This window comes from Ceratotherium simum, chromosome 13, assembly GCF_057802395.1.
Source record: "Ceratotherium simum simum isolate JZ-2026a chromosome 13, ASM5780239v1, whole genome shotgun sequence".
In the NCBI taxonomy this organism is placed as follows: domain Eukaryota; kingdom Metazoa; phylum Chordata; class Mammalia; order Perissodactyla; family Rhinocerotidae; genus Ceratotherium; species Ceratotherium simum.
Window position 1 is genome coordinate 37,635,775 of NC_141912.1, and position 71,197 is coordinate 37,706,971.

General features: G+C 48.3%; 2 protein-coding genes across 2 annotated transcripts in view; one reads left to right on the plus strand and one right to left on the minus strand.

Annotated features, from left to right (window-relative positions):
- The first annotated feature begins 9,180 nt into the window (after window positions 1-9,180).
- On the plus strand, window positions 9,181-51,680 carry PNPLA1 (patatin like domain 1, omega-hydroxyceramide transacylase). Its single transcript, XM_014782769.2, is given in 10 exon segments — window positions 9,181-9,385; window positions 31,679-31,911; window positions 33,401-33,466; window positions 34,676-34,885; window positions 35,814-35,874; window positions 43,745-44,341; window positions 46,908-46,986; window positions 48,184-48,309; window positions 51,501-51,556; window positions 51,559-51,680. Coding segments are annotated over 10 exon segments (1,755 nt in total).
- Window positions 51,681-55,484: 3,804 nt separating this feature from the next.
- BNIP5 (BCL2 interacting protein 5) overlaps window positions 55,485-71,197 on the minus strand; it is a 20,971-nt gene continuing 5,258 nt past the window's right edge. Inside the window, exons 2-12 of the mRNA XM_014782566.2 lie at window positions 68,765-69,399; window positions 67,654-67,773; window positions 66,138-66,202; window positions 65,670-65,910; window positions 64,509-64,637; window positions 63,344-63,405; window positions 62,797-63,043; window positions 61,808-61,939; window positions 60,843-60,907; window positions 59,219-59,476; window positions 55,485-57,577 (exon numbers count right to left, since the gene is read on the minus strand). Of these exons, the coding sequence (XP_014638052.2) occupies window positions 57,542-57,577; window positions 59,219-59,476; window positions 60,843-60,907; window positions 61,808-61,939; window positions 62,797-63,043; window positions 63,344-63,405; window positions 64,509-64,637; window positions 65,670-65,910; window positions 66,138-66,202; window positions 67,654-67,773; window positions 68,765-69,395 (1,986 nt within the window). The 5' untranslated portion in view covers window positions 69,396-69,399 and the 3' untranslated portion in view covers window positions 55,485-57,541. The remainder of the gene's footprint in view (window positions 57,578-59,218; window positions 59,477-60,842; window positions 60,908-61,807; window positions 61,940-62,796; window positions 63,044-63,343; window positions 63,406-64,508; window positions 64,638-65,669; window positions 65,911-66,137; window positions 66,203-67,653; window positions 67,774-68,764; window positions 69,400-71,197) is intronic.

Below are 71,197 nucleotides of genomic sequence, written 5' to 3' on the forward strand. Positions count from 1 at the left end.
TTACAAAGGTGGTAAAGAAAGAAAGAATAACAATGATTAACACTTCGGAAGCACTTACCATATGACGTGACAACCCCCTAGGAGGTAAGTACTGTTTTCCCATTTTACAGATAAGAAGTCTATGGCACACAGATGATAAGTAACTTGCTGGAGGAGGAATCCACAGAGCTGTGATTTGAACCCAGACAGCCCAGCCCCCTAACCAGCTACACCGAACTGCCCTGAGAAAGGCAGTTGGACTTAACCCTGGGGCACATTTTGTCTTTGTTCTGTAGATGCCAACCCAATTCATTTCCCTTAAATCTCAACAAGGGTAAACTTGAGGTGCCTTTAATTCTCATTTATCGCATGAGTATTTTCCTAGGTTGAGCACGGATTTTTTTCTTCTTCTTCTCCAGAGAATTGCCTGCTGGAAGCTTTGAGGAGGGGGCTCTCCTGTTTCACTGGGGGTGGGGATGCGGAGCTTCTTCCCAGCCTGCAGCCAGACAGTGCAAGGAGACTCAGAGTCTAGGGGGCCCAGACCGTGGGACTCACAGACAGCTGGTCTTGGGGCTGCAGGGACCTAGGCGGATCCTCTTGGCTCACACCTGCCCCCACCTTCTCCCCCCACCCCACCCGATCCTACAGACAACCCCTCATCCCCCACTTCTCCCAACCCCCTCCTTGGTTCACAGACAACTCTTCCCTCTCCCAGACAACAGCAAGCCTGAATCTCATCACCGGCATGTTGCTGCGTTGCTGCGAGCGCGGCCCTTCCTGCCTTCAGCCCCGGCTACAGAACACATGTAACAAGACCGTCCGGTGACGCCCAGGCTCCGGTCCCATTTCTAATAATTCAATTTCTTCTCAGCTATTGGGACAAAAGACCCTCTCACCTCAGAATGTTTCAAATGCCAAAACAAACATCAACTGACAGCAAATGGAGTATCCACAACAATTCTCCTTTGTTTACGTAACGGATGTAACAATGAGAACAGCACAAAAGATTGGCAATGAAAAATGGTTTCCCTCCCACCCTCAAACCCCAGTCGTCCTCCTCAGAAGTAACCATTGTAACTGAAATTTTACACGTGTATATGTAGAGAATATTGTTTTTTCCTTTTCAACCGTAAATGGTAGCACACTATACTTACTGTTTGAATCCTTGTTTTTTTAACTTTAATTTTTCCTACTTACCAATATATCTTGGAGAACTTTCCATATGAGCACATCTAGATCTCCCTTCTTTTCTACTGCTGCAGAGAATTACATTATGTGGATATACCATAATTCATTTAACTAGCTTTCCACTGATAGGTACTTAGGTTACTTAGAGATTTTTACTATTACCATTGGTGCTGTATTTAACAACTCTGTGCATATATTTTGGGGGGACTCCTGTGAGTATTTCTGCAGGATAAATTCCTACAAGTATGTCTTTTTAAATACATAATGCCAAATTGCCCACCAGACTGCAGTTTTTCAATGGAAACCGAACAGATAGCTTAGGCTCAAAGACTAAATCATTACAAACAACCAAGGCTGTATTTTATATGGGAGACCATCTTTATGACTTTAAGATGCAAAAACATAAATTATAAAGGAAAAACATGATACATTTTAAACTTCTGTATCATAGAGATATCATAAAAAAGTTGAAAGACACGCCACAAACTGGGAGAGGATATTTGCGATGCATTCAATTGCTAATATTAATATTATCAGTATTATTAATATTAGCTAGTATTAGTACCAACATCTACACATTATTATCAAAAGACAAACACTGCCCCCACCCAAACGGGAAAAAGCTAACAAGCAATTCAGAGAAGAGGAAACTAGAATGACCAATGGACAGATGAAATGACGCCCAGGGGCCGGCCCCATGGATTAGCAGTTAAGTGCACGCGCTCCACTGCTGGTGGCCTTGGTTCGGATCCCTGGCGCTTGCTGATGCACCGCTTGTCAGGCCATGCTGTGGCGGTGTACACATAAAGTGGAGGAAGATTGGCATGAATGTTAGCTCAGGGCCAGTCTTCCTCAGCAAAAAAAAAAAAAAAAAAGAGGAGGATTGGCATGGATGTTAGCTCAGGGCTGATCTTCTTCACACACAAAAAAAAAATGACACCCAGCCTCAAGAATAATCAGGAAAATATCAATTAAACAACAATGAGATAGCACTTCACATCCCTCAGATGGGCAAAACTTTTCTATTCCAGTAATACCAAGAGAAGCAAAGCAATTAGATTTCTTATAACTCTCAGTGGGAGTGTAAATCGGCACAACCACTCTAGAGAGCAATTTGGCAACACCTAGTCAAATTGAAGAAGTGTCCACTGCATTAACCATATTTTCTTATTTCATATATTCATGATGCTCTGGCATTCGTGGCCTCTTTGACTGAAGAGAGACTGCCCCTCCCAGCTAGCCAATTCTTAGAGATAGCAATGGGCTATGAGCACACCTTTCATATGCGTACTAAAATCCAGAGCCCATACTCTGAACCACCTCCTCTATCTGGCTCCTACACTCCAGGAGACAATATTCCTCTGACCTTATCACCCAGGGCCAGGGACCTAGAGACCACCAACTAGAGACCACCTGTATAGTCCAGAGCCTGCTGACATTATTCTAACCAGCCAATCCTAAGCTGTTTCCCCTGCCCTGCCTTTCCTTTCTTGCAGAAAACACAATAAAGCCTCTGGGCCATGCTTTCCTCTCATCCCTTCTGCCTCCTGACCAAACCTGGTGCTTCCCCATGTGGCCCTGTGTGGCACAGCATGCCCCCTTGTCTCCAGAAATGTAAGTAATAAAAATCTGCTTTCAATGGCATTACCCTCTCTGTGTCATCACTCAGTCACCTCCATAAATTAAAATCCCTTGGGGACAATTGATACACCCAGATTATGACCTGAGGAATTTCCATACGATGCAAAGGGAGATGAATATAAAGGTGTTCACTGCAGCATTGTTGGTTATAGACAAGCATTGGAAACAGCCTGAATGTCCATCAGTAAGGGAATGATGAATATGCTGTCCTATGGTCTCATAATAGGTTACCAAAAGCAGTAAAATGGAAAAGACTAGAACCATGAATCACAATGCTAAATGAAAACAGCAAATTGCAGAATAAATCAATGTGTTTGCTTACATGACATTTAAAAATATTTATAAAGCAATACTGTACATTATTTATGAAACATGTTCATGTAATAGAAATAGAAAAACATGGAAGGGAAAGATTTTCTCCGATCTGGGATATGGTTTCCCATGGGAGGGAGAGTGAGGATAAGATAAGGAAAGAGTTCAAAGGAGGTTTCACCTCTATCTGTGATGTTTCATTTCTTTAAAACTAAACAAATATTTGACTGAGATGTGGTGAAATGTTAAGATTTGTTGAATCTGCCTGGTAGGTTGGTGGATGTTTGCTGTTCTGTTTTCGATACTTTCCTGTATGTGTGAGTTATTTCATAACGAGAAGAAGATATGATTTAGGCCACGTGAATGATCTCAAGGTCATGTAAGAGGACAACATGATAGGACGCCAGCAAGCTCTGTCTCCCTCTCAACTGTGTCAAGTTTTCTCCTCTCTCCTTAAATCTTATTTTTAAAAATTGCTGACTTTTTAGGAAAGGCGTAAACACTTGCACCCCACAGAGGATATACCTATCTGTTGATCAAGTCCTCAAAAATTAAACTACACACCTCAAAAGGCAAGTGCTATATTACAGCCCTCTTCAATTAATTAGCAGAACACCACTTTATTTTTAGGACGAATAAGGAAGAGAAAAATATTCTGTTTCTTCTAATAAAAGTAATGGGTCATAAACAATTTCTAAAAGGTATAATAAAATTTTCTGAAATTTTTAGATTAAATTTTTCAGAATTTTCATGAATCAGGATTATTTCACCCATAATAACAAACTATACCTTGAGGTTTCCTTTCGTTTTTACTAAAAGCAAAGGGCATACCTTATTTGTTCTTCTCAAGATGATATTTCTACATTTTACTAGAAATATTTAGTAGTCCTTGCATTAGTCATGAGGTTTTCAGGAGAAAATATCAAATGAACAGTGGCTTAAACTATAAAGACCTCGATTATCTGACACAACAGGAAGGGTACAAATGGTTTGAGGGTTGGTACAGTCACTCAGCAATCTCAAGGACTTAGGCTTGCTCGTTCTTTCTCCTCTGCTATCCTCAGTGTGGTAGCCGGCCTCCGAATTGGCCCTTAATAATTCCCACCTTCTGGTACTCACACCCCTCCCACATTTTACCAGAGTTGGTCTGTGTGGCCAATAGAATATGGCAGAAGGGATGGTATCACTTCTGATATTAAGTTATAGAAAGATTATGGCCTCCATCTTGGGTTCACATTCTCTCTTGTTCTGTCTCTCTCCCTCCCCCTTGCATGTCTCTCTCTGGGAAAAGCAAGCTGTCATTTTTTTGTTATTATTGTTGTTTTGTTTGTTTTGTTTTGTTTTGAGGAAGATTGGCCCTGTGCTAACATCTGTTGCCAATCTTCCTTTTTTTTTTTTTTGCTTTTTTCTCCCCAAAGCCCCAGTACATAGTTGTATATCATAGTTGTAGAGTTGTAGCTCTTCTATGTGGGACGCTGCCTCAGCGTGGCTTAATGAGCGGTGAGTAGGTCTGTGCCCAGGATCCAAACCAGTGAACCCCAAGACACCGAAGCGGAATGTGTGAACTTAACTGCTATGCCACTGGGCCAGCCCGCAAGCTGTCATCTTGTGAGCAGCCCAATGGAGAGGCCCCTGTGGTGAGGCACTGAAGCTTTCTATCAATAGCCAACTAAGAACTGCTGCCTATAGCAACCATGAGAGTGTGTTTGGAAGTGGGTTCTTCTATCCCAACCCTTGAGATGACCCTTGAGGTGACAGTAGCACTGGCTATCAGCTTGACTACAACCTCAAGAGAGACCCTGAGCCAGGACCACCCAGCTAAGCCATTTCTGGGTTCCTAATCCTCAGAAACTGTATGAAATCATAAATGTTTGTTATTTTAAGGTATTAAGTTTTGAGGTAATTTGTGACACAGCAATAGATAACTAATCCACTCAGTGGGTCTGCCATGTTTCCCCTGTTGGATGCCAGGTGGCCGCCATAGCTCCAAACAGCATGTTCTCACAGGACAACATCTCAGGCAGGAAGAAAAGGGGTGGAGTGAAAGGGGCTCTCCTCCTGAACCTTCCTCCTTTTATCAAGGAGGAAAATCTTTCTTAGAAGCCACCCAGCAGATTTCCCCTTACTTCTCATTGGCCAGAACTGGGCCTCATGGTCGTCTCTAGCTGCAAGGGAGGCTGGGAAATCAAGTATCTGGCCTGTCAGCTGCTGTAAAGGGACGTGGGTGAGGAGCAAGTGGGCTGGGAATGGCTGCTGTGTAGCAACAACAGCATCTACCAGCTCTTACCACTATTTCAATTTGTCTGGTTGTTTTCACCTGGCGTCATTTAACTCATTCTGTCATGCCCTGTATTCACTGTAAACTGGACGTTAGGCCTCAATCAGATTCAGGTTAAACACGTTGGCAAGATTATTCACCAGCGATGCTGTAACCTTCATACTCTCATCAAAACAACGAGGTTCTTCACTAAATAAACATTTTACAAGATTTCAGGGTACACCGTCTATGAAAGGCTAACCCAGAATCTAGATACCTTCCTTCTCCCTGAGAGCCGTGTCCTGGGTGGCTTCACATATCTAATACTTATGGAAACTCCACGTTCTTCTATAAATTTACTTTGGGTTGTCTTGTTGGAATTGAGTGTGATAAGCAGTCTCAGTTTCTTGCGTATGATTTCCTCAGGGGCTGGTGAGTCATATGAGCAGTGTTGACTTAGTTTAAAACACCCGAGAGGATTGCAAGCCGACTTTAAAAATCAAATGCAGAAGTGTTGGAATGGGATCCCTTCTTGATGTCGTCCACTTGAAGTTCTTAGGGCTTCAAGTATAATGTCAGGAACAAGGGGAGAGGAGATGAACTTTTTCAATCATTTCACATCGAGGCATGGGACGGGCGAGCCATGCGGCCCACCAGCCCTCGTCCCTCTGCCCGAGTCAGCACTTTGTGAACATGTTAACAGCTCCGATGGGGCCTTCCCGTGCACGATTGTGCATTGCTAGTTTGCCTGTTTGCATAGAGGCTGTGCTGCACCTGCCGTGGTCTCCACCATCCCCAGGGAACTGAAGAATATGTTCACTCAGTGAAGACTGCGGCCTCATCCAACACCAGGCCCGAGGAGTGGGGCTGCCGGGGCCACGTCAGGACAAGGCACTGTCTTGGAGAGGATAGTGGACCCCCGGCTCTCTGGAGCCCCCACAGCAGCGGCCTTGCTTCCTATTTCACTGGGAAAAGCGAGATGACCCGGAAGGAGAATACTTGTCCAAGATTTTCTTCCTTCAACATGTGCCCACCTCCAACTGCTTATCCTTCTCTGCTGCCTCAATGGCAAGGGTCTCTTGTACCCCTTTCTGGAGCCTTCCCTGACCCTCCTCCCCCACTAGCTCCAATGTCTTGCTGTCATCTCAGACACATCTTAAAGAAAACTCGTCGTCCACCCAGTTTCCCCAAGTCTGCCAAAGGCGGCCCCACCCCTCCCAGCACCCATCAGCCATGACTCATTCTGCCCATCCAACCAGTCCCCTGGTCCTGACACTCTCTGCGGCAATGGCTTCACTAACTCGTCTTCTTTCAGTCGCTGCCCTGGCCTGGCTGCCAGCATCCCTAGGAGGATGCAGCACCATCTTCCTTCCTCGTCCTCCAACCTGGTCTCATTGCCCCTCCAAGACTCTCCTGCCTGGGAACTCTCTCAGCTCCTCCTGCATGTCACAAAGGGATTACATCTTCCTCTTCCAACTCCACCTTTCTATTCCATCTTATTACCCAGGTCCAAGAGTTGGCCCTTACTGCCTTTTGATAATAATAGACATACCACGTGCCAGGCATTTTACAGCCATATCTTTAACCTTTACGGCTACTGTGCAGCAGAGGCATTATTGTCCCTTTTACAGATGAGGAAAACTGAGGCCCTAAGAGGTTACACATGTCACGCTGCCTATGAAGAGCAAAGCTGGGATTCAACTCATGTCTGTCTGATCCAAAGACCTTCATCCTGTGTAACTGCCCACGATCACACCTATTCCCTTCCCTGCAAGGAGCTTGTGTTGTTCCTTGCCGCAATACCCTCCCTCTTCCTTCCAGCTTCTTCAAATCCTCCAACCCACAGTTCCACCACACGGCTTCTCTGATGGTTCCAGCCCACGCTGCTCACCTCCATCTCTTAACTTTTCTGGCAGGAATCTTAGCCCTGCACAATTTGGTACTTAATTATAGACTGCCCAGTATGGTCCTCTGGTTATTTCACATTTGTCTGTCTTGTTCCCAAGAAGTGAAAGCATCTGAGTTAGGGGATGGAGCTTCCAACTCGCTCCCATCTCCCAGGGCGCCTGACACAGAGCTGGGCATGCAAATACTCAGTGGAGCTGACCTGATTTCCCAGGAAGGAGGCAGGCTCTCGTGTTCCACAGGCTGATTGGACTCCACCGTGTCACACCCCACCCTTGACCCCAGCAGTCGGTCACCTCGTATCTCTGTACACCCAACCATACACACATACACAACACACACACATTTTCTCTGTTGCACACACATTTAATCAAAACTCCCTTCCCCAAAGCAGGCAATTATATACCTGGAACTACCTGCCCAAGACAGAAAACTGCCTCCTCACTGAATACTGGACGTTGCCCTCATTGTAGAACTCCAACATGGATCAGCGAGGCCTGCAGAGTTGGCGGGAGCTCCCTGGGAGGGTTCGGCATTGATGGCACGTGCTAACAGAGTATGGAGCTGGACTGGGCATTGGGCAGAGAACTTGGTGTCTCGATTCTACTTCTGTTCCTGCCTCTGTATGCTCGGGGGGGATGTGGAGGGAGAGACGCGATCTTGCCACTTCGCTGCTTTGTGACATCCTCAGGTGTTGAAATTTGCGGGCTGTGAGGAAGACCCTCCTTGCCAGGGCCACATTGCACAGCTCTAGAGGGGGCATGACCAGTGCCCCCTGGAGCTAACCCTGGTCCCCCACGCCACATCCCTTACCCTTTGGGCTCCAAAACGTCTCTCTGCCCTGAGCCCGGTACCCCCATATCTGGCTCCCCAAGCTGTTCATCCTTGGGGTTAAATATTGCCATCTCAAACTTCTCATTTCAAAGCGGGGAGAGCAGCGTACGATATGAAGCCCCAAACACTTAGAATGATCTAGATTTCAGACTGATTTCTTCTGAGACACTTAGGAGACAGCGTGAAGGTTTGGAGTTGGGTGAGAGGGCGCTACTAAGGGTCGTGGGTCAGTGAAGGGCCGGGGAGAAAAGGCGGTGGGAGGTGGAGAGGTGGTGGTCGGTGGGGCCTCTGAAGCCAAACTGCCCTTCCTGTACAGTTTTGCCCGTGGCCAGTCCTAACGTCTGAACAAACAAGTGAATAAGCAAAGGGGGCACTTATGCAAGGAGAACAAATAACAATAATTGTCTAACACATCGCACATACCACACGGGACCTGGAGAAGGAGCCCAGGGAGGGTGTCGCTGTGGGGGGCATGCGGTGTGAGTGTGTCCACCTCGAAAACCAGAGCCAACTTGGCAGTCCTGCCCCTGCGGGGAGGGGACCCCGTCCTCCTGGAGGGAGGCGGGCATTTAATTCCTTTACTGCCACAGCGTGTCAGGGAGGGAGACACCCTCTGATAACCATCGGAGGTTTCGCAACTCGATGTGTGAAGCCTCCGGGCTGAGGGCTGAGCAGCGCCGCCTGTTTGGGCTGGCCCTGCTTGGCAGCTCCCAGGTGCACCCAGCATGGGCAGAGGGCTGAGTCTGGGCGGGAGATGGCTCTAGCCATGCAATGAAGCCAGGGGGTTGCTCACAGGACCAGGACGCTGTGCACACATCTCGGGGGCCTTCTGCACCTCGTCCTGGGCCTTTGGGGCTGCCTCCTGGCGGAGCTCAACAGGGCCAGGCGGCAGCTGCCTGAACCACCTGTGGGTGTCCCAGCCGACTGGGGAGAGACAGCCACATTCCAGGCTCCAGGCTGGCAGGGAAGCGTGGCCGCGAGTTCCAACAGGAGGGCAGCCAAGCTCAGGGAGGCAAGCGCTGAGGAGTAGTTCCTCCCCCGACGGGAGGCCCCAGGCTGAGAAGATGGAAGAACAGGTGTTCAAAGGGGACCCGGACACCCCTCATTCCATCTCCTTCTCGGGCAGTGGATTCCTCTCCTTCTACCAGGCCGGGGCTGTGGACGCCCTTCGGGACCTGGCCCCCCGGATGCTGGAAACGGCCCATCGCTTTGCCGGGACATCAGCAGGTGCTGTGATCGCGGCCCTGGCCATCTGCGGGATTGAAATGGGTAAGGCCTTTGTTCTGGGTTCCCTGGGGAGCCTCTGGAGGGATTCCCCAAAGCAGAGCCCGAAGATGGCTTGGGCATGATTGTGGGAATAAAGCCAGGCCTTCTGGGTGGCAGGAAAGGAAGAGGTGGGTCGAGTGGGATGGGGGTAGCTGTGACATTTGAGACTGGGGTCTGCCAGGTCCCAGTCTCTGACTACTGGGTGAGCTTGGACCCGTCTTCCCCTCAATGCTCTTGCCTGTTATGTCTTGTCTCCCAGGGCTTGGGAGCGGGGAAAGGCGGTATCTCCCTCCAACCTCCTGGTGTCAGAAGTCACACCATGACACAGCCACCCATTGGGGTGAAGTGTTGCTCCTGCCTGGCCTTGTTTAAAATGCAGATATCCTTGGGAAGGGCAACACTTCACGTCTTGATCACCTTGGTGGGAAGGGATTTGTCAGACCACCTTCCAGGTGGCTGGAGAGGTGAAAGCTCTGGGGCTGGAGGGATGGACGGAGGGCCGGCCAGAGAGGGAGAAACTGGGAAGAAGTATGGAAGATCTCCCTTCACCTTCGACCCTGCTAGTCCAGGGGCCCCAAAAAGAAGGATGGGGCCAACCACTGACCCAGAGGGCAGAAGCACCATCCTGTGCAGAGGGAGCAAACACGTTCCTAGCAGCCCTGCACAGCAGACCTAGACCTGGTACTGGATCAGCCCAACATCCTCACAGGCTGCCTTGGGTGCAGTTATTCATTTACTGCCCTACCGTTCCATGCCAGCTCCATTCTAGGCAATGGGGACAAAGTTCCTGCCCTCATGGAGCACAAATTCTAGAGAGAGGAGACAGATAATTAACATTCAAACAAATAACCTTATGATGTCATATCAGGAAGTGATAAGATCTAAGAATAAAATTACAGCAGGAAAGGGTCAGAGAGTAAAGTGGGGACTATTTTAGAAAGGGTGGTTGGGGAAGCCCTTTTGGAGGAGGTGACATTCAAGCAGAGACCTGAGTGAAGTAGAGAACAAGCCATTTGAGAATCAGGGAAAGAAAGTTCCAGACGGTGGAGCAGCCAGGGAGCCAGTGGGGCTGGGGAGTGGTGGGTGAGAAGGAGGGAGGTGCAGGATAAGGCTGGAGAGGCAGGCAGGGCCACATCACGTGGGGCCTTGTAGCCTGAGTAGTCAGCTCTGATTTCACCCGAGGGAGAGGGGAGCACAGACACGCTGTGAGGGAGGCAATGCAGGGAGGCGGCTGGGAGCATGCGCTCCATCTGGACTGGATCCCAGCTCTGCCATTTCACAACGTGGACCTGGGGGAAATGATTGAACGCTCTATGCCTCAGTTTGGCATCTGTAAAGTGGAGATTCTACTAGTACCTAATTCCCAGGGTTGTTAAAGGATCAACTGAGCTAGTGAGTGAACTGCTTATCATGGTGTCTGGCACATGGCAAGTGCTTGGAACGTGTCAACTACCTGGTTTGGGTTTTTAAGGAACCACAACTGCTGGGCAGCAGGAGTTGGAGGGGGTACAGGTAGAAACAAGGAGACGGGTAGGAGGCTGTTGAACATCTAGGCCAGGAATGAGTGTGGCAGCTGCTGGGTAGTGAGAAGCTGTTGGATTCAGGTTATACAATGAAGGTGGAGCCAGTGAGACTTGCTGAAGGGCTAGCCACAGTGAGTGGGGAAGAGGTGCGAGCAGGGCACCTTCCTGCTGGAGACCTCTGCACTGGGTGGGAAGTCTTTGTCTTTGTTTTAAAGAATAATAGTAGGGCCGGCCCCGTGGCTTAGCCGTTAAGTGCGCGCGCTCCGCTACTGGCGGCCCGGGTTCGGATCCCGGGCGCGCACCGACGCACCGCTTCTCTGGCCATGCTGAGGCCGCGTCCCACATACAGCAACTAGAAGGATGTGCGACTATGACATACAACTATCTACTGGGGCTTTGGGGGAAAAAAAAAAAGGAGGAGGATTGGCAATAGATGTTAGCTCAGAGCCGATCTTTCTCAGCAAAAAGAGGAGGATTAGCATGGATGTTAGCTCAGGGCTGATCTTCCTCACACACACACAAAAAAGAATAATAGTAATGTCCATTCACTGAGTACCCCTATGTGCAAGATAATTTTTTTCTTTCTAATATTTCACAAGTAATAAATTCTTTCTCGCTACACAAAATTCAAATAATGCAAAAGTATGTAGAGTTTTTTAAAAAGCCTCCACTCACCCCACTTGTCCCCCATCCCACTCTCCCTCCTGTAGCCAGCGCTAAAGACTCTGCTTGGATCCTTCTAGATCTTTTCTCATACACAGAATCCTCTGTGAATGTAGAGTAATGCTTCAGTCACACAGAGGACCCTAGGACAGGCCTTCATAAAGGGGCTGAGGTGAGAGCCCCCACTCCCTCGTCCTGGAGTCACAGAATTCCTGCCCTTGGAGACCCCTTGCCTCTGGAATTCTCTCCCTTTCTGGGTATCTGTGTCGCTCCCCTGCTCCATTGCGCCCACTCTCCTCATGTCTTTATTTCAACATCTTAAAATACACCACCTGAGAGAGTCAATGGTGTCTTCATCTTCTGGCATTTAAGGACTTTTCAGAATTAATTCAGTGCAACCAGTTCAATAAGTACCGTCAAAAACCTACTTGGCCAGGCTGTAACCAGCTCAGACAGCAGGGGAGGGGAACTAAAACCATGAGAAGGACACGTGACTGCGGGTGTAACCAAGGACTGGACCGTGAGCTGCCCGTGACTAGGAGAGGAGTTCAGGGGAGGGTGAGGTGCACGTGGGACTTGCTCTTTTCTCTCAGCGGTGTGTTATGAGATTTTTCTACATCATTCTGGTCTATTGCATTCATTTTAACTGCCATGTAATTTACTCTTAACCAGCACTTCCTTCCTGTCAGGCACTGTTCTAAGTCTTTGGCATATTGACTCATTCAGTCCTCTCAACAACCCTCTGAGGTGAAAACTATTATATCTCCATTTTACAGAGGAGGAAACTGAGTCACAGAAAGCTTAAATAACTTGCCTAAGGTCATACAAACAGTACTTGGTAAAGCTGGGATTTGAACCCAGTCTGGCCAGAGTCTACACACTTGCCGTTGAAACCACTCTGCTTCTTGACAAAGCAGTGTCAAGGAGTGCGGACGCTAGTTGTATAAATAATGGGGTCAGGGAAGCCTATCTGAGCAGGTGGAATTTGCACACAGACCTGAAAGAGGTGAGGGAGTGAGCCACGAGAGTATCTGGGGAGATCATTCTATGAAGAGGGACCAGTGACTGTGTAACATCCCACCATCAGTTAGAAGCGAAAGACCCAGGACTCGATCTCCTGACATTCTTCAAGGCTCTTTACCTCTTTCAGTATATACTCCATTAAGACTATAGCACGGGTCATTTAGCCATTCTGTTGATGGACATGGCCAAGTTTTTGTTGTTATAAACAATACTGCGCTGAGCATCCTTGTTCGTGTCTCCCATGCCCACGTGGAATGTTTCCCTAGGGTACGCGTCACATTAACCTTACCAGACTTGGCTAAATTATTCTCCAAAGAGGTTGTATCAATTTAACCACTAGCAGCTTATACGAGTTCTAATTCCCCACTGTCAGACTTCAAAGTGTTGTCACTCTAATAAATGTGAAATTATCTCATTTTATTTTGCTTATTTAATCTGCATATCCTGATTACCAGTGATGTTAAGCATCTCTATGTATCTATTGACCACTTATTGTTTCCCTTCTGTAACTTGCCTGCCTGTTCATATGATCTTTTCCTGTTTTTTCTACCATTGTCTTTTTCTCCTTAGCTTGTAGATGTTCTTCATATAGTCTGCACACTAATCATTTGTTAGTTATAGACATTGCAACTATCTTATTCCACTCCATGGCTTGTCATTTTATTTCATGATGTCTTTTGTCATTCAGAAAATTTCCGTTCTAATGCAAATGTATCAATCTTTTCCTCTAACAAATGTGTTTTTTAATATCTTTGCTTTGTTACAATGATTTCATCTGTATTTTCTTTCAAAAGCTTTAAAGTGTTGCTCTTTCATATTTAGGTTAATCCATCTGGAATTTGTTTTGTGGCTAGTTTGAGGTAGAAATCTAAGTTTTTAGTTGTTTTGCCATGTGGAAACCAATTATCCAACACCATCTATAAGCAGCCCTTTCCACACTTGTTTGAAATGCTGTCTCTGGCTTATTCAAGTTCCTGGATTCTTAAGAATCTGTCCTGGAGTCTCTCTTCTCTTCCCCTGGCAAATTTGTCTGTTTCTGCACCAAATCACACAGTTTTAGTCACTATAGCCTTACAATAAGGGGTACATCATATAAGGCAATCCTTCTCCTTCTCCTCTTCCAATTTCTTCTTCAAATATTACCTCTATTATTCTTGACCCCTGTTCTTCCCCACGTGAAAAGCTCTGTTGGGATTTTGATTGAAATAACGTCTTCCCATTTATAAACAGGATCTACCTCTCTATTTCTTCTGCCCTTTTTTGTCCTTCAATAAAGATTTTGTGTATCTTTTATTAGATTTATTAGTTTTTGTTGCTATGGAGAATAGGATCTTTTTTTCTATGGCATTTTCTAATCTAATTGCTTATTGCTGATGTAAAGGAATGTTGATGGCTTTTGCATGTTGATCTTGTTTTGAGAAACCTTGTGAACATTCTTAATAGTTCTGAAAGTTTGTTGGTAGATTATCTCACATTTTATGTGTAAACAATCACAGCATCTGCATATAACCAGAAGTTTGTCTCTTTTTAAAAAAGTCTTCAACACTTGGCCCCCCAGGGCGTCTCTCCTCCAGGCTATGCCCTCTCCTCTTGTTCCCAGCCCTAGCTTTTCTGTCCTGAGATGGTGTGTTTTGTTCCTGTGAAAGCTGAGGCAGCAGAGGGTCCACCTTCCCGCGACGTGTGCCTAGTTCTGTGATAGGGCCAATTTGGGGGCACGTGAAAATGTTTTGTAAAAACACTTAACACAGTGCCTGGTTTTCATTAGAGATATGGTCAAGATTCGTTCATTCATTCATTCACCGGAGGAGAGATGGTCTCCATGATGACCAGTGGGGGGATTCAGAATTTCTAATCTGGTGAGAAGCGGGGCTGGGAACTTGCCTCAAAGCTGTATTTGCATAATCTTGAAAAACAAAATTTTTTCTTATCAAAGAATGGGGATTTGGTAGAGACTTAAAACCCCATCCCCACGTAAGCTACTGCTTGGGACCTTTCCCCCATAAAAACTGCGTGGCTAGCCATCCATCCATCCATCCATTCATTCAAGTGTTTGTTGAGCATATATAGGCCCTGCAGAGTTACAGAGATACAATACAAAATGAAACTCTGCCCTTGCCCTCAAGGAGTTCACAGGCTGCTCAAACTCGCAGGCAGCCACCAAGTAGTTATAATACAAGAAAGTTCCGACTGAATGTTAGAAAACAAAAAGTCATAGGAGTGCAGAGGGAGGGAGCAAACACCTCAAGCCGTGGAGAGCCTCATGGAAGTGGCATCTGAGCTAGTGTTGGAACGGTGTGTAGAAGCTCCACCGATAGAGACAGGTTGGGCAGGAGCCTAGGCTCCTATCGAGGACAAGGCGTGACAACGCATCAGAGTCACATGCTGGGCAAATGTGATACCTCCAGGAGGTGGTGAATAGTGCAGGTCCACCAGCGTCAGGGGTCGATATGAGGGTGTCAGAGAGAGGCAACTTTCAGCTCAGCAAGGGTTGTCCAAGATGGAACAGGCTGTTCCCAAAGAAGAAGACATGTCCTCAGGTCCCCTTCATTCAGTGCAGACTGAGAGGACCTGTAATCCTGAGGGCTCCAGATGCCTGGGCTGAAACCCACAGTGAGAAGTATTTTTTATATTGTGACCCAGTGTAAACACAAATCTAAAAGAGAAGTTTCAGGATAGAATATTTACCATACACTGTGCAGCATTTTCATATTCTCTTCTAGTCATTAAAAGAATCTTCATTAAATCAATGGTCCTCAATCTTGGCTGCACATTCAAATCACCTGGGGAGCTTTAAAACCTCCACTGCCCAGGCTTCTCCCCAAACAAATTAAACCAGGATCTCTACGGGCAGGCCCTGAGCACCAGTGTTTATTCAGCTCCCAGGTGAGTCCAGGGCGCAGCCATGGTTGAGACAGTGCACTTTGGAAAACTAAAATGAACTACCTCCCTACGATTCTATGAGTGTCTGACCAGGCAGTGGAAATGGGCCAGGCATTTCATTTGGAAACCTATAAAATGTCCATCACCATCCTGGAATAATGAAAATTCTGTATCTGATTATTGATGGGGAATGGCTTTTCCAGGGTAAAGAGAAGGCTGGGTTAGTTTCTGTGCATTCCTCTGGCTGGACCATAAATGAGGAAGACTGGCCTTGGTTAAGGGGCTGGTCCATTCCTTCCCCTTAGCCCATCCCCACACCCAATCCACTTTTCAGAGAAGCCAGTGAAGAAGCCTCTTCTGGCTCTTCCCCACCCCCTGTTTTTTTTTTTTTAACTTTTCAAAATAGCTTTATTGAGATATAATTCACATAGCCTACAATTCACACATTTAAGGTGTATAATTCAACGGTTTTTAGTATATTCACCAAGTTGTGCATCCAATATCACAATTATAGAACATTTTAATTATCCCCCAAAGAAGCCCCAGTCCCCTTAGCTGTCACCTCTCAATTCCTCCATTCCGCCAAGCACCCGGCAGCCACTAATCTACTTTCTGTCTGTACATTTGCCTATTCTGGACATTTAATATAAATGGAATCATATAACATGTGGCCGTTTGTGTCTGGCTTCTTTCACTTAGTATGACATTTTCAGAGTTCGTGCATGCTGTAGCATGTGCCAGTATTTCACTCTTTTTTATTGCCAAATAATATTCCATTGTGCAGATATAACCCATTTTGTTTTTTTTGTTTTTTTTTTTAAAGATTTTATTTATTCATTTTTTTCCCCCCAAAGCCCCAGTAGATAGTTGTATGTCATAGGTTCACATCCTTCTAGTTGCTGTACGTGGGACTCGGCCTCACGTTGGACGGAGAAGTGGTGCCTCGGGGCGCGCCCGGGATCCGAACCCGGGCTGCCAGCATCAGAGCGCGCGCACTTAACCGCTAAGCCACGGAGCCGGCCCCAATATAACCCATTTTGTTTATCCATTCATCAGGTGATGTACATTTGGGTGGTTTGTACTTTGGGCTATTATGAATAATGCTGCTACGAACATTCATGTACATTTAAAAAACTTTGTAGGAGCCAGCCCGGTGACCTAGTGGTTAAGTTCACGTGCTCCGCTTTGGTGGCCTAGGGTTCGCAGGTTCGGATCCTGGGCGCAAACCTATACAACACACATCAAGCCACGCTGTGGTGGCGTCCCACATATAAAATGGAGGAAGATGGGCACAGATGTTAGCTCAGGGCTAATCTTCCTCAGCAAAAAAAAAATAACTTTTTAATAATTTTTTTAATGGAAAAATTTCAAACATATTGGAGAGAATAATATAATGAACTCCCAAGAACCGTCATCTAACTTCAACAATTATCAGTATTCACCAATTCTATATGTCTCTATATGCCTCCCACCCTGCTTTGTTTTGTTTTGTTTTTTATATTTTTATTTTAAAATAATTTAAAATTCTCACAGAAGTTGCATGTAGCCTCACCTGGCTTTGTTTTGCCAGAGTGCTTCGGAGCATGTATTTGTCTACAGATAAGGACTGTGAGTCTGAGGAGAAGCCTGGGGGAGCGAGGCTGGTTGATCTCCTCAGAGCACAGGATAGTGGTGGGCAGGCGTCAGGTTCAGTGGCTGTTCCCCTGCTGGGGGAGGGGAGGGCGGAGAGGAAGGAGTGAGGGACGGGGGGAACCGGGGACTGAGCTGACTTTTAGCCAAGCTTATCAGGTGACTTTGTTTTGTCCTCTAAAAGTAATGCTTTCCAGGGGTCAGCCCAGTGGAGCAAGTGGTCAAGTGTGTGCGCTCTGCTGTGGCAGCCCAGGGTTCGCCGGTTTGGATCCCGGGCGCGCACCGACGCACCGCTTGGCAAGCCATGCTGTGGCGGCATCCCATATAAAGTAGAGGAAGAAGGGCATGGATGTTAGCCCAGGGCCAGTCTTCTTCAGCAAAAAAAGAGGAGGATTGGCAGATGTTAGCACAGGGCTGATCTTCTTCACAAAAAAAAAGAAGTAAAAAATAAATAAATAGAAGTCATTATTTCCAATACCTCTCATGCTGCCTTCTCAACAATGCCAACCCCAACCTTCCCCACAAACCCCCAAACCACTAGATAAAATATTGAAAGGGTGGGGCTGAGGGTTAGGGCTGGGAGTGGGGGCTCATTCCCTTCCACAGCCATCTCAGGATATGTCATATCTCTGTGCCATTGCTCAAGCTGTTCCCTCTCCCAGGGATTCTGTCCCCTTTCTTCTCTCCATATGTTGCATCTCCCCACCCCCCAAGGCCTACCTCAGCCGTCACCTCCTCTGAGAGTCTCTCCTGATTCCCACCAGGCACTAAATCCTTGGTGCTCCCACAGCTGGCTCTAGGATAGCACTTGCCTCAGAGACCAGAATCCCCACTGCAAAGACCACTTGACTAGGAAGCAAGATCTCTGGATTCTGAGAACAAAAGTGTCCTACAGTCAGATTATGAGCCTAGCTTGCCATACACATTATCCTCATGTGGTCTTTCAGAACGGGGTTTATAAGGAGTCAGGTGCAGTGCAAACCAAAGCTGGTCTGACCCCAATGTCCAAAGTCTCTCCAGCCCTCCCTTCCCTCTGGTCCCAGGAATCCACTCAGCAGTGAGCGACCTTGGACAAGCCCCGCTGAGCCTCAGATCAGCTTCTGTACAATGAAAGAGAGCAATGCCCACCTCCCCCTCCCCCAAGCTGGCTCTGGGAATCAGCAGGGGTCTCTATGAACGAGCTTTGCAAACTCAGGTTGATACTGTAGTCGCATTGGTTGGGATAGCAGAGGCTTCAACAAGACAGAAGAGCATTGCTCACTCATGTGGCCTTTGCACTCCAGCCCCACAAGGCTGGTGTGGCATCTCCACAGAGTTAGGACCCAGGGTCCTTCCATCGTGTTACTCACAGTCCAAGAGGACTCCCCGCTATGACAGTGTTCCAGCTAGTCAGAAAGAGGAAGGGGGAGGGCACGTCTCTTCCCTTTAAGGGTAGGCCTTGAAGGTGACACGCATCATGTCACCTTACATCCCATGGATCAGAACTTAATCGCCTGGCCACACCTGACTGCAAGGGAGGCTGGGAAATGTAGACTTTATTCTGATAAACCATGTGTCTAGCAAAATTGGAGGTTCAATTACTATGGAAGAAGAGGAGAATGGATGCTGGGGACAACTAGCAGTCTCTGCCATGACAACCATAATTGGAGTTATTATGATGGTGGAGAGACTACCCCTGCCTGGGACCAAGAGCATGACTCCATAACCACAAAGTCAAGTCCATCTGTTGGCTGGGGAGGGGCTCAGCTCTGAACCATCAGTAGGCTGCCTTCTTGGAAGCTGGGGGTGTGAGTGCCTCAGTCCTGCCGAGGGGCTTGGGCAGTGTGCCATGGCACTCACTGCATCCCCTACCCAGAATGACCTTCTGTTCTTTGCTCTAGAGATATCACCTCTTCCCAAGACACCCTCCCATTTTACCCCACTCAGTCTCTTTCTAAGATCTCTAGTTTATCCATAGAATCTGTCCACCTATTCTAGCACTTGCTGGTGGACTGCATTGTTTCAGATGAAGTGTCTCATTTCATCAACTGGATTGGTTGAGCAGTCTGAGATCTTATGGGTCCCAATGGCTCCCACAAACTGCTCATCAAACAAAAGCCACTTGAAAACCCCTCACAATCACTGGCCGTTGGCAGGCAGGATACTGAATATGTCTTTGCAATTTCTATTTTGAGATTTACCTGGCTCTTAAATAATTTTCTGTAGTTATGGTATGACATAATACTAGAATGTCGTAGAAAGAAGGTTGGCGAGTTCGACTCCTTCATTTTACAGATAATTGTACTTAGACTTTGGGAGAGGAAGTGACTAATTGGAGGGAGGTGGACCTCACTTAGGCCAATGGTTTCCAAACTGTGTTCCAAGGAACCCCAGTGATCTACGGGGGTGGAGGGGTGGGGACAGAGGAGCAGGAAGAGGACACATACTGAAGGCCTGGGGCCTCCCCCTCAGCTTCCACAAGTATAGTCTTGCTATCGTCCATCTTATACGTGCGGGTTCTAAAATTTCACTTAAAGAAGGTCTTCCAGTGATTTTTATTTGTTTGAAAGCCACTGTTGGAGCCTAATCCCCGCAATGTGTAGACAAGATGTCGAGGACCAGATTCTAGCTGAATTACGATGATGAAATAGACCATTCATCCCTTCATCCTTTCTAGGGCCTGGGGAGCCAGCAGTGAACAAAACAACTGTCCACCCTCATGGAGCTGACATTCTCTCCGTGAAATCAAACCATCAATGAGATAAACACAGCCCTGCAGCGCAAATGTGCTTGTGTTCTCAGAAAGGAAGGCGGCTGTCCTTCTGGACAGGAAATGGGCTTCAAAAGGACCTGGCAAAGCACACGAGAGGGCCAGGGAGCAGTGGGGGCCCTCACCCCACAAACGTGGGCACAGCAGGACCCAGCACAACTCCTCCCATGGAGACAGAGGACACTACAGGTGTTATGGTCTGCCTCCCACACCTGGTCCAGTGCTGCCTCGGGCAGCTCCTGCCATTCTGGTGACCAAAGGCTTCCTGGGGCCCTGGAGCCAAGGGCGGCCGGAGTTATTGTCATTGGCAGGTGGCTCAGGCGTGTACTGGGCATCAGGCCCACTGGGGCCTGAGGGGCCAGTGCTGTGAAGACAAGACTACGTCTGTGAGAACCCTGGCTCTCGTAACTCTTTTCCTTGGTCACTCGTGTGCCTGTCTTTGTCCAAACAAGACACCCCAGATTTGGTGGAGAACGTAGCTCCCAGGAAGGAGGACGGAGCTGGAGTCCCAGCTGTGGGTCCTTGGCCACCCAGTGACCTGCCTCAGACTCGGTTTTCCCATCTGTAACTTGGGAGTGACATCACATCCTTGGACATTGCAATGAGGGACAAAAGAAGATGCAGATGTGCTCCTGGCACAGTGCCTGGCAAATATGAGTCACAAAATGAGTCTTTGGTAATGAATGTTGAATGAATGGATGAATAAGTGAAAAGAAAATTATCTTGAAGTAGAAAAGCGTAGGTAAAGCAGCATTTTTCAAACGTAACTGAAGAATGTCGTAGAGAATTTATTAAACTTATTAAAACAAAGATTATTGAACTCTAACCTAGTCCAATTAATATTTTAATTGGGGGCTCATCTGCACAAGGACTTGGCGGGAATTCTGCTTGGCCTGGGCAGTGGAAGGACCCGTCCGAGCTGGTTTGCCTTGGCCCTGGCCAGGCACCCCAGGGTTATCACCAACACAGGACCAATTTTCATGTTAAATACCTTGCAGGCTGTGTCAGCTCAAGCTCTAAACCCCAAGTAACGCAGGCTTGGGACTGAGAGTTTTGATGGGAGACTTTGTGTTTTTTCACCCAGAGCCCTGGGCAGAGACGAGCCGCTGGAACCATTCACTGGCCCGGCAGGTGTTGGAGGGGGCCGGCTTTAAGCAGGAGCATCTGCCCCTCACACAGCCCAGGACCACAGTCCCCATCCCTGCCAGTTTCTGGTCTGATAACATCATCAGCTTTCTCTCTCATGGCTTTCAGGTCCTTCTTCAGTTCTTTCTTGTGAGTTCAACCACGTCTCACAGTTTAATTTAATTTAATTAATTTATTTATTTATTTTGTGAGGAAGATCAGCCCTCAGCTAACATCTGATGCCAATCCTCCTCTTTTTGCTGAGGAAGACCGGCCCTGAGCTAACATCCATGCCCATCTTCCTCCACTTTACACGGGACGCCGCCACAGCATGGCTCCACAAGAGTACGTCAGTGCGCGCCCGGGATCCGAACCGGCGAACCCTGGGCCACCGCAGCGGAGCGCGCGCACTTAACCGCTTGCGCCACCGGGCTGGCACCTTCATTTTGTTTTATATCAGGCTTTTTGTTGTTATTCCTGGAACTGGAGAGGTTCCTTTTTAGCTCTGCCCGCTATATTGCTGGAGCTGGAAGTCTCTGCAGAGTTCTTTGAGACATGAATGAGAACCTCTATTTTTTCCTGTTGCAGGTGGGGTGTGTATGTGTCTGTGTGTGTGTGTGTGTTGCCCAGATGTAACCTCGAGTTCAGTCCTGGCTGCTAGGTACACTTTCACAATCAAAACGTCTTCCTCAAAATTCATTCCCAGAGTTGTTTTTCTGCCTGAAATGGCAGCTTTTTCTGTAAAAAGGCACTCTGCTCTGCTTCACATCTTAGTGTCACGCTAATAATGGCTATTTATCAAGCACGTAGAATGTGCCAGGCATTGTGCTCAATGCTTTGCACGAATCACTTACTTTAATCCTCTCCCAACTCTGTCAGTAGATACTGTATTTATTCCCATTTATACCCAAGGAGGAAACAGGTATATAGAGATTAGATAACTTGCCCAGGTTTATACAACAGAACCAAGCCTGGGATCTCTCTTAATTTCTATGTTCTGCACCCTCTCTAATCATGAGTTCAGAAGTTGCTTTGCAAGCAACCTGACAGCTTTTCTGCCAAACTCCATGGGCCAGGCAATCATTCGCACATTGGTTAAGAAAGTGAGATCAAATGACATGTTATACACAAAAAGGACGTTTTATAAAGTGCTACAGAAATGACATCACTACGTGATGGTGGTTGTAACTTGTACTACCACGTTGGAATCAGTCTGTTTCAAGTTACCCAAAGTAACTTGTTTACATGTTTTAACTGCTCCAACCAAACGGATAAAGATTTATCTGCCCCAAAAACCCCTTTGGACTCTTAAGTAGAACAGAACTGAACGGAAAATCGGGTAAAACTCTGAATGTGTTGATTACACAGTAGCAACATCTAATTATTTTGAAAGCAACTCATCATCCAATTATTTGGAAAGTCACTCAGGTGACATACCTGGATCCATTCCCCCCAGGTGTTCACTGAGCCCCTGCTGAGCTGCAAGCACCGTGTGTCTAACAGCCTTGGTCCATCTGTGTTTTTTTACTTTAATAATAATAAACTTGTTATTCTGGAATAATGTTAGATTTACAGAAAAGTTGCTGAGATTGTCCAGAGAGTTCCATACATCCTTCACCCAGTTTCCCCTAATGTTATCATCTTACATAACCATGGTACATTTATCAACATGAAGACATCAACACTGGTACCTTACTGTTAACTATAGATCTCACCAATTTTTCTACTAACGTTCTTTTTCTGTCCCAGGATCCAATCCAGGATCCCATAGCCATTTCTAAACCAGCTCGCTTAGAGAGTATTAAAATAGCATTGTTTTCTTTGCTTCACTTTGGGATTAAACTCAGCAAAGGCAGTTGAGCTCCATTTCCAATTCTACAGGGAAAACAAGCAAACAAACAATAAACAAACCTCCGGACTGGTCTGACTCCCATTTGAGTTAGGAGGTGACCCATCAATCCTGAGGGTAACCCAACTCTGTCCTCATGAGACCATCACATAAGGCAGAATCTCCCCCTCAGTCCCAGCTCAAGGTCTTGTGTCCATCGATGTGGCGGCAAGAGTTAGGAGCAGGCTGGACAGAGAGAACTGCTCTGTGGTTTGCCCTATCACAACCCCAAGTCCGGCTGAGTCACTGAAGAATTCCAGCTTTCTGACCACCAGTTGGAAAGATTCCTACCAGCCCAGTAGATAAGACACTCTTTGATCTCCTCCTTCAGTTCATTCATCCATTCATTTATTACCACTCATTGTTAATTTAGTCAGCAAACATTTATTAAGTCCCTACAGTATGTCAGGTACTGAATTAAGTGCTGGGGGTATAATGGGGAACAAAACAGAAATTGTCCCTTCTAAAGGAACATTTATTCATTCTTGAATACCTACTAAGTGTTCAACACTGAGCAATAATGGGGAGAAGGGTGTTCTGGGCACAGGCCCTGTCCTCAAGGAACGCAGCTAGCCAGAGACACAGGACAGGCCACTCAAGACAGCCTGAGAGAAATAGTGCAGACAGTAAGGGGGAAAGAGAGAGCTAACAGCAAGGGTGATGAGGGGAGGCTTTATGGAAGAGGCCCCAAGCTTATGCTGAGCTTTAGGGTGAGGTCTGTATAGATGGTAAAAAAAAATTAAAAAAAAAAAAAAAGTGTGTGTAGTGGGGAGAAAAGCAGGATTGTGCACTGTGTGTTTGCTAATGAGAGAAGAGACGACCTGGCCTGAGAAGGGGCTTTGGGTGTGGGGGTAGAGGAGCATATGTTCGAAGATGTGATTTGGGTTCCATTGCTCTAAAGAGAGTCTTTCTGTCTCCCAGGGACATCTGAGCCCTTAGGAGGTGGGCCTAAACTAAATCCTAGAAAGGCAGATCCCAAGAGCCTTCGTGGAACCACCCCCTCGCCTTGCAGTGGGAAACGGGGGCTCTGAGAGATGAAGGGCACATTCCTGGTGGATGCAGTGAGCTGTGGTGGAAAGCACACTGGCTTTGGGGCCCTCAGGGGCCTAGCTTCAAGGCGTAGCTCACTGCTTTCCAGCTGCATGACCTTGGGCAAGTTACTGGTTGAGTCTCCATTTCCTCATCTGTAAAGAGGAGACAACCACAGCACCTACCTCAAAGAAGTGTCCTGAAGGTTCAATGAGACAATGGGGCCTCAGAGTCTGGCACAGTGCCTGGCAACCAGGAGGCACCAAAAAGTGGTAACTAAGTAAGAGTGGTAAACAGTGGGGTGGAACTAGAACCCCGTGGGTTCATGAGAACTTCAAGACTCACGTAACATAGATGGAGAGAGATGTGGGTAATAGACCCAACCAACTGAAGTCTTGGACAGCTGGGGCAGTGAATAACTCCAGTCAGCAGAAATGAACTTTAGCTATCATGGGTTTTGATAGAGGAGACATGGATGTTCCTCTGCAGTGATGCCTTAATTTGAGCAAATCTCGAATGGGGAGATGCTCTGAGATGGCCTTTCCTCTGTACAGCAGAGGCTCACCTGGAAGTCCCCTAACCACACACACACACACACACACACACACACACACTCACACCCCAAAAGACAACTCTTAAGACTAGATGGTGACTAGTTCACAGCTCTCGCATTATCCCAGCGTCCTCTCAGTAGGGCAGGAAGAGTTTGTAGGGTAGGACAGGCCACAACCTGGAAAGAGGTGCAGCACTGGTTTCTACCTTGGTGCAGGATCCCAAAGGGACTTCTGGGTCCACCAAAGCAAACAGAGAGAAAAGAGCCGAGACAATGGCCCTGAGAACTTGTGAAGTTCCAGAGAACTTTCTAGACACATTCCTTCTCTGCCTCTTTCATCTCAAGGTGATCAGTAGATCCTTTAGTGGAAGGTTGGGGAGACTGTGCCTGGATCCTGGGGAGAGATATACGGGGGCAGGGTGATAGGAATCCAGGTGATGAACAGTGTGTGTGTGTGTGGGGGGGTGCTACTGTTTCCACGGCAACCTGATAGAAGCTGATCTGAACTTTTAAAGCCAATTCTTTAGTAAACTCTTAGGGTTAGAAAAAGGTCTGTGTGGAAGACTGTTATTGTCTATTAAAAAGTATTGTTTTTTGGTTTTTATTTTTTTAAGTACTTCATAGGTCAGAGCTGTTTTGCTTTCGGCTAAAGCCTATAATGCATTCAGACTAGAGTAGAAAAATGTGAGTTTTCTCATACATTCTAGTTCCAGTTTCTGCTAACATAGACTGTGTGACCTAAGGTATATCCATCCTTCGTTCATTTCTTCAGCCAGCCAGCCAGCCAGCCAGCCAGCTAGCCATTCAGCCATATTTATTGAGCTTAACCTCTATCCTGGGCTGGATTTCTTACCTGTAAAATGAGAGAATTAGTCTGGTTTAGTATTTTTGACCTAGGCTCATAGAATCCTAGGAGTTTCTGGATGGTGTTTTCAGGGGCTTCCTTCCTAGGATGGGGTGGGCGATTGGACAGGGTCTGAGACCACACTTGGCTTCAACCCAGAACAGCCCTATTTTTAGCTGTTTCATATATTGGGCTTCCACTTGAGATTTCTTTTGAACAAAGGCTCCCTGACTGAAAAATCGCTGCCACAGAGGGTCTCTATTGGTCTTCCAGCGGCAACACTGCAGCTTCAAGCCAAGTTGTTTTTCAGTCAATGCCCCTGCAGTGTAGGGTATAGAAATAAAACGGTGAATAAGCCCGGATCATTGTCCCTCAGGGACTCGCTGTCACTGTGAGGATAAACTGAGATTATAAGTGTGAAAACCTGCTTGGGTAAACGACTGTTGTTAAGATAATAATAATTATTATTATTACGGTGGAGTCAGGCAGTCAGACATACCCACAGGGAAATGCAGTCTGTAATTCAGCCTGCAATTAGCGACCAGGTAGGAGCAGCAGACTCGCAGGTGCTCCACACAGGGACTCCGAAAATTGCCAGGGCTTTCCTGGGAAGGCAGCTCTGCTAGTCGACGCCTCCCCACGGGCCACTGCGCCCCCTGCTTCCTCGGAGCCCACCCAGCCGGCTGCTGGGGAAGCAGAGCCGGCGGCGGGCAGCGCCTCGCGGTGATTGGCTGAGCCGGAGGTTGTTGCTAGGCTACCAGTCCGCAGGAGACTGGGGCCGTGTAGTCCCATCCTCCATGGCAGATCTACTCCCAACAGCAGACCTAATTCGGGCACCCCGTGAAAGGGATCCCCAGCAGTTTAAATTGTCAGCTGCCAAGTACCCATCTTTCTAGGATTTTTCACTTAGCAAGAGGCGCTGTGAAGGAGGGGAAGAGAAGCTTTCTGTTTTTATTCTCTGGGTCACCTTGAATAGCTGCTTCTCTCTCCGGACCTCAGTGCCCTCCTTTGATATCTGGGTTCATTCATTTATTTATTATGCATGCATGCATTCATGTTTATTAAGTACCTAGCATGTTCCAGGCACTATATCAGGTGCTAGGAACAAAGGGATGAATAAGACAGAGGCCATCTTTCCCTCATGAAAGGAGGAAACATTAGGCACTTAAGCACATAAATAAGATAAACACATATCTACAGGACCAGACCGTGGCCTGGTGGTTAAGATCAGCACGCTGTGCTTTGGCAGCCCAGTTTGTTCCCAGTGTGGCCCTACACCACTCCTCGGTGGCTGTGTTGTGGCAGCAACCCACATACAAAATAGAGGAAGATTGGTGCATATGTTTGCTCAGGGTGAATCTTCCTCAGCAAAAAGAGGAAGATTAGCAATGGATGTTAGGTCAGGGTGAATATTCCTCAGCAAAACAACAAAAAAAAAGATAAACACATATCTAATTATCCCTTCCCCTTCAACAATTTTTCTAAGCCCCCCTTTTTCCCTACTAAATCTGTAGGGTCCCCCAAGTTGACAGCAGAGGGAGTGCTGCTGCCAACTGTGCCCATACAACATTACACCCAACACATCCCCTTACCATGCTCTGAAACAGGGGTACACCCTCTCATCTCCACAGTGCCTTTACTTCGCTCTTTTGCATTTACAAGTGAGCCTGAGCACACCTCAATAAAGATGTGGGACAGGGACCATTGTCACCTATTCAGATGAGAAAGCTTGTCCATGGTCAAGAAGACTTGTCCATGGTCACATGGGGAGTTACTGACATAACCAATGTTGGGCACTTACTATGTGCTGGCATTTTAAAACCTTATCTGCCTCATAACATCACAGTAAGGTAGATTATTATCCCCATTTTACAGGTGGCAAAATTGAGGCTGGAAGAAGTTATTTGACTTGCCAGTGATGACCCAGATAATATGTGGTGAAGCTGGCGTTTGAGCCCAATCTCCTGGCTCCAAAGCCTGAGTTCTTTCCAAGATATGGATCTGGTCCCAAAAAAGAGTAAAAGTCTCTCTGAGTGGCTGAAACTTGGAGGGGCTTCCAAAAGCCCTTCGAAATCTCCCAGTCCCAGGATCTTATTTCTTTTCCTACTGAAGTTCTTGGCACAACAGACTCATAAAACCTGGTGAATTGGCCACACCCATCAATATAGTTAACTGTGTTAACTGTCCATCGGGGATGACCTTGTCTTCAAGCTTTTATTGGGTGACTAAGTCAAGAAGCTCTTGCCTGTGAGCACCTCCATTGCTTGCTTTTCCTCCCTGTCAGGTTTTTATTTTCCTTTGTTCATACACTGACCAAACATTGAGCACCCACCAAGTGTCTGTGGGAGGCTTGGTGGGCGTAGGTGAGTATGGCCCATCCCTGCCCTCGAGTAGCTCCCAGCCTATAGCAAAGGTTTCTGAAGGGCCTTCTATGGGCAAAGCCCGGTGACAGGCCATAGAGAGGGGAGGACCACAAAGACCTGCCTTCGGAGAGTCTCCTGCTGGGCTGGGGAGACAGACTGCACTTGGATGATACAAAGGTGTGAAAAGTGGAAAGGAGCAGAAGTGGCCATCGCAAGTGAGGGTGGGGGTGGGAGCAGCCAATCTTGAGTTTCCTGTGGTGCTGCTTTTAAATCCCATCTTGCTGTGGTCACTGTGGGACATTGTGTCTCAGAGCCCCACAGCCTGCTGCTTGGAAGGAGGGTTTTAAACAGGAGAAGGTGCTGGAAAGTACAGAGATGCATAAAGAAGCAAGCTAAATTTATCCCTCCTCACAGCATTCAGCAATTGCTATGCTTAACACTTGACTTTCTACCAATGGAGACTTGTTTAAACAGATCAGTTGCTTTTCCCTCAGCTGGGAAAAGAGGGAGAGAGAGAGACAGAGAGACAGAGAAAGAGATAATCAGAGACTCTGAAGACAGAGACACACAGAGAGAGACCAGAAGAGAAGCAAGAACAGGCAGAGATAAAGGCATCCTTTGGTACTCAGCCCCAGTGAGCAGCAGGCAAGAATATTAAACTGGGACCAGCCCTGGTGGCCTAGTGGTTAAATGTGGCTCACTCCGCTTCAGCGGTCCAGGTTCGATTCCCAGGCGCAGACCTACACTGCTCTATTAGGGGCCATGTTGTGCTGGCAGCCCACAAACTAAAAAATAGAGGAAGATTGGCATGGATGTTAGCTCAGGGCAAATCTTCCTCAGCAAAAAAAAAAAAAAAAAAAAAGAATACTAATCTGGGCTCCTGAGTGAGAGAAATCAGACAATCTCCTGCCCTCTCCCTCCCTGGCTACACGATTCTGGCTACATCATCGCTAAGTTCCAGATAGCATCATTTTCAGATGTAAGTATACTGGAGATGTCTATATTATTTCTATTATCTTGGCCACTGCTGGGCCACTGGGTCCCTGTCACCCACCACCACCCCTGATTAGTGGAGAGTTGACTGTAAATGGATAAATACAAAAGCTATGATTAAAATAAGCATTACAAGACTAAATATTTGACCTAGCATTCCCATCTCTAGGAATTTATTCTAAGGAAAATAATTAAGGACACAGGCAAAGAATTTATCATGAGATTATTCATTGCAGTGTTGTTTAGAAAAGGAAGGAAACAAACTAAATAGCCAACTCCTGTTGGAGACCTGCTCAAGAAACCTTTCCAAAAGCTTTCCATGCTGCTTGTAAATTAGGTTATACACGGATACTTATTGATTTGGAGAGACATGATTTATTAGGTGAAAAATGCAAGTTACAAAATAGTGTGTATAGTATGACTCCATGTAAGTATTCTTATACGTAAGAATAAACCGTGGCTTAGCGGTTAAGTGCTCGCGCTCTGCTGCTGGCGGCCCGGGTTTGGATCCCGGGCTCGCACCGACGCGCCGCTCGTCCGGCCATGCTGAGGCCGCGTCCCACATACAGCAACTAGAGGGATGTGCAGCTATGACACACAACTATCTACTGGGGCTTTGGGGGAAAAAAATAAAATAAATAAAATTTAAAAAAAAAAGAATAAATATAAAATATATAGTCTAGGACAACATAAACCAAATGTTAATTTCTGTGTGGAGGGATTTCAAGACATTTTAATTTTTTTCTTTTTTGCTTATCTGCATTTTTTTGGATTATTTTTTCCCCATTGAACATGTATTTCTTGTGCAATGCAGACAGATTTCCTTCCGTGGGTCCCAGCGAGCGCCCCCTGATGGGAGGCCGGGAGTGTATGGCCGGTTGAACCATGTGCTCCTGACTCTGAGGCATTGTGAGAATGGCCACCAACCCTTGTGAGGCCAGTTCAAGCTGCTCATTAAGAATTCCAATTGCAGCATGTCCCCACCCTGATTTGACTCTCCAACTCGACTGGTCTTCTGGGCGAGAACTCAGTGACCCAACACCTTGGTATCCAAATGCTCAGTTGCTTCATAACCTGGGTTGGCCCAGGGTTGGCCACCGCCCTCCCTCGAGGGAAAATGCTGTTTGTACAAGTTGGCACCTGGTAAAGCTAACCTCGCTAAAACCGCAGGGCCTTCCCACCTCCCAGGAACACCCTCCCGTGGAAGGGGGTGACAGCCAAGACACTCTGTTGCTCAGGTCAGGCCCTACCACACATATGCAGCTGTGATTCTGTATGTTGGCAAAAAATAAAAAATAAAAAAAAGGCTGTCACCATGGCAACCCAGGCTGGCTCAGCCTCTGGGATCAGTCCAACACCCAGGGAAAGAAGGTGGGGTTTGGAGGCAGAACTAACACAGCCTGGCTGTCTGACCTCAGGCAAGACATTCAGTTTTTCTCTGCCTCAGTTTCTACATCTGTAAAATGATGCTGAAGCTCCTTATCCTATCCACCTCCAGGACTAAAGAGGAATAATCTGTGAACCGTAAAACACAAGAGGAGTAGAGTGTCCCTAGCTTTGGTTTGTCCCCAAATTGCCGTGTGTGACTTTGGGCAAATCACTTAACCTCTCTGTGCATCAGCTGCTCTATTTATAAATAAGAAAGTAATGTCCACTGTGATAACTTCCCAGATGTATTGTCAGGCGCCTGTGAGAATCCCAGAATCTCAAAGTTGGAAGATATCTTAGCCCTTACTACCCATGCAAGAATCCCTTTGATAAGTTCTCTGACTGAGGTACTCGTCCCACCTCTGCTTGATTACCTCCAGGGGCGGAGAGCTCATGACTGCACAACTTCCCAAGCAGCCATCGCTATGTGACACTAATTATAAGAAAGTTCTTCTGTATAGTATGTTTTACAGTTAAATATTTGTTTACAAGTATTAGTAATGCTTTTCAGAGCTATTTCTGCTCCTGATTTTACCAGAAGGCTTGCACAGGGTAGAAATTAGCAGTGATCAGCAAGGAGCAGGTGCAGGCCCAGCTCTGGAAGTTTGTGGCTTAGTGTGGTGGAAGGAGTATAGGGTCACACACTCTAGGATAAAATCCCACTTTGTCCACTTACTGGATGGTTGACCTTGGGCAAGTCATATTACCTCTCCAAGCCTCAGTATTGTGATCAGTAAAATGAGGATAGAAATACCTACCTCGTAGTATTGCTGTGAGAATCCAGCATGACGGCACTTCTTATTAAGCTTACAACCCTAACTTCCCAGACGGGATTCTGGAGGTTAAGGAGCAGGGGTTACACATTCCTCTGCCACCCCCTCAACAGCATGTCTGCCCTCTCAGCCCCATCTGGCGCTGTAAGCCCTTATGGGCCATGGCTGTGCTCCTCTCAGAAGGAGGGAGAAGTTCATCTCCCCCTCATGGGGGCGCCTGCAGCACAGCCTGGAGCAGCTGGTGGTCCATATGTCAGGGCCTTCTCCCTCTCAGGCCTGTACCAGGGGCCGTAAAGGGAAGACAATGCAATGGTTTCAAGACCAACTTCACCCCTCCCTGTAATTCACCCGCCTCAAGGCCAGCACCCTTCCCTGCCCACAGATTCAGTGGACACTAAGCAAGTGCCCAGGGTGGCACTTGGTGAAGGCCCTCAACTGTACCAGCGTTTTAGTAGGACTCTCATATAGGGCAAAAAGCCTCTAGACCCCAAAAGAATGTAGTCTGGCAGTGGACTTCCAGGCACGGTGACAGGAACTTGGGGAAAGCTATTGTCGGGTAGGAAAGGGGTCCTTTGTCCTCAATATGAAAGGAGTCAGGACACCTGGTCTAGTTCTACCATTGACTCGCTGTGGGCTTTCTGGAGCCCGTGGCTTAATTGTTCCCTGCCTTGCTTTCCTCATGTGAAAAATGACAGGTTGATTCCCGAGACCTTCCCTGCTTCAGCATTCTAGGTTTTCCCATTCGTCGGATGCAGGATGAGATGGCAAAATCGCCATGGACCTCTCTCGGAGGTGAGCCGCTGACCGCTCGCTCCTCTTTGCTTCCTCCACAGACGAGTACCTCCGAGTCCTCAATGTGGGTGTGGCCGAGGTGAAGAAATCCTTCCTGGGGCCCTTGTCCCCGTCCTGCAAGATGGTGCCGATGATGAGGCAGTTTCTGTACCGGGTCCTACCTGAGGACTCCTACAAGGTCACCACGGGGAAGCTCCACGTGGCCCTCACCCGGCTCACGGATGGAGAGAGTGTCGTGGTTTCAGAGTTTACATCTAAGGAAGAACTCATTGAGGCAAGAAGGGAGTGGGGGCGGGGAAGGAGAGAGGTTGGGAGGCTGGTCCTGCTTCTCTTGACAGGCCCCTGGGATGGTCCACCTGTCTGCCTCATTTCGTTCCTCCTCTTTTCTACTTCCCTAGTCCTTCCCACCCTTCACCCTCCTGGCATCTCTCTGTGTCAGGCACACTGTTGGAGGAGATGGACACAGAGAAGCCCAAGACGAATCAGACTTGGTCACCATCCTCAGACTTCAACACCCAGAGTCTCCAAGGGCTCATCACCTCCTTTTGCCTCTGCCCTGCCCTGGGTGCTGATTCTGCTGCCTCTCAGAGGCCTGAGTGTGACCAACAGAGGTCCCCTGTCTTCTTTAGGGCCTCCCAGCCTGGGTTGTAATGTGTCCCCCGTGAATTACTCCCAGTTTGTGAGTCACAGGCCCCCCTTCTGTCTCCTCTCTTCTAGTGGCCCTTGATAAAAGTATTGAATTTTCAGTAAATGGGTTATCACTTAGGAAAGCACTCTAACAGTGCACTGTGCTCATCTCCTTAATATAAATTTTAGCTATGAATTATTATTGCTGGAGAGTGCGATGGATATGCCCAATTTTCTTTCAGGACAAAGGGGTTAGGCTGCATGGCCCTCCATCTGATATTCCACTCCCCTCTCTTCCCCCCAAAACAAGGCTCTTACCACCCCATCCTCACATTCCCACACTGGCTTGGCTGTGATCCTGGGGGTGGGGATGAATAGGCAGTGGGAATGGATACCTCTCCACCTACCTCATGTCCCCTGGGTTTGTTAGCACCCAGCTCTGTAAGACTTTTCTGTTCCCAGCCCTGTCCCACCACTTCCCACTCTTGCCCATGCCAACCCTAGCAAACCACACACAAAGCAGGCCTCTGTGCCTTTGCACGGGCTGTGCCCTCTGCCTGGGATGCCCTTCCCTTCTTCCTACTCCATTTCACCTGCTTGACGAGACTCCAGTCACTTCTGCCAGGGAACTTTCCTTCATCACCTGCCTGCCCTACACCCCCCTGGGTTGGGTGGTTCTCCTTTGGGGCTACAATGCCCATGCTCACCTCCATCACCCCATGTACTGTCACCTGCTTGCTTGTTCCTGGTCTGTGAGCAGAGCCAAGGGTGGGCATCTCACCCTCCTTTGATTCCAGGGCCTGGGCCCAGACAGACACACACTAATGATTGTTGAATCCCATTGGATTCAAGGAAATTTGGTGCTAGAAGGGACCCTGCAGATCATTGAGGTCACCTCTCCCTTGAAAGCTGGGACGTCAGGCCCAGACTGACCAAGTAGTTACCAAGTCGGTTACCAAGGACCCAGCTAGCTAGGTCCAGGCCAGGAAATGAACTTGGCCCTGCACTTCCCAGGGCAGTGCCTCTGCCTTGGGTTTAAGGAAGGCCAGGCTGTTGGTGGCCCAGCGGCCTGCTGGTGAACCCTCTCCACCCAACCGCAGGGCCTCGGGCCTCTCAGCTCTCTTCTCTTCCCACAGGCCCTGTACTGCAGCTGCTTTGTCCCCGTGTACTGCGGCCTCATCCCCCCGACTTACCGTGGCGTGGTGAGTGCTCTGGCGGAAGAGGGGAGCAGGCCGGGATGCAGGGATGGCTCAGGGTCCCTGTGACCCACATCCAGGAAAGCAGAAGGATGGTCTTGGAATTCAGTGAGAGGACCACGAGTTGGAAAGTTTCTTGTGTTTTTCTACTCAGAATTCCCAAACAGATGGATTTCTGGGTCTTTAAGCTGAACTTTCCCGGCTGAGTTGGGCTTCTCTCTGGTTGGACCCACCAACCCACCACTGGGCCTGGAAAACCAAGATTTCACAGGCTTGCTGGATTTTCCCAGACTTGACAGAGAGCATAGACTACGGACTCTGGAACTCTGGGACCTGGAACCTTGAATAATGGGAACCTTCGAGGTCATCTAGGCTAGTGCCTCCCAGACTTTAAGGTGCCCAGGAATCACTCGGGGGTCTTGTGAAATAATGCAAATTCTGGGTCTGGGGTGGGGCCTGAGAGTCTGCACCGCTCACCAGCTTCAGCTGTTGCCGGTGCTGCTGGTCCACAGACCACACTCTGAGTAGGAGGTCTCATCCGTGCCCCCTCCTCATTTTATATGTAGAGAAAATGAGATCCAGAGACTAGGATTCCGCTGGTAGATGGAGCCCGTGTTGCATCTGCTGTAACCCTCAGGCCCCTCAGAGAGTTGGAGCCTTGGTATTTGTTGTCCTTCATTCATAGTTGGGGAATCAGAAGCCCCAAGAGGGGAAGGGACTTGAGGGTGGGCACATGGTGGCCGGTGGGGAGGCCATTGTCGGGGTGCTCTGCAGAGTGTTGAGGGTGCCTGACCTCAACAGAGGGAGGCACTTTGGACCCGTGGCAGTGTGGGGAGGGGATATTTCACAACTGCTCAGACCCGCTCCATTCCCCAGCCCCGCCCTCAGCAGTTGAGTGGCTCTCGGAGGGGAAGCTGTGACGGGGAGCGTGCTCCTGCTGTATCCAGAGTATGGGTGCCCCTTCCCCACAGAGGCCTGGGAGCCCCAGTCTCAGCACTATTAAGAAGGCTGAGGGGAGACGGTGCAGGGACAGAGCACCGGGCTGGGAGTCCAGAGGCCACCGTGCACTCATCGAGTGACCTTGGGCACACCACTCACCCACCCGGACCTTGGTCTCAGGGCTTGTCCTGAGGGACCTGTTTCCTTGGTGGATTCCCAAGTCAGGGAGAGGACCCCTGACCCCTGATGGGCATCTCTCTCTCCGCCCCCCCACAGCGGTACATAGATGGGGGCTTCACGGGCATGCAGCCCTGCTCCTTCTGGACCGACTCCATCACCATCTCCACCTTCAGTGGGCAGCAGGACATCTGTCCCCGGGACTGCCCCGCCATCTTCCACGACTTCCGCATATTCAACTGCTCCTTCCAGTTCTCCCTGGAGAACATCGCCAGGATGACCCACGCCTTGTTCCCTCCAGACCTGGTGGTGAGAGACAGGAGGGACCTGAATGGGGCGGGGAATGGGAGAGGGTGACCTGCTGGGGGTGGGCTGGGGGAGGCAATGGGGCCCACTCAGTTCCATCTGTCTCCTCCCTCAAATGGTCCCTTAAACTTCCTCCTAGACCTGTGCCCTGGCCTTGCCGCTAACCAGCTATGTGACCTTGAACAAGTGCCCTAAGCTCTCCCAGCCTCGATTTTTCTCCCCCGTCAAACGAGATGATGCCAGAACCGCTGATAGGAATGTTCACTGAACTCTGACATGCAGTGTAGGGGTCAGCAAACTATGGCCCGCAGGCCAAATCCAGCCCGGGGCTTGTTTTGCAGAGCATGTGAGCTAAGAATGGGCTTTCCCTTTTTAAAGTGAAGTAAGAAAAAGAAGAAGAAAACATGCGACAGAGACTATATGCGGCCCGCAAAGCCCAAAATATTTATTATCTGTCTTTTACAGAAAAGGCTTTGTGGGCATCTTTCATGTAATCCTCCAGCATCCTCTGTGATAGATACTATTATTATTTGCCTTTTACAGATGAAGAAACTGAGGCTGTGAGCGGTTACATCCACATAGCCACACAGCCAATAAGTGGCAGCTCTGGGATTTAACCCAGTCTCCAAACTCTGCTTGTCATATGGCCCAAAAGCACCTTCCCTGGTTCCACTACAAACATCCCACCCTGTCCCGTCCAGGGGAGGCTGATGGTCAGCTGTGGATGCTTTAACACACTAACACAGCATCACTCCGGACACAAGATCAGGAATTACGCCCGCTTCTTAGCAGATGGTGAGGAATGGACACATTTTGAAAAACCCAACAAATAAAGCTCAAGAGCAATGAAAGTAGCTGCTCCGGGTGAGGGGACAGCGGCTCTCTCCGTTGCTGCAGCCTGAGTTATGCTCCTGGTGTCCCCGCCTTGCAGATCCTGCATGATTACTACTACCGCGGGTACGAGGATGTCGTTTTGTACTTGAGGCGGCTGAGTAAGTGCCAAGTGGGGCCCGGAGGAAGGGGAGGCTTAGAGGGAGAGGCAAAGACAGGAAGCAGAAGAGCTGAGTAAAGGAGATTTCCCCAAAGTTGTGAATTGGAATTGCCCTTCTGGAGAGCAAGAAATGAGTGCTGGGACCTGACAGCCTTCATTGTCCAGGCTGGGCCACAGTGGCCAGAAATTAGGATCTCTGTGGAAAAGGAGCTTCGGGGTTAACAGGTGGGACAGCGTCTAGGGCTTTTGTACAAATATATTTCTGGATTTAAAAACCATATTTAGGAAATACGTAGCTCGTATCTCCTTGGAGAATTCCATTTTGATGTCATTTCATTTTCTTCCATTTTCTTCTTTTTCCAATAAAACCGTATTGTTAATGTAGAACTAGATGTGATTAGTTTATATTTGTGTAAGACTTTGAGTGACATACTGATCAGCAAACGAGAGAGAAGAGCGCTTGCCCTGTGTTGGTCTGGAATGTGTGGTCCCCACAGCTGTATATCATCTGCGCCTTAGAAGGAAGATTCCAGTGACACACTCCAACTCCATGAAGGCCATGGCAGACATCTTTGTTAAAAGGAAAGAAAAAAAACTCTACCATATTTAGAATTAATTCCATAGAATATTTTTCCAGAAAAAAGGATTCCTGGATCAAAGGGTGTTTACCTAATGTTATAGCCTAAGTTTTATTCCATGTTGCCATGTGGTCTTCGTAACTGTCTTTTTGGTAGTTGTATAATATTCCATAACAGTTGTACAGAAAACTTTGATCATTCCTTTGAGTTTCCAAATGCTCACGATTATAAGCAATGCTGTGGTGAACTTTTTGTGTATAAAAATATTTTAGCAGTGAGATTAAAGGGTTGAATGAGGGTTTTTTCCTAGGATATGTTTACCATTTTTTTTTTTCCTTCAAAATTGCTTCGTGTTTTCTCAAGCTCCCCTTATCCTAATCTTTGCTTTCTCCTGGGTCCATTCTCCAAGCCAGGGGGGTGGGGAGCAGGAGAACAGGATGGAGAGAAGGTGGGCTCTGGGGGCAAGTAGCCCTGGGCCAGGATCACCATCCCCCAACCTGTGTGAGCTCAGGAAAATCACTCCCCCTCTCTGACTCTTGGATCCTAATCTGTAAAAAGATTTAGATCCTGGTTCTTGACACATACTGCGTCATCTTGAGCAGGTAATTAATCTCCTGGGGCCTCAGTTTTCTCATCTGTACAAGGGGGCTGATTGTAGAAGCTACCTCAGAGTTTTATTCCTAGCCACGGTCAATGTGGCCCACTGCCAGCTCTGACATCGGAGATAGGAGCCCCCAACCCTCTCTGCAGGACAGACTCCTCCTAACCCTGACTCTCCTCTGACAACTCTCCCATCCTTCACACTTACAAAGGTGACAGCTGTGAAAACTGAGCCCTATGTGTCCAAAAGGAAGACCACCTGAGGGGTGTCGGTGGAGGGTGGAGATAGGGCGTCACCTCCAGAGCCTTGGGAATAGGAGGGGTTGGCTAGGGCCTGGGCTCCTTTTCACCACCAGCTGGGGAGCCCCTCCACTCTTTCCTCAGTGATGGTGTATACCGGGGACCTGGGGTTGGGGGATCCCCTGGTTTGGGACTGGGATCTTGGAGCAGACACCTATGTCCTGCCCCAGGAGACCCCTCAACACCTCAGGTTACAGCCTGGCTGCCTGGCTACCTCCATATCTGTCCCTCCCCTAGAACTTTTCCTTTCTCTTCCTCTCGGGGCAAGCCCTGGGGAGAGTTACAAAGTGAGATGCTAAGCATCTCTAGTCTCTCCCGATTTTGAGTCGCCCCTCTTCCACCCTCTCACCCTCCCCCACTCTTTCACCCTTAGCTGGTGGGGACATTTTCACAGGTATGAATGGCTGCCTTAAACCAAGGATGAAACTCTAATAGTAGCATTTCGGGCATCCAGTAAAGAATTGGGGCAGTATGTGGAGGATGGCAGCTTTTCCCAATGGCGCTGGGATCCCTTCAAGTAGGAACAGACACAATTCATAAGGAAGAAAGTGTCTCGTGCCAGCTACCATCTATTTTTGCTTCCTCTTCCAATTTGCCAGTGTGTGCAAGGGTTTCTCAGTGGAGATTTCAGCTCCACCATCTAAATCCTATCGGGTTTGGTGGCGCTGGATTTTTCTCCTGGCACCAGATGTGAGCAGGAGATACTGACACATCCTGAGAAATTGCGGTTGGTGCCCAGAGCCACAATTCTGCCATCTGGGAACGGAAAACCGGAGTCCACTCCAGCCTCTCGCCCGACTGCTTTCTGGATGGGGGTCAGCTCAGCAGGAAGCCGCACCCTCGAGGTGTCACCCTCAACTCCTCGACTCACATCCTGGCCTCCTCTTTCTCCTCCCCCAGCTCACATCCACCTAATTATTCCTGCTGCCAGGCAAGCCTCCCTCTCCACCCTTGGCCTCCCCTGGCAGCAACCTTCTGCCAAAGGGAAGGGCGTGATTGCTGGCGTGCTTGAAAATCCACATTCCCCGCGTAGACGTGTGGACGGCGGCGTTGAGGGAGGTTGGAGCTCAGAGGATGCCGTGTCTAAAATATCCATCTGGCATCCAGGCATGCCTGGCCAGACCTAACTTCCTTCCTTCCTCCCTCCTTCCCGCCTTCCTGCCATTCTTCCTTCTCTCCCTCTCTTTCTCCCTCTCACAATTTGGTAAGTTTTCACACACACACACACACACACACACACACACACTCCTGTGAAACCAGCACCACAATCAAGGTGATCACACCCAATTCCCTTCACCCCCACAATCCCCACGCAACTCCTGATCCACTGTCTGTCATTAGAGATTAATTGCAATTTCTAGAGTTTTTGATAAATGGAATCTTACAGTATGAACTCGTTTTTTTTTGTCTGCATTCTTTCACTCAGTGTAATTGTTCTGAGATTCATCCATGTTATTTCATGGTATGAATACTTCATTCCTTTTTACATTCCATTCCATTGTGTGAATATAACACAGTTCATTTATCCACTCACCTGTTAATGGACATTTAAGTTGTATCCACTTTGAGGCTATTATGAATACAGCTGCTATGAACGTGCCTCATGCATGGTCTTTGTATGGACATATGCTTTCATTTCTCTTGGGTATATACCTAGGAGTTGAATGATTAGATCATATGGTAGATGTACATTATACAATAGATAAAATAATATTTAATTATATATTTACTTATATATTTATTATATAAATATATAATTTACATATACAAAATTGTGGTAAACATACATAACATAAAATTTACCATCTTAACCATTTTTAAGCATACAGTTCAATAGCGTTAAGTATATTCACATTGTTGTGCAGCCATCTCCAGAACTTTTTCATCTTGCAGAAATGGAACCCTGCCAACAACTCCCCATTTCCCCCTCTCCCCAGACACTGACAACCACCATTCTACTGTCTATTTCTATGATTTTGAATACTTCAGCTACCTCAAATAAGTGGAAACACGCAGTATTTGTCTTTTTGTCACTGGTTTATTTCACTTATAATGTCCTCAAGTTTCATCCATGTTGTAGCAGCTGATAGGATTTCCTTCCTTTTTAAGGCTGAATAACATTCATCGTGTGTATATACTGCATTTTCTTTTTTTTTTTTTTTGTGAGGAAGATCAGCCCTGAGCTAACATCCATGCCAATCCTCCTCTTTTTGCTGACCAAGACTGGCCCTGGGCTAACATCTGTGCCTGTCTTCCTCTACTTTATGTGGGACGCCGCCACAGCATGGCCTGACAAGCTGTGCATCGGTGCGCGCCCGGGATCCGAACCTGCAAACCCTGGGCCGCCGCAGTGGAGCGCACGCACTTAACCGCTACGCCACGGGGCCGGCCCAATATACCACATTTTCTTTATCAATTCATTCATCGATGGACATTTGGGTTGCTTCCACCTCTTGGCTATTGTGAATACTGATGCAATGAATACGGCTGTGCAAACATCTCTTCGAGATTCTATTTTCAATTCTTTTGGATATATATGGGCTAAGACACATACCCAGAATGTATATTTAACTTTTTAAGAAACTGCCAAATTGTTTTTCAAAGTGATTGTACCATTTTACATTCTCACCAGCAATGTACGAGAGTTCCAGATTCCCCCAATTCTCATGGGCACTTGGCATGGTCAGTCTTTTTCATTTTAGCTATTTTAATAGGTGTGTGGTGGTATTAATTGTGGTTTTAATTTGCATTTCCCTTATAACTAATGATGTTAAGCATCTTTTCATTTGCTTATTAGTTGTCTAAATAGCTTCCTTGGTGAAGTGCCTGTTCAACTCTTTTGCCCATTTCCTCCTAGACCTTTATTTTTTCAGAATAATTTTAGATTTAGAGAAAAAATATGAAAATAGTACAGAGAGTTTCTGTATACTCCACATCCAAATTTCCCTATTATCATGTCTCATGTTGGTTAGATGCTATAGTATAGTACATATACAATTTGGTATGTAGTATGGTATATTGTTTATAATTAGTGAACCAATATTGATAAATTATTATTAACTGAAGTCCATACTTTATTCATATTTCCTTAGTTTTTACCAAATGTCCTTTTTCTGATCCAGGATCCCATCCAGGGTACCACATCAGACTTAGTCGTGATGTCTCCTTTGCCTCCTCTTGTCTGTGACAGTTTCTCAGACTTTCCTCGTTTTTAATGACCTTGGCAGCTTTGAGTGATATTTTGTAGAATGTCCCTCAACTGGGGTTTGTCTGATGTTTTTCTCGTGATTAGACTGGGGTTATGGGTTTGGGGAGGAAGACCACAGAGGCAAAGTGCCATTCTTATCACATTATATGAAGGGTACACGCTGTTACACGGCATTCCACTGATGATGTGACCTTGATCACTTGGCTGTGGTGGTGTTTGTCAGGTTCTCCACTGTAAAGTTACTCTTTCTCCCCCTTCCCGGACTATGCTTTTTGGAAGGAAGTCACCATGCATAGCCCACACTTAAGGAGTGGGGAGTTATGCTCCACTTCCTTAAGGGCTGAGTATCTACATAAATTATTTGGAATTCTTCTGCCTGGGAGATTTGTCTCTTCTCCCCCATTTACTTACTTATTTGATCATTTGTTTATATCAGTATGGATTCATGGATACTTATTTTATACTTTAGGTTACTATTCAGTTCTACTTTATTTATTTTGTTACTCAAATTGTTTCAGCTTTGGCCACTGTGAGCTCTTTTGGTTGTCTCTTTTGCCCATTTTAAAAATCAAATTGTTGGGGCTGGCCAGGTGGCATAGTGGTTAAGTTCACGTGCTCCACTTCGGTGGCCTGGGGTTTGCAGGTTCGGATCCCAGCTGCAGACCTATGCACCGCTCATCAAGCCATGCTGTGGCAGGCATCCCACATACAAAATAGAGGAAGGTGAGCACAGATGTTAGCTCAAGGCCAACCTTCTTCAACAAAAAGAGGAAGATTGGCAACAGACGTTAGCTCAGGGCTAATCTTCCTCACCGAAAAAAAAATCAAATTGTTTATTTTCTTATTTAAGAGATTTTAGTTATTCTAGATAAATGCCCTTTATCAGAAATATGATTTGCAAATATTTTCTCCTAGTCTGTGATTCCTCTTTTCAACTCCTTAACAGTATCTTCTGGAAAAGAGTCTTTAATTTTGACTGGATCCATATTATTAATTTTTTCCTTTATGGAGCATGCTTGTGGTGTCATATCTAAGAAATCTTTGCCTTACTCAAGATCACAAAAAGATTTTCTCCTATGTTTTCTTCTAAAAGTTTTATAGTTTTTTGGTTTTTCGTTCATGTCTATGATCCATTTTGAATTAATTTTTAGATAAGGCGCAAAGTGTGCTCTCTTCAGCAGCACATACACTAGATAGGGTACGAAGTATAAATCAAAGTACTTTCTTTTCACATGGACATCCAGTTGTTCCAGCATTGTTTGTTGAAAAAACTATGCTTTCTCCATTGAAATGGCTCTGCACCTTTGACTAAAATCAGCTGTTTGTATATGTCATGGGTCTATTTCTGGACCTTATATTTTGTGCCATTGATAGATTTGTCTTTACATCAATACCATACTGTCCTGATCACTGTAGCTTTATAATAAATCTTGAAACCAGATAGTCTTAGGAATCCAACTTGGTTCATTTTCAAAGTCGTTTTGGCTATTCTAGGTCCTTTGTATTTCCATATGAATTTTAGAATCAGCTTGTGAATTTCCACACAAAAAGCAATCGTGCTATATTTCTCTTGTCAACCTATTCTCTCATCCTCTGCAATTACCACTCTCCCTGATCCCCAGCAAAGGACCTTGCCTCCTACTTCACAGAGAAAACGAAAGCCATCAGAGAGATGTTCTCTCAACTTTGTGCTACCAAATACACAGACCCACTGCTCCCTGTTCCCCCTCCTTCCTAGCACATTAAAGAAAGCATCCCTCTTCCTGCCTAAAGTCATCCCTCCACCGGTGCTCAGACCCCTTCCCCATCTCAGGACTCACCAGTTATCCATGATCCCCCCTCTCTCTTATATTCCAACCTCCACCTTTCAACTGGATCCTCACCAGCAACTTTACATCTACCCTAGTCTTGCCTATTTAAGAAAACTTTCCCTGGGTTCACCTCCCCCTGTCTCCTGACTCAGTCCTGGCTCCTCTCTCTTCCCACTCTGCTTTTCCATCCTAGGGACTCTCCTCCACAGCCACCATCACGGCTTCAGTTACCACCCATAGGAGGGGCTCCCAAATATACTCTGACCCTCATCTCCTCTCTGAGATCCAAACTCATCCATCCCACTGCTCCCCTGTCCTCTCCTTGGACATCTCCAATGCCCCTAAACTCAATATGTCTCCAAACAGCCTCATAACCAGTGCTTTCTCCACTCCTCCCCAGACCCATCCCCTCCACGGTCATATTCTCAGCCAATGGCACCAGCATCCATCCGATTGTGTAAGCCACATACCTCCCCTCATCCCCCAAACAGTCCATCACCAGTTCTCATTTATCTTACCCCCTAAACAGAATCTTCTACTTCTTTCTGTCTCCTTCCAGGTACAAGCCCCAAACACCTCTTACAGCACCCTGACAGGTTTCCCTGGGTCCCCTGTGCCCTTCTCAGTGAGTCTCCACACAGCAGCCACAGTGATCTTGTCAAAACCAGAGGCAGGTCAGCACCTCCCTGCCTCTAAGTCTTCATGGTCTCCATGAAAATCAAGTGTCCTCAGTGCCGTCCCCCAGCCCTTGTGTGGTCTGGCCCCTGCCGCCTCCTCAGCCCCATCTCCCACCACGGTGACCCCAACCCTGCTCCACCCACACTGACCTCTCAGGCCCTCACCCTCCTCGTGCTCCCTCCAACCTGTGGCCTTAGTGCATGCTGTTCTCTCTGTCTGAGATGCTCCTCCTCATCACAGCATCACCACCACCTGGACCACTCGGCCTTCAGATCTCAGTTCAAATATCCCTCCCTCAGAGAGTCCTCCCGATTAACTCCTCTCTGCTCCCCTCTCTCTCAGTACCACGCTCCCCTCTTGTCTAGTACTTGTCTTGGCTAAAACTTGAGGTTATTTGGGTGGTCAACACCTGCCCCCATGCTAGACTCTAAGCACCAAGACGCCAGGAACCATCACACCTGGTTTTGTCTCCTTCACCTCCTCAGTCCTGGTGTAATGCCCAGCACATATAGATGTTCAATAAATATCCATTGAATAAGTGAATTAATATACAATTACTCAATATAAATTCAAGTAACTAAAGAAAGGCCATTGAAAGGTACTAATCCTGTTTATGAAAATAATTTGAGAAACCATTTTTTGCTGATGGCAGGAGTTAGTAATACCCCTGTGATGCCACACCATTGTTTTTCCCAGATGCTGCGTACCTGAATTCTCCCTCCAAGAGAGTGATGTTCCCCCGCGTAGAAGTGTACTGCCAGATAGAGCTCGCCCTCAGCAATGAGTGCCCTGAACATAGCCAACCAAACCTTCAAACAAAACAGGCTAATAGGGAAGAATCTATACAACTTCACACACAGTGGGCTCCGAAAGGGGAAGGAGGGGGTGGCCATGGTCCACCTGTGTCCCCACCTGTGCAGACTCCTGAATCTACATGTGAGAGGCCTGTGGAGTCACCTGATTCGCCGCCTGTCTCTTCATGTGAGCAGTCGCCTGCATCGCCCCTTACCTCTTCATCATCACATCCTCCAACTGACTTGCCACCTGTATCCCTCTCAGCTGTGCACTTGCCACCCAGCTCAACACCTGGGCTGTCGCCTGTATCACCACAGCAGCAGGTACAACAAGCGACTGGATCACCATCCAGATCCCCACCCTCCTGGTCCCCTGTGTCACCCAGGCCATGCCTGGGGCCTTCGGCTGTGGGGGCACCTCAAACATTGCCCCTATGTTCTCCTTCAACATCACCCACACAGCCACCTGTGGAGGATCTGGGCCCAGAGCAACCCCAAGGTATGGACCCTTCTGGCTCATGTCTGGAGCCCCTTAGCAAATGTGTAACTACATGGTGGCTGATCACCATTGCTTCAGAGGGGCACATTGGTGGTGTTAGCAGTTAGCTTTAGTGGCTGTCCCTATTATGAGGACAGGCCCCCAGTAGAGGTCTGTGTATTTGACGTTTGTCCATTTCATTAGTCCAGTGATTCTCAGAAGTGTGGTGCCGGACCAGCAGCAATAGCATCACCTGAGAACTTGTTAGAAATGAGAATTCCCAGGCTCCACTGCAGACCTGCTAAATCACAAACTCTGGGGTGGAACTCAGCAGTCTTTCTTTTTTACAAGCCCTCCAGGTGATTCTTTTGCCCACTAACATTGGAGAACTGCTGTTCTAGTAGATTTTTGTTGTGAAAGCCACTGTGCCCAGGCAGTGCTACTCAAAGAGTGGTCTGTGGACCACTGCCCGTCCCTGAACTATTTGTTACTAGTTCACAGTGAAATGAGTGTAGAAATTGAGAGTAAGCATTCAGAAATGTTTATAGCAATAAGATATTGCCATGACATCCAAGAGCTTGGTTGTTTTCCTACTAATTCATTTGTATTGTATTTTGCAAAAGTACTAGTCCATTATGGATTGCAAATAAGATTTTTAAAAAGTGGTTCTTCACTGCAGATAGTTTGAGAAGCACTGCTGTAGGGGTTGCAAAGATGAAAAGATCTCGATTCCTCACTCTCAGGAACTCTCCCCTCCAGCAGAGGGGATGACATGGATACCAACCTCAAAAATACAAGATAAGGGGCCAGCCATCATGGTGTAGTGGTTAAGTTCAGCGTGCTCCATTTTGGCAACCTGGGTTCATGGGTTCGGATCCTGGGCACAGACCTACACCATTCGTCAGCCATGCTGTGGCGGCAACCCACATATAAAGTGGAGGAAGATTGGTGTAGATGTTAGCTCAGGGCTAATCTTCCTCAAGCAAAAAAAAAAAAAAAACAAGATGAATTATTAAGTCCTATATAACTAACAAAAACAGTGTTGGAGGTATTCATAGAGAATAAGATCGCTTCTCTCTGGGGGAATAGAGAAGGTTTCTTGGAGGTGACAGGCGAGTTAAAGTGGGCAGGATTTTGACAGTCATGGTTTGTGGGATGGGATTGGCTGGAGTAGAAAGGGCATTTTGGATTTTGTTTATTCTAGAAGCTCAGATGCAGAGAAGGAAAGTGTAGTTACATTCAGGATATAGAGGACACCTGTTTGGCCACCATGGATGGTCTGGGTGGGGGCAAGGAGACAGGAGCCCAAATGGTGGACTGAAGCCAGGTGGTAGGGTCCTCCTGGTCCATCAGCCAAGCTTCAATAGTTATGATGGTAAATGGTGGCACAGATTAGCAAGGTTTCCTTCTTTGGCCCAAGTCAGGGGTGACTTTTTCTCTGGAATGGGTTTACTTTGATTCTTTCAATCACAAGGAGACAAAAATGTCAGGACATTAAGAGTCAGAAAATTGGTCAAAGCATTTTACATGCTCTCTTACTTCCTGTTAGGTGAAATGCATTTATGTTATGTTATCACACCTGTGCCTAAAGGTAGCCATCTTCAGGGGCCTGAGCGGTCCTGGGCCCTGAGTCGGCATTCCTCACTCATACTGGGGGTGGACAGAGGACACAGACAGCCCAGTGGTTCTCAACTGGGGGCGATTTTACCCCCAGGAGACATTTAGCAATATCTGGAGACATTTTTGGTTGTCACCTAGTGGGTGACATCTAGTGAGTAGAGGCCGGGGATGCTGCTAAACATCCTACAATGCACAGCCCCACAACAAAGAATTATGTGGCCCTTAATGTCAGCAGCACTGAGGTTGAGAAACCCTGTTCCGGCCTCCAGCTAAGCTTCAGCAGGAACATCCTAGGCTGTCTGTGGGGATGGGCAGAGCCCAGCCCCCTCAGGGGTCAGTGTGTTCAGTCATTGATGGCCATGGTGTTGTTGGGGGGCAGGGGGTTGCAGAAAGTCCTAGAAAAATCCATAAACAAAGGAACTGCAGTAGATTTGGGAGAACCAAGGCCCCCAAATGAAAGAACTTCAGGTAGAGGAATTTAAATAGATTCTATATTATTTTTATTTACATGTATTACATAATTACATATTACTCTTCATATATTGTATATCCTCATACTCATCAAAAACCTGCAAAGGGCTTACTTAAGAACAATGGTCATAAAACTATTAATATTTTCTATTCCAAGAAAAAAGAAAAAAGCATTACAGAAAGCAGGTGATGGAAGTTTCAGGCCTCTATGGGGGATTTTCCTGAAAACTTTCCCTAACGTGGCTACTTTTCGTGAGGGAATTGTTATAATCTTACATCAGGGGTCAGCATCTGTCCTTCTGCTGATGTCACTGCCCTGGGTCTCAGTCAAATCCAACAACATGATTCTGGTCCTAAACAGGAGAGTTTGGGAATGAAGGAGTTCTTTATTGTTCCTAAACACTCTCGATTACCTCCTGTTGTTATTTCAAAAATGACGAAGTTCCCCTTTCCCGCATCTCACCCGTGTATCCTGTATCTTTACTTTGCGCTGTAGCCCCCCTTGACTCTTCAAATCCAAAAAGCGCTGTGCCTCTGGTTAATGTGAAGGAAACCACCAGCGAGCCTCACGCAACGTAAGTTTCTCCTGAATTTGGAATGTGGTCTGGGGTGGGATGCCCGGCTAAACCATACTTTCCATCTCTGTAGCTGCCCGAGGGACACGGATCCTTTGCTAGTTTGTGTGATCACAGTCCACCCCTTTACAGTTCACACACCACCACCCCCACCCCCCCCCATCTCCCTTCTTCAGAGGAGCGATCCAGGGCAAATGAGCCTGCTCATGCTGACAGTGTCATTCTCTTCAGCCCCCTGCTGTGCCCCCTGGGGAAGGCACCTCCTCTGAGTGCAGTAGGAGAATGCACACCCCCAATATGTTACTCTCTGGTGATGCCCCAGTTCCAGAGAGCCAGCAGGCATGCCACATCCTAGCCTCAGGTAGCCCCTGCACGGTATGAATGAGGGACTCCATCAAAGGCCTCCCTTACTCCAAATTATTTTCTGTCAGCATGATAAGGGGACTAAGATTCTTGTAAAGTGGCCCCAGAAAATAGTTTTTATAATGCACATCGATTGTCTGGATTGTGTAACATGTACTCCGTTATTATCTTTGCAGTCATTATGAGAGGGCCTGGGGACCTGTATTTTTTGAAGTTCCCTGGGGATCACATTACCCAGGCTCCCTTGCTGGCTGGATACCAGCTGGGTTAGCCAGTGGAAGGCCCCAGCAGGAGATCAGAGGCTGGGTCAAGGGTGTCTCCCTGCCACCGACCTCATCTCTCCTGCCTTGGAGCAGCTCTGGCGAGGGCTGGGTTTCTCCACAGCCACAGTTACAGCTATTGGAGAGCAAGGCCTGACGCACTCTCACTTTTGATGTTCCCACTCCATATCATATCAAATACGTTAAATATATACCTGCTTCTCACATTAAGTATAATTTTAATTATAAAACTTTTTGAAAGAGTTTGCATAAATTCAATCATTTTGTGCTTGGGTATTGTGCATTTTGTTCACGTGATTTAAACTTTATCATATTGAATATAACTGTATAAAAGTTTAATTGCATTTCAGTTAACTAGTTGGCATGATGTTACTTAGATAAATATTCATTGATTACAAAATAAAAGTTCCCGCTGGTGAGCTCTGATGCACGGCCAGGGTTGAGAACCACAGCGCTGGTGTGTCTGAATGCCTGCAGAGCTGGACCAGGTCCCTGAGAGTGGAGGACACAGGACAGACCATTAACAAACCACTCACTTCATCTCTTTGCCCAGGGAGAGCCCTGCTGGAGACTCCAAGTGGGTGAACAAGGTATTCAAGAAGAGCAAACAGAGGACAAGCGGCACCAGAAGGGGCTTCCCAAGACATCCACGATCCAAGAAACCTGGCAGCGAAGTGCAGTGAGCACGACTACTGTTTCTTAAACCCCACAGGGAGGAGCAGCTCCAGGAACAGCCTCAGGAGGGTTACAAGGCGTAGAGGGGGTGACAGTAAGGAGGGATTAGGAGCCAGGCTGTGGAGTCGGACACACGCATCATAAAATCCCCGCTCTGCCACAGCCTCCCTCGGCTATCGTGCTTAGGACACGTGGTCTCTCTGAGCCTCTATTTCCTTATCTGTAAAATGGGGATAACACCAGCTCATAAGCTTGTTCTGAGGGTTTAATGAGGTCAACTATGGAAATTGCTTCACTAGTAATTCCATCACTATGGAAGATGTGCGCTAGCACTCAATAATTCATAGATATTATGCTTATATAACTCCCAGAGGTCAACTTGCTACCTCTCAGCCGCTGAATAGAACTGTACTTAAAACCCAGAATAGACAGGCGTGTGCCCACCTGACCCTCAACATGTAGAGCTCCAAGCTGTTGCCAGCCTACAACTAAAAGCCCTAACGATGTAGGCCTGCTTCTTAGAGCTTTTTGACTCTATTATATTGTCGTTGATTTAATCAGTCCACCTTTACTGAGCTCCTGCTAAGTGTCAAGCCCTCTTCTTGGCTCTGAGGACACCAAAGATGAATTAAACTCCATCCCCAACTTTCAGGAGTTTACCCCAAACTGAACTTTAGACCAAAGACAAGAGTAAAATCTGCTAATTTGCCCAACTGTGATCCCCATATAAACCAAGTCAATTTTTTTACTAAACCATAACATTGTTTGTAAAGGCACATGCATATATATATATATACACACACACACACACACACACACACACACACACACATACACACTTGCAAATTTAAAATGCCAGCCTCAGACACCGACCAAGCTGGGTATCATCTACAATTATTTTCCTGGATTGTCAAAGTATTCTCTGAATGGAACAGACTCACACAGCTATTTAAGTTGCTTCAAGCTTTTCTTGGTCAGAAAAATCCCTAAATCATTCTAAGCAACATCCTTCCGGGATACCTCTGTTCCACGCGGGGGTCCCTGGGCAGGCACAGGGATGTGTCAGGTAGATCAGGGTCACCCTGGCAGCCCCAGGCCCACTTCGAAGTCTGGACAAGTAGGTGCTTGGTGGGTGGTGGGGAACAGTGTGGCCGGGAGGAGATTCTCAGAGCTGCTGCAGGAAACGGGGCAGACCCATGTGTCGTTTTCTGGATTAAAGGATGGGCCGGGAGTGTGCAGGACCCAGCGGGCAGTTGGTGGTCCCTGGGGGTCATGGGATCAATGCAGGCTGGGATTAGTCTCACCCTGTTCCTGGGTCTCCAGCCCCAAGACTTCCCTGACCTTTGAGTGTCCGTATCTCTGCTCTAGGAGCTCAGGGTCAAGTTTGGTCATGAGAAGCAGGCAGGTCTGCTGTGGGTGAGGAAGCCTCCCTGGGGCTGGAAGGGCCATCTGGGAGCAGGACCCAAACTCAGGTCCCTTCATTCCAGGGCCGGGCCTCTTCCCGTACATCAGAGCAGTGGGAACTACGCAGTTCAACCAGGGCTACGTTGGTTGATAAACTTCTGGGAATCAAGGTGCTTCATAAAGAAGCAGCATGTGACAAAAACAAGCAAAACGGCGTCCATAAGCTGTGGGAACACTGTTGTCAGTGGGTCACACGTCCTGCCCTAGGCAGGTGGTGTCGGTGGCGCTCCTTTATAGAACAGCTTATGAAACTGCCTGGAGGCAATTTACCAGTTGATGATCTTAAGCAATTCCATGCAAATCTACTGCTTTGAGCTTCAAAGACCAGGGAGGGGGTAGAAAAGAGAAGCTCAAAAATGATAGGCTTAGAGAAGGACGAGTAATCCAGGAAGAGGAGAAATCTGCTCGTTTCCTCCCAAACTGCAATCACAAGAGACACTGTCACCTCCATGGACTAGCCCTGTGTAAATTCCTGGTTCCCATCTGATATCCCTCCCAACAAAGAGAGAAGCTAGAATAAAAGCTACAGGGTGGGTGGTCCATACGTTAATCTGTGTGCGTGTGTTCTAAATCAGATGTTCAAATTCACGCTCTGATGTAGGCTGCATTAGTCAGTTATTGCTGCTCTGATAATGCTACATAACAAACAACACCCCCCCCCCAAGATCTCAGTGGATTACAAAACAGACATTAGTTTTTCTCTCTCATGGGTCTATGAGTTGGCTGGGATAGTTCTGCTTAGTGTACAGATTGGGATCGAGTCTGCTCCCCTTTCATTCCAGGACCAGCAGTAATGCCAGCTGTGCCCTTCTTGGGAGCATAGCCAGATATATATATCAACCTAGCTTTCCTCCGCTGGCCGTGTCTCTCCTCCAGTGAGAGCCCAGTGTCATCTGACTGAGGTTCTATAACTGGCCTCAAAGTGGAAAGACAGATTGAGGAATGGAGAGACTGCCTACAGGCTACAAATGGAGAAAGAGGAGGTCCATCTTGCTAATTGCTACCTAGTCCCTCCTAATAGCCACCAAGCCTGTCAGACTCCCCAAATTTCCCCCATTAGAGAACCCCTTCTTTGAGTTACTGTGGAATCCCCCCTAGTCCAATGTGAATGTGGTAATAATAGCTAAAATTTATATAGTGCCTATTATGTTCCAGGCACCATGACACAGAGAGGTTAAGTAACATGTCCAAAGTCACACAGTGACTGCCACAGTGGTGGCAGAGCCAGGATCTGAATCCAGGTTGTCTGTCACCAGCATCTTGATGTTGACCATAAGTGATACAGCCTCCCAGGATAGACGGAGCCCTGGAGGGAGAGTCGGGAGTCATGGGTCTCATCCTAGTTTCTCCATTTGGGCAGGGAGAGGCCTGGAGGTGCACTCAGAGGTGCACGTGGAGATGTGGCAGGGGCGGTCAGGCCGGCTTGCGTGCCATGCTGACTAGTTGAACTGACTTGGTTGAACTTCGCTGCACTGCTAGGGAGTCATCACAGGGTTTAAACCTCAGAATGACACGGTCAGATTTGAAAATCATGCAAGAATGTGCACGTCCACATCCCAGCATTTCTCTGAGGTGGGCTCTGCAGGTGTCTTCCTGCAGTGTCTCAGAGAGGGCAAGTGACTTGCCCAAGGTCCTACAGCAGCTGGAGGAGGGCTGGGAACTCAGGTCTTCCCATTCCTCCTTTTTGTCTCATTTCTCCTCACATGTGCTTCCTTGGCTTCTCACACCCGGGTCTGCTCCCTGCCCACTCGACTTCTCTCTGCTCTCCACTTCTCAGACGGCTTGGGTCACTACCAGCCTCATTTCAGCCGGATCCAGGACTACAGCTGCCCTGAGGTGTGGAACTCCCCAGGGTGTCCCTGCAGGCTGCGCACTGCCTGCCCTGTCCCGGAATGCTGTGGTGACCTCTGAGCCCCGTCGACCCAGCTTCCTATCTGCCCCCACCTGCCTCTTCCTGGGCACAGTCAAGGCCAACTCTAGACTATGTAGTGCCTTGTGCACTAAGAAAACAGCACCCTTTCCTTGAGAACTTGACTGCCAGCTGCTGGAAGATTGTCATAATATATGATTTTGTTAGGACAGTTGACTGCCAATGGCTAGAAATCTTTATGAGTGGCATATTAAGCTACAAAACTGTATAAATAACATACACTAAACCATACAAATAACGTACCATATAAGTATGTCTATGAAGTGGCTGCCCCTTTGTGTTGGCAGGGTATCTTTGTACAGTGTGCAGTCTGCACAACTGTACTCAGCACTCTTGAGGCCATTTTACCTCTTCCCCCGTCCTGAAAAACCAAATATTACCCAGACTTGTGTAAACTGAATAATGTTTTAAACACTCTTATCAACTCCTGCTCTGCAAGTGGACTTCTCCCATTGCTAAAGACCTTTGTATAACAAAGTGAACCCTCTAACTGGCTTTTGGTATAAATTGAGATTTCCAATTTCCATGCATCAGATTGGCTATAATGGGGCCGGTCTACTTGTTCGGGCTGCCCAAGGCCTATGAAGCTGTGAGGGATGTTCTCGGTGGAAAGAAGGGGAGGGAAGCCCTAGATGAGGGCCTTAGAAATGATGAATCTGTGTCCTTTTTCTAGGAAGCTATGAGCCGAGAGAGAGAAGCTGAGCTGGACCGGGAGAGAACCAGACAACCCCGAGGCGAATCTTTCTCCCCTGTGCTCTCAGATGCCCTCCCCTCACCCTAGGCCTTTCAGGGACCAGGGGGACACCCACTACCTGGGCGAGCCCCTCCTTGTCTAAACATCCCCTCAGCTTTCCTGTGTCCTCCCAGCCCTTCCACTGCCCTGCTCTGGACAGACGGACGGATGGAGGTCAACACGAACTGGACGGCACTAAAGAGCACACGGCACAGCCTCTTCCTGCTGCCTGGGCTCGGGGCCTTCCTCCCAACCCTGGCCTGAGTTTGTCTCTTTGTGGTGGGCCAGATCAATCCTAGCCCCCAAGACCCCATCCACAGGGCAGACTCTTGAGGGTCAGGCAGGACTGAGCCATAGACACATTTCCTCTTTCCTGTGGTGTCAAGAGACCAAGTTCTTCTTCTTTTGTTTTGTTTTGAATTCTCACAGTGTACCAGGCTCGACTTGGAACCACCGGACTCTGCCTCAGCTGCTCACTGGAATTAATGGAGTTGATCTGGCATGAGGCCTTTAAAAGCTCTGAGGGATTATGTGGTGTGGCCGCGTTGAGTGGGCCGCCCTGGACTTCCCCGAGTCCTGGCGTGGTTGTCGAGGAAACGGGAGACCAGCTGTCCCTTCCCCTCCCATGCCCCAGCCCAAATGAGGGCAGACTCTGTCTGCTGTTCATACCTCAGTGAACATGTTCTGTGAGAAAGACACTTTCAGCCTCAATTTTTCCAGCCTGTCCAGAAAAAAATTAGCCCCACTGGTACCCAGAATGTGGATAATCTCCAGCCCCAGCCAGACCCAGGAAGGCAGCTTGGGCTGCCCAAAGGCCTCAGATGCATTTGCTTAACAAATCCTGGAATACGAAACCCAGAGGACTGGGGAAGACAGCCCTGACCTGGCCAGGGAGCCTGAGGAGGATGCAGGCAAATCGAAGCCGTGGGAGGGTAGGGGATGGAGGCTGTGGCAAGGAGGCCAGATGGAGCCTACATCTAACAGGACCATGTCAGGGAACATGAGTCCACACAAGCCCCTCTAGAAGGTTCTGCCTGGAAGAACTTAAAGGGACCTTTGAGAGGCCTGAGAAGGATCAAATCTCAGGAGTTCTTATGCCCTCTGCCTATTCGGATTCTGTGGCCCAGACCAGTCGAGGAAGCGCCCTAGGAGTTATGCGGTGAGAAGAGATGGGTCCTTGGAGTGGCCACCCGGCTGCAGTCTCCCGGCCTTTCCCCCAGGAGTGACATTGCTGTTTGCAGCAGGCTGTGTGCCCAGAGCCCTGCGACACGAGAGCCAGGGAGGGAGGGCTTCAGTCTCGCACAACTCGGGAGTGCTTGTTCCCTGATGTGCAAGGGAAAATGAACATCATAATAGTTGTTGTTTTAACTCAAAGCCTGTATTTACAGCCAGATGCTCTTCTGTTACAAGTTATGCTATAAGTATCAATAAATCCCCTTGAATATTTTCCTTCATTTTGCTTAATTTCCCTTTTCCCCATTTTGGGGTAATTAAGAGAATTGTTCTTGCATTACTTCCAGGCCTGCTAAATAAAAGACAGGACACATTGTTCAATTTGAATTTCAGACAAACAATGAATAATTATTTAGTACAAGTATGTCCCCAGGATTGAAATTATTTGTTGTAGATCTGAAATTCAAATTTAACTGGGCCACCCATATTTTTATTTGCTAAATTTTGCAAACTTAATTAGTTCCTTTGTCTTTTTTATGCCTTTTTTTAAAACCAACAATAATGGACTATTTTTTGATGTGCCAGTCACTGTGCTTTGAAATTGGGAGGTCTCACTGGGGCCAAGGCCAAGGTTGGATCACTCTCTGGTCATCCAAAAATATAGTCCTCCCTGTAACCCAGCTAACCCCCCCTGAGCTGTTCTTGGCTGACCCCATTCTCTCTGACTCACCCGCTTAGCCTCCTGATTTCTCAGGGTAAGAAATTAGGTTAATTATGTCCTGATGTCACTTGCCCACCTTATAAAATCCTTTCAAAGCAGCAAGGTCTCCCACGCACCTCAGTGCTCTTGAGCCTTCATAGTGTGAGTTGAGGGAGACCTACCCTCACACGGTGTCCCACCACCCTATATTCCTATTGGCACAAAATTCCCGTGACCAGTGAGGTCCATGAGCATCCCCAGGGCAGGGACTGTGTCTTTGCGTGTGTGTATCCCATAGAGCCAGCATCAGATGTAGCATATAGTAAGTGCTCAATAAATATTGGTTGAATAAATGAACTAATGGATTAGATAATGGATTAGATCATTAGAACATGAAAACAGAGGTTCTCGGAGCCGGCCTGGTTGTCCTCGGGTCGTGGCCTGGTTCTGTCTGTAGCTGGCTGTGTGACCTTGAACAAGTCACTTCCCCACTCTGAGCCTCAGTTTCCTTGTCTGAGAGATGAGGATAATGATGCTGCCCTCTCCTGCCCTCCTCAGAGCATTACCGAGAGCCTTCCAGGGTTGGGGAGTGGAAGGATGGTTTGAAAAGAAGACAAGCTGTGCGCATAAGAGGGTCACCTTCCCCAGGATGTTGCTGGAAGGACTTGCGTGTTGTCTGAGAGAGGGGAAAGGAGGCTTCAGATGCCTTTCAATGGAGACCACACTTTCTGGACCAAAACCATACACTGTATTCTGTCCATTTTTATTCTGGTTTAGAGTGATAAGAGTTTGGGCACCAGAGTTTAGACTAATAAGACAGATGATGTAGCATCAAGACTGGCCCAGATTTTCATGGATATGCAATTAACTGTCACCTTAAAAGTCACAGAGTTGTAGAATGTCAGGTCTAGAGGGCAAGTATCTTGTCTCCAAGGTCATCAGCCTGTGGGCAGCTGGACTACAGCCCAGGTCCCTTGATGCCTGGCCCAGGGAAATTTTTTACTGCCTCATCAAGTTGGCACCCCGAGGATGGGACACCTGGAGATCATCCAGAGAGGACCCCCAGGCAGGGACAAGGAGGCTGACCCCACAGCCTTGCAGGCACCAGACTGGCTGGGATGTGCCAGGTGGGCCCCCTTCTCGCCTCCGTTGTTAATAATCCAGATCAGACGTTTGTGCAAGTCAGTTTCTTTATTTGCTCAAATAACACAATACAAACACAAGACTCAGATGCCAGCATCGGGAACTCATCAAATACTTATACAGCTTAAAGAACATCGTTCCAAATAAGAAAACACAAACAGAAGGTTCCTGACCCTCATTTCAAAACTGATTCTGATCCTTCACATTTTGGCACTGTGTTCCTGAACACTGCCTAAAATAAATCCACAAATAGCTCACCTCTCCCTCACTGCTTAGAAGCAGCAATAACACTAAATGGCTTTCAGAATGTTCTGAGTTGAACTTCCTAAAACGTTGCCTCAGGTTTGAGGCCAGTCCCATCTGAGTGCCCCAGGCCTCCCCGCCCTTGGCTTCTCCCTCTCCCCTGTCCCATCCTCTGGTGCTCGCCTCAGGTTCAACAGAGCTGTACAGTGTCCACCGATGGTAACAAGATGGAGTTTGCCATCCGGCTTTTAACACCCTCTCCCCTATGGCCGTGTCTTCCAGGAAATATCCAAGGGTTATGTTCACAGCCCTGTCAGGCATGCGTGTAGATAATGAACACATGGCAAACTGTCCACCTGAGCCAAGTGGTTGAAACTGCTCAGCTGTGTAGAAGGCAGAGCCTCTAGCAGCCCACACCTCAGCTTTGTGCTAAAACAAAAAGGAGCCCCTTTCTCAAGACACTTTACTGCCATCAGTTGGAAAATTGTCATCATAAATCTATAAATCCACAACGTCTAGGAAGAGAATAGCACTTCCTGGGGCATGATGCTCTTGAGCAGTGCACGTCCGTGCAACCATCCATGGTGATCCAGCTTGAAGCCCTCCGCCATTTCCTGAAAAGCTCTCAGATTGTAGCTATAATAAAAATAACAACATACACGGACATGGCACTATGTAATTTTTAAACTCTTCACGCTCATTTTCTCACTGACTCTTGGCAAAACCCCATGAGGCAAAAGAGGTACAAGGTACCACCTTCATTTCTTTGGTCATAGAATTATAGGACACAACATTGGAAGGATTCTGAGAGATCAGAGATCCCTAATCCATAGCTCTTCCCCACCTGAGGCCTGCAGAGTTCTTGAAAGGCATCTACAGATCCATATGGGCATTAAACACTGTTGGTCAACTGAATAAATTCTGTGTTGCACACAGATGCGCGTCTGTTTAAATGCATGTGCATGCTGGTGAGAGATTAAGCAAAAATTTATTTTTAAAACTAAGACTCATTTAAAACTAACATCTGAAAAAATGTCAGCAGGCCTTCTACATGATCGTGGGCATAGTTTTAGCCCCTGTGGATCAAGAAAATACACGATGATAAAAAAAAATAAATAAGATAAAGGATTTAGTAACTCTTTTAAATGAATGTAAAAACCAGGAGGACTCACCTGAGGGCACATAAGTCAGCACTGGGGTACCCCCAGATTGCAAGGACCTTGACTCCTGGCTAGTGCCTATTGAGGTAGCTCCCCCATTTCCTCCCTAACCCTCAATTTAGAGACAGAATCACTGGTTGTGCAATTCCTGTTGAGACCAAGGCCTCCCAGGGAATGCCTGGTAGAATTGCCCAAATCTTAGGAGTTCTCTCCCTAATTTATTCATTCAATGAGGACTTAAAGATTGCCTCCAGCTCAGCGGGGCGGGCCTATTTAGTCACAGAGTAAAAGCACTGACTACCTCTCTTCAGAGAGATTTCAGCATGATAGAGCCGGAAGGGATCCGATTGGTCACTAATCCAGTCCAGAATCCAAGCTCCAGAGAGGAGAGGGGACATGCACAGGTTCTAGCAGCAGGTTTGGGGCAGATCAGCAAGTGGAGCCCTGACTCCCAGTCCAGTGCTTATTTCTCCCAACAAGGCCTCTGCCTCCAGCTTCATGGAAGGATGCTCTGTGCATTGGCTTAACAAGCCCACAGCAGTGCATGGGCGCAGAATGGCTGTCCGCTCTTGTCTTCTGTCACGTCTGTGAAGCTCTGGATTAGGACATCATGAAGCATCTTCAGGGTCTCCAGGATAAAGCCACTGATTGTTGGCTAGTTCAAAGGAACTTGAGTGCAAGGCACAGCTTTCAATCTGGACTTTGAATCTCAGGACTTGTGATGTTCTGGGATGAAAAAAGAACATAGGTTTTAGCCATAGCCCAATTATTCGTGGGTCCCACTCTGATAACAGACTGCTCATTAACCCATCAACACACCACACTAGCTCCCACCTCTGGGTCTTTGCTCACATAGTACCTCCCACCTGCAGTGTTCTTCTGGTCCTTTTCCCCCCATCTACGGCCTCTGCATCTTCAAAATCAATGCTTGCCACCTCCTGGAAGCCTCCCAGAAGCAACTTGCTTCATTGACCTCAGTTACCACTAATTTGGCATTTAATTGATATTTCATTTTGTCATAAGGAAACATTCTGTCTTTTCCACTAGCAGAACATTCCACAGGCCCTCACAGCACCTTGCACAGCTAGGCACATAGGAGGCCCTCAACATCTATTGGTTGAATGAATGAGGGAAGTGAATAAATGAATGAATGAATGGTTAGTAAAACTGGAAGATATAGTTAGGGCTACTGAGGATGTCAGAACTGACGTTTCTATAATATCGTTCATAAAGGACTCAGATCACTCCATAAGCTATTACCTAACCATCCTAGAGGGCAAATTATCCGTAATATCCCCATTCTCCGGGAGAAGACAGTGAGGCTGAGAAAAGAGAGGTCTAAGGTCACGATGAGGTCTCACCAGGAAAACAAGCGAATGTAGTGCAGTGAAGTACATTCAAATGACAAGGTATAAGTATGATGAAATAAGACCAGCTTTCTTGAGAAACTCATCACATGGCTTCTAAAACTAATTCCAGGATAAGAAGACAGTGTTTGAGTGACGGTGACATCACTGAAGTAAAGGTCTTGTTTCCCAGGGGACCATTTGGATGTAGAAGTTCTGATCCAGTTTGTCCAACACCAACAAACAGAACATTTCATTCTTTAAAGTCATGCTTTCATTCAATAGCATCTGCCCTATAGATCTGGGTCAAATGTTTGTAAGCAGGTTATCTTAAGTGGATTTGAAAAGGGTGGGGAAAACTATTTATCAGAGTCCACCAGAAAACATGAAAACTCAAATTTTTAAAAAAATCAGTGATAAATATTATCTCTAAAGGAAACAACTCAGAGCCTCAGGGGAGGGGGATTATTAGGAAAAGCATGGGACCAATCAGAAGAGTGAGAGGGATGGTAGGGGGAGGCTGTCCTTAAGGAATCAACCAAGGCAAGCTCGCTGAAGGATGTCTCCTGGAAGCCTTCCAACCAACAGCCCGTGGATCCTTCTCGTCTACCTCAACCATCCCTTATTTGATATGGAACCTTATTCTGCTTTGTTATTTAAATTTTATGACAGCCTAGAATTGGGAAGCCAAGCAGCAGAACCCATGAAATAATAAGAGGGCAAGCTAGGACAGTAGACAGTCCAATATTCCATACTGGTATCAACAGGGTAAAAACGCATGTACAGTTAGAGACCAGAGCCAAATGAAGAAGGTGCTCACTATCCAGTAAAGCCAATGAGGGTTTTGGGAAAGAAAAAGGTCACCGTGGTGTAGAATTGTCTCAGAAGGCCTCAGCAAGGAGGTGGCATTTGAGCTAGACCCCAAAAGTCCTGCACTAAGCAGGGGAGGGGAGAGGACAGCGAATAGGTCCTGTCGTGACCACAAGCCTGTTGTCGCCTGTGCCAGACTGCCCCCTCTCACCTGAGGGGCCTCCCCGTGTGGGAACTGGGGGTAACTGTGTCGGCTGTAGTGTAGGCCCACGAGGCTGAGGACGGCGTGGCTATTGTTGCCAGCAAATTTGTCGGCCAAGCCAAAGGCAAACTGGTAGGATCTCTCGACGAGGTTCCTGTGGGGCTCCGTGGAGTGGGCCTCCCGGCTGCTCAGGGTGGCCACCAGCTTTCTAAGGGAGGAGTCTGAGAGCTTGTAAAAACACCTCTTAAAGTCGGGGTGTCGCCTGATCTGGAAGCAGAAATGAAGGCAGGGCATCAGTGCTGCTGGCAGGCAGCCCCCTCTCCCCAGCTGACCCTCCTCCAACCCCACACAGCCAGGCTGGGTGCCTCACTGTCCCAGGGAGGAGCTCCCCTTGTTAAATTCCTCCACCACCCCCAGGATCTCAGAATCTGTTCTGCAAAGTCCAGCTCCAAGCAGCAGGACAAACTGAAAAAAAAAAAAAGTGCAGGTGGTTGGACTCAGAGAGCTGATGCTTAAATTGCATTTATGAGCTGTGTGACCTCTCTGAGCCTCTGTTGGTCATGCGTAGAATGGGGGTAATAATATCCCTCCCCTCCCCAGTCGTCATTGGGGGAGGGGGATTAAGTGAGGCAGTTTATGTAAAATGCTTCATGCAGAGTAGATGCTCGATGAATTTTGGATCCCAACCTAAGCCTCCTCCTCTTAATACCCAAATGTTTTAGGTTGGGTTTTCCCCAGAGGCAGACCCAGAGACAGGCACTTGCATGCAGCTCATTTATGTGGTAAGTGATCCCAGGAAACACTGATGGGGGAATGGAGACCTGGGACAAGGATGGGAAGGCAGTCCACACAGGCTGGCAGCTGGAGCCACACTCCTCAGAGTTATCCCCTCAAGGGCGAGGGAGCTGGGGTATGTGCATACCAGCTCCCATCAGCCATCGGTGGAGGGCTGCTCCTGGGGAGGTGGAGTGTTAATGCTGGCCTACTATGGGGATGGCAAAGTGGATCTGGGGGCCAGTCCTCAGGCAAAAGGATGCTGGTGTTGGTGTTGGGAGTTGGGCCAGAGAGCAGTGTGGTGGTATGGGAGGCACCAACAGAGTTCCCGACACCGATTACTCATCTATGACCTGTGTTCACACCCGACACCTCTTCACATGTGGTCTGTGTCTGTCTCTCCAAGGTTTTCAAGGGCAGCAGACGTTTTGTTATGGGCTGTCTAGCAGGAGAGGAAAATCTAAAAGCTTGAAAGAATTGGAGACCATAGAAATGCTGAAGTGTGTGCCAGACAGAGAAAAGGAAGACAGCAGAAGATGAGATGAGCGGGACCGGTGGGCCAGACCCAGGCAAGGAGGTTTTCAGGGAGGTGGGAAGTGGGCTGAACTTCAAGGAGGATTCGGACTGGGAGAGGTCCTGGCTGGCAAGGAGGGTCCACGTGAGCTTTATATACATGTCTGGCATTTTCTATATACACACTAAACTTTGTCAAGTAGGTATTTATCCCGCATTTTGCAAAGAGAAGTTAAAGGACACGCCCAAGGTTGTCCAGATGCAAAGATGAGGATTGAACTCGGGTCTCAATTGTGGGTTGATGAGGCCCCCAAGGTTGGCCTTGGGGGAACTAAGCAGTCCTCACCTGCTCCCCCAACTGGCCATCCGCTTCTTGGAGAAGAGCCACCAGCTTCTGGATGATCAGCTCCTCTAAGGAAAATAAAGAAGGATTGAGGGCCTGTTGACAAGTCCTGCACTAACACATCCATCCATTACAGACAGTATTGTGTCTCTGAAACACAGCACACAGATGGTTATGAAGGGCCAAGAAAAATCCTCCCCTGATCTAGGGCTGGAGCATGAGAGCTTCCTTTGGGTTTGCTTTCTAGAAATAAAGGGACTTTGGCCTGCTGAGCCTCACCTGCTAAGCCTCACCTCAGCTCCATTTGACAGATGGGGAAACTGAGACCTTCCAATGCCCCTTATCCAGCTACAGAGTAGTGTGGTCAGGAATGGGAGATGGGACCAGGAGCAGCTAATCAGAATGCGGGGAGGAGAAACGCCAAGGCTACTCATGCTGCCGGAACGCACCCAGAGACCGGGGCTATAAACAGCAGTATGCAGGTAGCCGTTCATACCAAGAGGTAATTGCAAATATTCAGGAAATTTGTGAACCCATTGTTATAAACTGTTGGCAGCTTGAAGTCGGCCATGGTGGCAATATTTATATACCACAGAAATCTGCAAATGCTACAAATCAGAGCTCCCCCGCCAACCCCCCACCACCAGCCTATTTGCCAGTACACCACCAGTTATGAGACCCAGAGCAACCTAAGGACTTTATATGAAACATTCAAGCAAACCAATGCAGAGGGGTGTTCAGAATACAGAATAGACAGGTGTTCTCTACCTGCAGAAGGCTCTCAACCTGCATCTGCTCCAAGCCCCAGCCGAAAGGCCAGCGCTGTCTCCTCCCTGCCCATCTAGAACCTTCTGGAGAATTTGTCAGCCGCCCTCCCAGTTCCCTACTTGGATTCAGCCTGTGAAATCTATGCCAAAGCAAAGCCCCTGGGCAGCCGTCCTCACAGGTGAGAGCAGGGTGGTACTCACTGGATTCACAGGCTCCATCCGGCTGAGGTACCCCTTCTGGCTTGTGGCTTCTGGCCTGGGAGGGTGCTTCTGAGGATCCAACGGGACCCCCTTCTGCAGGCGAGGACTCCTGGAACTCAAGAGCCTCCAAATCTGAGGGCAAACGGGAGTTGGTGTGGGCATGTCTTGCACCTGTCTCCAATCCACAAGCACATCGCGGAATCCAGGTTCTGACTAGAAGCTGTTCAAAGGCACTGGCACCAGAGGGGTACCGGTTTCCCAGGCTCCTGGATAAACCCCCAGGCCCCCTGGGCCCACCTCAGTGGAATTCACAGTGCTCCTTGCCCCTCTAGAAATCTCATTCTTCCTTCTTCCAGCAACACCCTCTGCCTCCTCACAGTCTTCAAGGAAAACCAGGTCCACCAAGTGAGCCCACGTCCCTTCAACTCTGCGAGGCTTTACTGAGTCACACAGCCTGTCTGAACCTCACTTTCTCCATCTGTCAAATGGGAGTGATAAGACTGACCTCACCAGTGTGAGCAGGTCAAGTGAGATACCGTGTGTGAAAGTGGTGGGTAGTAGGCCCTCTGTGAATGTCAGGGGAGTCGTCATACACCCAGGGGTCCTCACACTCCCGAGTAGTAAAAAAGCAGAGGCCCGGGCCATACCCTCCTTCATCAAACCTTGGTCTCTGTTTTTCTATTAGCTTTCCAGGTGATTCTGATGCACTTGTCTGAGGAACAGATGCACTGCTCTAGTACTGCCTTTGTCTATAAGTGTTCACGTGTGTATGTATGGGGGTGAGGGCGTGCGTCGTGAGTGGTTGGTCCTGCGGGCAACGAGCCCCTCTCTCCTCTCCACAGCCCCCCCACACCTCCCCTCTCTGCTCAGAGCAGAGAGTGAAAGTCAAGACTGAATGGGACACCGCACAACTGGCCAACCCCTGTCCTAGAGGAATCCTCGGGGCCAGAGGCAGCCTCTGTCACCATGGCAACACTGCGCCTGCTCACCAAGGCTGCTGGAGATGGGGGGCCGTTGGCCCCCAACACACAGGGGCGGCAAGCTGGGCCTCCTGAGTGGCCGGGACTCCGGGCTGGCAGCACGGGCAGCACCCCCTTTCTTGGCCTCCTTGAAGCCACGTTTCTTAGAAAAGGCTCTGTGTGATCTTCGCAAGTTGGACTTTTTCTCTTGGGATTTCTTTCTGCAGGCTGGGGCCAGGTTTTCTACAGCCACCTCTGGCTCCTGGACTTGAAGTTGCTGTGGGGGAGATAAGACAAGCTGAGTTAGGGCCCCCGACTTTGAGGAGATTGCAAGTGAGCTGGGGAAAGAGACCAGCATCCTCTGAAACAAACGGAGACCCCCTGGGGCTGAGGGTGCAGCCCAGAGAGAGGAGCAGTGGATGCTCAGAGCTGGGGAAACAAGTGTGGCCCCACAGGGGTCAGGGGAGGCTTCTGGAAGATGTGGAATTGGGGCAGAGGCAGGGGAGTTACTATGCCAGGTAGGGGTGGGGGTGTCCACAGTGGGAGTCAGGGGCTACACAGGGAATATCCTCCTCACCTTCTCTCGCTCCTGCTCCTCTGCGTGATGGAGTAGGGCAATGATCTTCTGGGTGAATTCTCCTAAAAAAGATCAAAGTGGTTGCTTACACTTTAGTGCTGAGAAAAGCTTTTCTCTGGTCAGGCTTGGTTTCCTAAGGCCCAGGTGGCTCCCTGAGTGGTTCTCACAAGTACTAATGAGCTTGCACTTGTGGTTGTCCCAGTACAAGGGACCCCCAAGGACCCCTCAGAGGAGGCCTGGTTCCATGGGAACATATTCACTTATCCTTTCACCAACGAGGGCCTAGATGGCTCCATCAGGTGTGAAGAGAACAGACAGGCCCTGCCTCCAGGAGAAAGTGCCTCAAGGCCACCTGGAAAGGCCTCGTGCCCAGAAGTCCCCTCACCCCGCACCTTCCTCCTCTAGGTAGAGCAAGGGCCGTTCTAATTCCCCTTCAAGGCACATTTTTCGTGAAAAGCAAACAAGGCAGAATGGAGGTAGAGGAAGCAGACCTTTAAAAGTATCTTCAGACACTGAACTGGCAGTGATTATATGATTCTAGGCTTGGCTCTGCCAATGATGAAATAACAGTAATAGTGACAGCAGCTACCATTTGTTGGGCTTCTCTCCTATGGCCCCTGCCCCCTTCTCCTGAGGCTCTGTTCTCACTCTAGGCTATGCAGCAAAAACAATATAATAATAATCAATGGCAGCTAACATTTATTTGCTTTATTGGTGTTAATTCATCTAGAGCCTCCAACAACTCTAGGAAATAAGTACTATTATTATCCCCATTTTACAGATGAGGAAACTGAGACCAGAGATGAAGTGACTTGTCCAAGTTCACACAGCTGGAAGATGTCAGAGCCCAAATTCAAATCCACGCCCTAAAGATCACACCCTCTCTGAGCCCTCCCAACACTTCCCTTGCACCGCCTTAGGTCGGCCTCCCCAGGGAGGGCGCCATCACCATCGCGGTTTTACAGCTGGGACTCAAACGAGATGAGTGACACAGTCTGGCCCGGGGCTTGCGCTCGGGACCACACGCTGCCTCCCCAGCCTGCTGCACTCAGCGGGAGGTCAGGACGGGTCACTGCCAATCTCTGGTTCAGTTTCCCTTCTGCAAGCAGAGGGGTCAGGCCGGACGTGTCCCAAGGGGCCTCTGAGGAAAGGAGGGGGTACTGACGGGATTCCGAGGCTCTGTCCAGCTGCAAGTCCTCTTCAGGTGCCCAGCTGCCTGGCGTGGAAAGCTCGAAGGGGCTTGGACCAGCGACATCTGTAGACAAGGCCTCCTGGACTTCAGGTTCTTCCAAGCCTGAGAAGCAAGATGAGATGGCAGGTGTGTTTTATGAGTCTGAGGGTGTCAACAACTGCACAGAAGTTAGCAGAGGCTCCGAAGTGCACTCCGTGGCTAGAGCATGCAGAGGCCCTGCTGGGGTGGAGGTGAGCTCCTGGGCAGGGCAGTGGCTCTGGCTCCCTGGCCCAGACCAAGCTCTGTTATCTCTATGCACTTCCACTTACCTGGCTTCCCTAAGCTCTGCTCCCCCTCCTCCCTCCCCTGCCAACCTCATCCCATCACCATGTTGTCTTGATCCGCCAGTGGGAGAGCAGATGCCCAATGCCATGGCATGAATTAACGCATCACGTCCAGAATCCTCCTGCGTGAAAATATCTCCCCTTGCGGCCTGAAAGGCCACCACTCCTTTTGCCTCCTCCATTTTAAAATGTGAATTCCCCTGGCCAGGATGGCCTGCCAGGCTGCTCCTCACTGACACCCAGGATGACCCCCTCTCCTTCTAGCTCTGGTTCCGTCATTGATGGGCCATGTGACCGTGAACACAGTTTTACCTCCCTAAGCCTCAGTTCCCTCATCTGTAAAATGGGATAATAATCCGTACTTCATAAAATGGCTGTGGGGACTGATTGAGATATAGACATGCAGTAGGGAAGTGTCTTATTTTACAGGCGAGGAGAGTGAGGCACAGAGATGGGGAATGGCATAGAAAGTACAGCGCACAACCCAGGTCTCCTGCCTCCTAGGCTCCAGCTCCTTCCTGCACATGCTACCCCCGGCCGGAGTGTGGGAGCTGAGGCTGCAGAGAGATGAGGATGTAGGGCGATTCCTGAACACGATTTCCATCGGGGGCTTAAAGAGGTTGCCTAGACCTTAGTGAAGTGTGTGTGGAGGTGACCTGCTGGCATCCTTTTCCTCCTCCCCACAGCCCTCCCCACACCGCTCAGGGCCGAGCAATAAGTCAGCTCTTAAAATGGCCAATTCCAGCCTCAGGGAAGGTTCCAGAGCAGGAGGCAGCTACAGTGTTGCTATGGTAACTACGAGCCTGCTCACCAAGGCTGCTGGAGCTGGAGGGCCGCTGGCCCCCAACACACAGGTGCAGAAAGCTGGGCCTCCTGGGCAGCCGGGACTCCGGGCTGGAAACATCTACAGCCCCTGCTCTCTTGGGTTCCTCCGAGACATGTTTCTTAACAGAAAAGCTTCTCTTGAGGCCAGACTTTTTCTCTTGAGATTTCCTCCTGAAGGCCGGCGCTGGATTTTGTGGAGCTACCTTTAGCGGAGGGGCTTGAAGTTGCTGTGGAGAGATGAGGGAAACTGAGTCAGGCCCCTGACCTTGAGGAGAGGAGCCAGCTCCCCAAGAAGCAAATGAAGAGCAACTAAGGGCTTCAGGGCGGCCCAGGCGAGGGAGGCGACAGAGCCCAGAGCAGGGGGAGCACTGGGGCCAGGAAGGACAGGTGGGCTCGAGCAAGGAGGGGGAGGCAGCAAGCCCCTGGGCATCTTTGCAGGCAGTTCGCGCCTCACCTCTTCTTCCCACTGGTCTCCCACTTTTTTGAGAAATTCCACTATCATCTGGATGGTAGCATCCTCTGAAAGAAAGTAAATGCACCCGGTTAATCCTTCTAGATGCACAAAGAACTCTTTCTAATCGCCGTCTTGGACTTCTGAGACCAACTTGGCCCTTCTGTATTGAACGAGGGGCCTCTTAAAATAGCTCCTTAGGCCACAGGAGGGGGGAAAAGCACGACATCCTGGGGCTGCTCCTTTTGAGAGAGAGTTGGAAGATCCACAGGGAAGGGTACGAGCCCAAAGCAGGAAATTTTTATAGGAAATTTCAGGTCAGCCCTTCAAGCATTCAACTTGGGCCCCACTATTTCCTCTGAACTTTGTAGATCTGTAAATATTTGCTTTGGGCTCGGCAAGTTGTGTGATCTTGGGTAAGTTCTTAGCCTCTCTGAGCCTCTTCTCTTCCCTTGTGAAATCCCTGTCCTGCTCCCCTCAGAAGCTGTCAGGCCGTCAAATGAGGGACTGTGCTTGGAAATACTTTGTAACGGTGATGCTCATCTTCTAACCTGCAAAATTCCCGTGGGGGAAATGGTGGAGACCTGGCCTAACTAAAGTGGAGGACAGACGGACTCCAACAGGCGTGACGCAGACAGCCTGCCACGATGACGCCTCCACCACACAGCCGAGTCTTTACAGGGAAGCCACCAACAACAGAAATGGTTTTCTTTGACACCCCAGTCAACCCATCCAAAGACAATGTGCCCAGAGTGGCCTCTGCCAGTTGCCAGCTGAGCAGTTTAGGGGCAAGCAAGCTTCCCTGTTTCCAGGCAGTCTGCAGGTTTTTTTGCCCCTCACTCCCCTCCTTCACTTCTCTCTCATTTTTAAATCCTGTTTGGCTTTTGTTCCTTGACTCAGTCTACCAGCTGATTCCCTCTCAGGTGAGAAAACAATTAGCGTATAAAATAAACACCCTGCAAAATAACCAACTAAATGCCTTTTAGCTATTCTTTGACAAACACATAGCTCCTCCATTGCATATCTTTTATAATATGCCCATTCTTTATAGGGAATTAGATTAATAGAGCATTACCAATTTTATTAGGAGCAATAACAGTGTTGTGGTTGTGTATGACTGTCTTTATTTCTTGGAGATGCATGCTTATTTAGGGATGAAGCATCCTTTTACTTGAAAATGGTTCAGGAACAAAATTATACACACACACACACACACACACACACACAAAGCAAATATGGCCAACTGTGAATAATTGTGAGTATATGAGTATGCCTTGAACTATTCTTTGCACTCTCCTATATATTTAAAAATATAAATATAAATTCTATATTCCTCTATTCTATATTCTTTCTATAAATTTAAAAAGACTTTTAAAAAGTCCCATTCGCATTAACACACAAGGCATCTGCATTTTGAGAGCGACCGTGCCAGGGCTAAGCAGTCGTCCAGAGCAATCCATCTCATTGGTGACGGCCACCCCAGCTGCAGGCAGAGGACACTAAGTGGATTCCGACTCACGGTCAAGCTCTGTGAGCTCCTCTTCCCGCTGGTGACTTGTGACGTGGGCAAACACCTCTGAGACTCCAGCACCCTCACCTTCGATGGGCAAGGCCTGGTGGAGAGCAGAATCGCCCCCGCCTGGAATAAAGAGGAAGGCAAATGTGTGTTGGTGTGGGTGTGTGTCAGTGCTGTTCTCCTGACCTTGTTAATCAACACGATAAAACGGCACAGAAGTCACAGCAGGACAGACGCTGCAGCAGCCAGCTCTAGCCTCCACCAGAACATCAGAGACCCACTGAGATTTCAATTCGAAGAGGCTGCCTCAACCCAGACATCCTTCCCCCAACCCACAAAATATCCTGGATCTTCCTGAGGTCTCTTCTCCCATTAAAAACACAGTGAGTTTTGAGCACTACGGGGCAAATCTCCATCCTTCTCTAGGTGTCTGTAGGGCACCCAACTCCAGGATCCTAGAGTCAGAACAGGAAGGCACCTTGGGGTCAGCTCCCTCATTTTACAAATAAGGAATCAAAGGTTCCAGAGAGGGGAAGCAACTTGCTCTAGGTCACACAGCAGGTTTATTCCTAATGGAGGCAAGTCTAGAACCAAAGTCTAGAACCAACACCCCAGCAGCTGGCTCTTTCTACTTCCCTACATCCACCCCTAGTCCTCACATATGGACTAGTTGGGGGATAGGTAGGGCTTCCCTCCTCTCCTCCCTCCCTGCCTTCTCATTTCTCCCTGGTCCATCATCCCGGAGCTGGAGTACTTAACAATAACAGCTATCATTTATGGAGCACTTTCCATGTGCCTGCTCTGGGCCGGGCCACCCCATGAGACAGCAACCGTTATTATCTCCATGTGATGGATGAAAACAAACTGAGGCTCAGAGAAGGGAGTCACCAGCCCCAGGTCACACAGCTAGTGCATGACGGAACTGGGGTTTGACCTCAAGCTCTCAGCCACAGTGCCATTCCGCGTCAGAGAAATTTCCCAGTGGTGTTGTCCCTGATAGCTGCCCCAGCTTCCCAGTCCCCGCAGTTGAGAGGTTTGAGGAGCTGGCTTAGAGCACCCTAGCCCTTGGGGTGGGGCAGTGGGGTTACCATAGAAACGGGCATGGTCTGCTCACCCCTGCGAGCTGGGCCCAGGTCAGCCTCCTCGGAGCGCGAGGCAGCAGCCGTCCCGGGCAGCCCTGCCTCTTGGCCTGCCACCTCCCCGTCTTGGGCCCTCTTGGTTTCCTCACCACGTTGCTTGTGGCCATGTTTCTTGCGGCTGGCCTTCTTGTCGTGGGCTTTCTTCCTGGAAGCTGGCTCCCCCGGTGCCTCAGGGGCTTCTGCAGGCTGTGAGAGGCCCTCCTTCCCCTTTGCCCTCCTGCTGGCCTTTTCTTTGGGTTCCTCGGGGCCTGTCCTCAGGAAGAAGTTCAGCAGGGTCTTCAGCCACCCCTGCTGGGCCCCTCTCTGGGCCTTGTCTTTCTTGGCGTCCTGCAGTGGCCTCTGCTCAGTGGGGAGAAACTCTTTGGTCTCCTCCGGGCCGAGGGCTGTGGCCGTGGTGCCCTGAGTCTCCGCAGCCTGAGCTGGGCTCTCCGGACGTCCGGGCCCGTCGCTGACCGCCCGGCGAAGTGCCCTCCTGGAGGGGGTGCTGGACAGCGAAAGGCACTGGCAGTCCCACGACTCAGAGTCCTTCCTGGGGTTCTGTGACCTGTCCAGAGACCTGGCTCTCCTCCCTGACTGAGGCCTCCTCAGGCCCCGTGGGCGATCCATTGCACTACAAGCAAAACAAACAGCTCCCTTAGGAGAGGCCGAGCAGAGCCCCCGAGGGGGGCTGCCAACGCTGGCCGGCGCACCCAGCCACCCTACCCACAACCGGCAGTAAAATCCACTCTCCACCCTGTTGTCTCGTTTCAATTCCTCAGCAACCCGGGAGGGTGGGGCATCCTTGTCCCCATTTTCCAGAGGAGGAAACTGGACTACACTACCACAGGAGGTGGTACCCCAGATCTCACAGCCAGTCCGTAGCTCCCCCAAGCCTCCAGAAGGAGCACAGCCCTGCCAACACCTTGATTTTAGTCCTTTGAGACTGATTTTGGACTTCTGACCTCCAGAACTGTAAGATAATGAATTCGTGTTGTTCCAAAGCCACTGAGTTTGAGGTATTTGTTACAGCAGCAACAGGAAGCGAACGCGGCCAGAACCAGAGGCCAAGTCCTGCCCCTCAGGCTTCAGGCGGCTCGTGCCCCTTTTCTGGCCCACATGCCCATCTGAAACATGCCTGAGACCTGCCTCTCTGTCTCACAGGCTGCTAAGAATATTTCACAAGACAGCTCCAAAAACAGCAACTCTCTTCTTCCAATTGCTCAGGCCAAAAACGTGAAGTCATCCCCCACTCCTCTCTTTCTCTCTCTCCCCGCATCTGATCCAGCAGCTGATCCAGACCTCAGCCACATCTCCCACCTCCTCCACCGGGGTCTGGGCCCCAGCTCTGCTCACCTGGACTGTTGAGGTCGCTCCTAACTGGTCTCCCTGCTCTACCCGTGTCCTCCTTCCAGAAACTTCTCCCCTCGGCAGCCCCGGGGGCTTTACAACATGAGTTAGAGCATGTGGCGCTCCTGCCTCCATGGCTTCCTTTTCATTCAGAGTCAAAGTCCTTCCAGTGTCTGGCAAGACCCCACACGACCTGGCCCTATTACCTCCCCAGTCACCTCTCACTCACTCTCTCTACTCTGCTCACACAGCCCTGCTCACTGTCCCTCAGGCCGACTCTGCCTCAGGGCCTTGACACTGGCTGTTCCCTCCTTCTAGAACATTCTTCCCCTAAACAGCCTTATGGTTTGTTGCCTCACTTGCTTCAGGGCTCTGCTCAAATGTCACCTTCCCATAGAGGCCCCACTGTGCACCCCCATTAGCACCCTGTCCTCCCTTACCACCTGAAGTTTAATTGTTTATTGTCTGAGTCTCACTCCCTCCCCTTTCTCTATTTTGCTAGGTCTTGTATCCAGAAAAATACATGGCACATTGCTGGCACTCAGTAACTCCTTATTAAACAGATAAATAAATGTATTACACACACAGTCAACTGTCCAATACAGAAGGTGTCTCTGTAGTGCAGTTAACATATAATAAATGTATTTGGATCAGTCGCACATTACAGCCGAAGGGTCCCTTCCAGTCTCCATTTAGAATGAAGCAGCTGCCCACGGAAAAGACGAAAGAACCACCTCCTCCTGGGCGGCATTTGAAGCAGGCCGGGGTGTGTGCAGTTCATTTGTGTGTCTGTGATCTGAAACTCCTAGGGCTTTCCAATTTTTCTAAAGTGTTCAGAAACCCTTTGCCCTTTGGTGGAAGTTAAAGGAAAAACCAAATATGGTTTTGAATCCCAAACCTGAGCTCCCAGAGATTCCTGTGGAGTTTAGATTCATGGATTGCCTATTCTAATTTGTAATTATAGCCTTCTCAGGCATTTACTAAGTGTTATTGAGTGTATTATGTATTTATGTATGTATTATGTATTTACATCACATCTCCTGCATTTACCAACTCATTCATTTACTTTCAAATGTAGTCTA